Raw genomic sequence first — 71,926 nt, 5'->3', positions numbered from 1 at the left:
TTTTCAGTTCTTATTGACGAATCGTACTCTGATTCGAATTTCTGTAACTCTATAATGGTCCTTCACGTTTAGTCTCAGATCCATCAGAGTAGATGTGTCAGTCTCAGTTCGTTTCTGCTATTGATGGTTTTCTTCTCTGGATCTTCTGTCAATTGTAGCCTTATTTAGGGTTTTTAGGGTTCTATGCTTCTGTGGCTTGTAATTAAGTTTCCTGATTTGGAAACAAGGGAGTGATCATGTGGACTGTATTTGGAAAAGATCTGATTAGGGCTTCATTTGATTTGGGTAATTTGATTTTGATTCTGATTTTTTAGTTAATTATGGTAGGTCTATTAGTTTAGTGTGATAATTGGGAGCTGATCTTGTTACTACTGTAGATGATTTTGTTTCTAAGTTTTTTTTTATATCAATTAGACCTGTAATCTTTGTAATTCCATTATATTTTAATTATATTGTGTGATTTTGACTCAAATTTCTTGCTGGTAGATACCTAGAATTGATAAGTCGGTTTCAGTTATTTGGAGAATTCCACATATTAAATTGATATCAGGCACTGAATCTGTAGGCTAAGATAGATCTATCTATGCTCATATTTAGTTAAATTTCCGAGGTTATCGAATTTCTGATCCTTTTAGGTCAATGGTGGTTTCCAATACACAATCAAAATGTCGAATTATGTGATCCTTTTAAGTCTTTGAGATTCTCCTTTTGTTTCAAACGATAACTTGATACGCGTTGCAAACGTTTTTTTTTTTTTTGTGGAAAATATTTTGATTAATTGAAACCGAAATTGTGCAAATGTTGTTCTCTGTCTTTGAGAATCGCCCCACTTTACAATACGCCAATTGTCGTTTTTTTTTTCCATGGTCTTTGAATCATGATTGATGTCACAGGTGGACTTAGACAAGGATGTGATTGGTGTTACGGCTTCCGTTGGTATCTGTTACTTTGATTGCTGAGGAACATTTTCAGTCTGCGTGGTCCTACAAGTGTGCCCTCTTATTCAAGTTACAGGCACAATCTAACATCTTCCAGATGAACCTCCCACTCCGTTCCAAGATTGTGAGCAAATATGAAAATCACAAGAATATCAATATGTCTTTAGATTAGTCTTTAGGTGTATAATTTCTGTCTCGCCCATCAGGATTGGAGTAATTTTTTTTTCAAGCTAGTATGAAATCGTGCAAATAAATATGGTTTAATGAGAAGCTTTCCGGTTTGTATTTGGAAAGTACATTACAAGAGCTTGCAACTTTTGCTTCATTGAAATCCTTGTGAGACGTATGTGTTCCCACTTATTCTACTCTCTGGAGGTAAGGGGCGTGAATCTGACCATACCGTGGCTTCATGCAAAGATGGTTAACCATGGAAATCACAAATGTCCCGTTCGGTGACTTGTAAAGGGGTGCTATACCGCATCCCTACTGTTGAGTTATTTGAAGCATTCGGTAGGTGGGACCCTGTATTTTGTGTAGTTTGATACTTCTTAGAGGGTTCATCAGTTGCCTAGAAGTGTGTATTCTGCTATCCACTTGAAGACTCTTCCCAAAAAGATGGAATCTGAGACTTCTAGTGTTAAACAGATGTCGGGTATTGTACCTCGGCTATTTCCAGCTGTTGGACCCATGCTTCTGATTTCAATGGGATATATTGATGCTGGAAAATGGTCTGCTGTTGTTGAGGGGGGTTCCCGTTTTGGATTTGATCTTGTGTTACTGACACTTGTTTTCAATTGCGCTGCTATTCTATGTCAATATCTGGCAGCTCATATTGGTGTGGCAACCGGAAAGAACCTTGCTCAGGTATACTTTGTTTTCCCCCCTTTATCTACATTTCGGTGCTTATAAAATTTGTTCCGAGGTTCTTGTTGGACATTTTCAGGAAAATTAGGAAAAAAAGAAGGAAATGTAAGATAAATTAGAACCTTCAGTATTTTCTTCATTATCATAAACTGATATCGTTCCAAAATTTTATGAGAAATTATTTTATTTTCAGGTTCTCAATATTGTTTATAAATTAACGTGTCTTTATTAATTATAACATTTTTAATGAGCTCAGAAACCGTCATGAGATTTAAAAAAATATGTTCTGCCTTATGTTTCTTCTATTTTGCATGGATACGGGTATATAGCCAGTCCAATATAGCACCCCACCCCCCCCCCCCCCAAAAAAAAAAAAAAAAAAGAAGGAAGAAGAAGACAGTACGGCACAGGCATGGAGTGATGGATTCAGCAAATCCTGACAAATAGGATTCGTCCACTCGGTCATGTATAGTTAATTTATATCAGTAAGGAAAATAGTGGATTATATGATGTGCATGTACCTGTAGACAAGAGAATATACATAGTCAATGTTATGTTGATTGGGTGGGGTTTTATGTTGTTTTGAGGCTGTGTCAGGATTGACTATGAACCTAAGCAAGAGCAAGGTTTATGCGGGTGGGGAGGTGCTGAGCGCGCAGTGGTTGGCGGCATGTCTGGGTTGTTAGTTGGGGTATTTTCCTTTTAACGGACATGGGTTTGCTACTGGGAGCTCAGTATAGCATGATCGAAGAAGGAAATTTCACTTAGTTAGTTGGAAGAAGGTGTGCTGACCAAAGATTTATGGGGTCTTTAGAATTAATAAGTTGAGATTGATGAATCAAGCTTTGTTAGGGAAATGGTTTTGGAGGTTTGGGTTAGAGGTGTATAGTTTGTGGAGGAAGGTGGTGGAAACAAAGTTTGAGGAAGATTATTTTGGGTGGGCAAGTAGGGGTACACAGCTTACTTTTGGTTGTGGGGTTTGGAGAGGGATTCTCATAGTTTTACCGGAATTCCGTACAATAATCAGCTTGGTGATTGGTTTCGGGGGGAAGGGTCCGCTATTGGGAAGATACTTGGTGTGAGGAGAATTCTTTTATAGAGAGGTTTCTACAATTTTTCTTGTCATCCACAAAGAAGGGGAGGCTAGTGTCCGAGTTCTTTAACTAATAAGTGGGAGGAATAAGTTGGGATCTCAGTTTTAGAAGGAACATAACTGACTGGGAGTTAGAGGGAGTTGCTCCTTTGCTTCATTGTTTGGAAGGGGAGAGGATTTCCTACGAGGGAGGTGATGTGAGACGTTGGGTTGGTGAGCGCTCAGTTTTTTTTTTTTTTTTCGTTAGTTCGTTCTATAAAATCTTTGGCAGGCGATAGTTATTTATTTCCAAAAAAAGGGAGGTGGCGTCAGAAAATTCCTTCGAAAGTGGCTGTTTTTGTTTGATGTGCCACCTTGAGGAAGATGCTAACCATGGACCAATTGATGAGACGCAGAGTGTTAGGACTGAATGTTTGTTTGTTGTGCTTGGAGAATGAGGAAACAATTTGACCTTCTTCTTTTGCATTGCTCCTTTTCAAGAAATATTTGGTATTCCTTCTTGACTAGATTTGGGCTACAGGGAAGCCTTCCCGCGAGTGTTTTGTCTTTATTCCATGCTTGGCAAGAATGGGGTAGTGCTTGTTGGATAGTAAGAAAATGGTTTGGAGCTTGTTGCCATTCACTATTTGTTGTAGCATTTTGAAGGGGAATGGAATAGGTTTGAAAACAAAGGAAGCTCTGGATTAGATGTGGTTGTAGCGACTCTTGCTTGTATTTTCTTTTGGTGCAAGGTGTTTGATGAGTTTAGGGGTGTCTTTTTCGATGATTTTGTTGCTAGATGGGATTGGGTTTGTTCAATCCCTTTTTCTTGATTTTGTAGTTGTATCTTTTAGTTGGTCTTCTCAACCACTTTATCAATAAATTTTGTTATCGATAAAAAAAATGTTATTTTTTCTACAAAGAAAATGCCAGTTGGAATTTTTAGAATTGAAAATGCTAATCAATATCTAACACTGGGGAGAAAAAAAAGGAAAAAAGAAGAAAAGATTGGAAGTGTTGCCTAGAGCCCCTGGAGTGTTGAAATACAATGTGTTTGTTTCTGACACGGGTAGTTTACCTTTTTAGAAGTGTCCATGCAACATGGAATTTATCCATGGTATTTTTGTACTTGAGCAGAGTTTTTTCATTAGTTTGTTGTTGATTTCCTGAAATGCTTCTACGCTATTATTATTTGAAATTTCAACTACAATCCGATAGGTGCCTACTCAAAGCACAAACTTGTGCTCCCCCCCCCCCCCCCCCAACCCCAACCCCAACCCCAACCCACCCACCCACCACACACACACAAAAAAAAAAAAAAAAATCTTGTGTGGGCTTTACATATTTATTTGCATCCAATTACCATTCTTGTTTCTTACTGGGCTATTTCCGCTGGACATCTTTCTTTGTTATGCAAAAGATTTGCAGTGAGGAGTATAATAAATCCACATGCATATTTTTGGGAGTTCAAGCAGAGCTTTCGGTGATCCTCTTGGACCTGACTATGGTAATTATCTTGATTCATTTGATATATTTGTCATCTTTCTGGTTCTATCTCCAAAATGGTGTAGCTTGAAAAGCAAGCCAAGTCTATTAGATAAGTGGGTTTTAGTTATTGGTGAACTGAAACTTCTTTATGTCTCTTAATATATGTTTGTGCTGATCATACTAGATTCTGGGCATTGCACATGGACTCAATCTTCTCTTTGGGGTGAACCTGCTCACTTGTCTGCTTTTTACTGGAATCGATGCTGTTTTATTTCCACTTCTTAGCACCCTGTTGGTAAGATATATTAGCTCTTTATATTGTTACTGCCAGTTATTCACTAAACACACTATAATATTCATTTCTGGTACTCAATGTTGTAGGAAAAGTGTAAGGCTGAAATTTTCTTTGTAAGCACAGCAGGCTTTATATTGCTCTGTTATGTGCTTGGTGTACTTATCAGTCTACCTGATATCCCACTTAACATTAATGGGCTGTCGACAAGGTTAAGTGGGGAGAGTGCATTCATTCTCATGAGTCTTCTTGGTGCAAATATTATGCCACATAACTTTTATGTCCACTCTGCTATTGTACAGGTATCCTTGAGTCTTTCTTTTTTGATTTTGTCTTTCACTTTGCTATTTCTCTGATGTTATACCTATCTTCAATACTTAGGTTGCTTTTTTATTTTACTAAAACTTTGGCCTGTATTCCATCTTCTTGCAGCAATGGCAGCAACAAGGGCTACCAACTATATCCAAGAGTGCCTTAAGTCATGATCATTTTTTTGCCATCCTAAGCATTTTTAGTGGCATTTACTTGGTGAATTATGTAGTGATGAACTCTGCAGCTACAGTTTTCCACAGTGCGGGTCTTGTTGTGCTTACTTTTCAGGATATATTATTGCTAATGGACCAGGTTTTGTTATTACTGCGGGAATCAAATTCTTCAATTCTTTAGACATAAATTGTTATGTTTTTTATCATTATGATATATACTTTATACTGATTCAATTTGTTTTTTCTTGCACAGGTATTTAGGAGTCCCGTGGCACTTTTTGTCCTTTTTCTGGTCCTCTTCATTTCCAGTCACATCACAGGATTAACTTGGAATCTTGGTGGTCAAGTAGTCTTGCGTAATTTATTCCAGATCGACCCACCTGTTTGGATTCATCGTGCAACAATCAGAATTATTGCCATTGTTTTTGCACTTTACTACACGTGGAACTCAGGAGCAGAAGGGGTATATCAACTGCTTGTTTTCACTCAAGTTATACTTGCTATGTTGCTTCCATCTTCTGTGGTCCCGCTTTTTCGGGTTGCCGCGTCGGGACCGATAATGGGTGTCTTCAAAATATCTCAGTTTCTGGAGTTTTTAGCTTTGATTACCTTCATTGGGATGCTTGGCCTAAATATTATTTTTGTCGTGGAGATGTTGTTTGGCAATAGTGATTGGGTGGGTAATTTGACTTGGGACATGGGAAGTGGTATGGAACTTCCGTACGTTGTTCTTCTCATCACAGCATGTGCATCGCTTGTTCTGATGCTTTGGCTGGCTAGCACACCATTAAAGTCTGCAACTGTCAGACCAGACCTGCAGATATGGGACTGGGACTTACAAAGAGCTCCTGATCCATATGTGGAAGGAGAAGAACATGGAATAGGTGAGATCATATCTCATGGGGTCGAAGAGGAAAATGATGCAATGCAGTATAGTTATCGAAGAGAGGAACCTGTAGCAGATGAGCCAGAATTGGAGAATTCTGTGGAGAGTTGCTCAGATAAGTCAGTTATGGAAATCGAGTACGACTTGCCTGAAACAATTTTGGGTTCTGATCAGGGGCCTCGCATACCTGCCGTTGAGGAGAACATTACTACATGTAAGAGCTCCCCAACTCGGCAACTCGAAGACTCGGCATCCACAAATGAGTTGGCCTCTGTAGAAAGTGTGGTAGATAAGGAAGTTGAATCTGTAGATTCAAATCAGAAGAATATGGGAGTAGAGGGAGGTCCACAGACTGAGAAGGATGATGATGAGGGGGATAGTTGGGAGATTGAGGAACCGTTGTCTAGAGGGGCTTCTGGGAATGGGCCCACTTTGATCTCCCAAGGTCCAGGATCTTTTAAGAGTCTTTATGGGAAAAGTGATGAAGGCAGTAATGGCAATGGAAGCCTTTCGAGACTATGTGGACTGGGTCGTGCTGCCAGACGTCAATTATTTGTTATTCTCGACGAGTTCTGGGGACAGTTGTATGATTTCCACGGGCGGCCAATTCAAGAAGGAAAAGCAAAGAAGTTCAATGTATTGTTCGGATTAGATCCGAAGCTGACTGATTCTTCGTTAAAAGTGGATCCTACAGTAACGGGATATTCTGGATACTTCCCTTTAGTAGCAGAAAGAGGATCACGTATTTATGGTTCTCCAAAGCAACAGATGACGTCAATCAATGTAGAATCAACTTATGGATTTCAAACTAGACCCACATTGCAGTCCTCCCCTCACATGCAGTATTTGGATGGATATGTAAAAGATTCTTCCCACAATTTACTTGATTCTGGTGAGAGGCGCTATTATAGTTTACGCCTTCCACCATCTTCTGAAGATCGAGGTTACCAGCCGGCTACTATACACGGCTATCAACTTGCGCCCTACATCAGTAGGGTTGCTACAGACATGAATTCAGATTCCTTGAACACTCTATTGGACTCATCAACTGCTAAATCCCCATCTTTTGTTCCTGTAAACTATGGAGATCCCCGCACTTATTCCGTTGGACAAAAATCACAAAACCGGATTAGCACCGTACATGCATCTGGTGTGCATAACCCTGTGCTATCTAGATTTAACAGGTTGCAAGCTGAGAGATCTTCTTATGATCCTTGTTCGCCTGGACCTGGTGAGAATGTTGGTTCTACGGGCTACACGAAAAAGTACCATAGCTTACCTGACATTTCTGGGTTTGCAGTTCCTCATCGGGATTCGTATTTGGTGGCTGATAGGATTTCTCAATGGACTGGCCCCCCTGGATTTGGGCCACCTGTTGGTAGATCAAACTATGGACAACCCCTCCATTCAAATGCTGGATCTAGGTCAGGAGTTCCTTTGGCATTTGATGAACTCTCTCCGCCCAAGAACTATGGAGATCCTCTCTCGATGCCGTCATGTATGAATTCAGACACCCAATCAATCTGGTCTAGACAACCTTTCGAGCAGTTATTTGATGTGGCAGGTAAGACTCACGTTGTGGTGAACGAAGGTGGTGGAAAAAAGCCGAACTTAGTTGTACCAGAATCCACTTCTTACGTGGATACGGAGACTGAGCTGCTTCAGTCTTTCAGACATTGTATCACGAAGCTCTTGAAATTGGACGGGTGTGATTGGTTGTTTACATTGAATGGTGGGACCGACGAAGATTTGATTGATCGACTGGCTGCAAGTGAGAGATTCCATAATGAAACTGAAGCTAGAGAGGTCAATCAAGTGGTCCACATTGGTGATTCTCAATACCCATCCTCTGATAAAAAGTTTGGTTCAGCACTTAAGAACCAGGCGGCAGGCCTTTCTAAGTTCCCAGTTTCTTCTGTTCCTTGTTGTGGAGAGGGTTGTATTTGGCGAGTGGATCTGATAGTGAGTTTCGGGGTTTGGTGCATTCATCGGATTCTGGATCTATCAATTATGGAAAGCCGGCCAGAGTTATGGGGAAAATATACTTATGTTCTCAATCGTCTTCAGGTAAAGTTCAGTGACAATGAACAATTATCTTGATATACTGTTGGATTACCCATGGAATGACTTGTGATTCTAGACACAAGAAGGGTATTTCTTATTTGAGGAAATCCAAGCTTCCATTATGAGGAACAAAATGACCATCCAACGACATTTTGGTGGATGTTAAACTCTATATTTTCTAACATTCCAATAGAGTGAGACAAACATAATTGTTATGACCTATATTATCCAATTCGTTGGTACTAGTCCAAACCACGAACCTGTACGAAGCGAACTAGTTTGCGGTACGGTTCAGTCTGGGTTTGCAAAATCAAGTGAACCACGAACTCAACGAATTTTGATTGGGTTCGGTGAACCAAAGCATGCGGTTTGCAGCAATTTTTTAATTGGTTCGGGGAACCAAATATTTTTAAATTTGTTAGGTGAACCAAACCAATTTATTATATATATATATATATATTTTTTTTCATGGTTTATATTTAAAATTTGGAATATTACATTAACTTATTTCTATTTAACTTAGAATTTTTCAACAATATAATTGTACTTGTAACTGTATATATATATATTCTGTAGACAATGTTTTGTCCTATATTGTAAAACAATTTCGGAATGGGTTGATTTTTTGTGAGGATGATCTCTATGATGAGTGGATCATCCTCACAACAAATCAGCTGATTCTAAAATATCTAACCCTATGAAAAGTGGTTACAAACTAACGGTTAAAATGAACAGGCCACGATTCTTTAACTTGTTAACTGGGGCTAGCAATTTCAGAATGGGTTGATTTTTTGCAAGGATGATCCCCCTCACCATAGATATCATCCTCACAAAAAATCAGCCCATTCCGAATTTTTTTGCCCATATAAGACAAAACATGTTGTCTAGAATGTTGTCTACGGATCCTGATATATATATTCAAGTACAAACGAACCAAGCTAACGAACTGATCTAAGGAATCAAAGCGAACCAAAAAATGGATTATCTCTACTTACCCCTAGGACCTGGGTTTGTCCTAGAGTAGCAAACCACAAACCCAAATTCAAACAGAGCAAACCGACGAATCAGGTAACATAGGTGAGAATCATGATCACCCGTAGTAGGTTGTTGGGTCCTACTGTATGACCCAATGTGTACCATTGATTTTATTATTATTATTATTAGGAATGTGTAGCTTGGATTCCTTGCTTTAATCGACATTACATTTCCTTACAAAATCTTGTTTGCTACAGGGAATTCTTGATCCAGCGTTTTCCAAGCCACGATCTCCATTACCTCCCTGCTTATGTCTTCAAACTCCAGTACATCATGCAAAGATGTCTAGCCCAACTAACGGACAGTTACCCCCAGCTGCAAAATCAGGCAAGGGGAAATGCACGACTGCAAGCACACTCCTTGACATAATCAAGGATGTTGAGATGGCTGTTTCCTACCGTAAAGGCCGAACAGGCACAGCAGCGGGAGATGTTGCTTTTCCGAAAGGGAAGGAGAACTTGGCATCAGTCCTGAAACGTTACAAGCGTCGCTTCTCTAACAAACCCATCGGGAATCATGATAATGGGTCTAGGTTACAACACAAGGTTCCCATACCAGCCTCTTACATCTCGTAATAGCTTTCGTATTGGTTATACTGTAATCTGGATTGAAGCATTTTGATGTTGGATCGTATTACACCAGGTATGCACAAGTCTTTGCTACAAGTTTGTTTCAATTTATTTTATCCTACATATACTTGATTGTAAAACTTACTGGAATTGTAATTGCAGCAGAAAAACAAAAGAGAAGAGGCAAAAGAGAAAGTGGGAAGGTGTTGGTTTATAACGATATTAGTCCGTCCTTGTATCCCAAACGAGTATATGCCAATTGAGGTAAAAAAAGATAAGGGCGTGGCAACAAATAGTAGTTATTTTGGTTCATCAATTGTTTTACTATGTATTCCTGATAGATGTATATATATGTTCAAATGTTTCCCTACATGTACCTCTTGTACGTACATCTGTTTGCAGGTTTTGCATTGGTATCATGTTTGACGATCCAATAGATCAATGAGTTTTCACTCTTCGATGATCATCTCTTAACAATCTAATTGAATAATCTCGATTTTCCAATTTTGTGTAGGTGGTATAAACAAATTCCTTTATTTTTTTTTAGACAATTTTCTCTCTTCTTTTTTCCTTCTGATTTTGACATGCTTAATTTTCTTATAGAAGAAGCTTTGATTTACATTGAACACTCCTTTTGAGTGGTTTTGGTGGGGTATTAAATCTATGTGCCCGATGATGTCTCATTTCTAACCACTTTTTCTCAAGTTTCTCATATGTTGGTGTTGTTTCTAGTTTTGTTTTTAATATTTAACATAATATACTCAATTTTTTTGTTTCGTCTTTCAACATCTTCGAGTCATATATTGTTTATTGACCCTTGATTCATATTTTGATCACTCAATTAGTTGTGTTCAAGAAAATCCCTTAAGGAAGAATCTCATATGAAACTATCTCTGAGCATAAATTATTGTTTATGTTCGTTCACACGCTTCTGATTGGTCGTTCTTCACTTTTTATTACGAGGGTAGATTGTGTACTTCGTTTGCTTTTATTATAAGAAGATTAAAATTAGCTTTCATTTATATATATATATAGGGTCCCGTTCGCCACCCTTAGTTTTACCACACACTTTAACAAACGCGTTTTGTCTTACATGGGTTAGAAGTTTCGGAATGAGCTGATTTTTGGTGAGGATGATCTCTATGGTGAGGAGATCATCCTCACCAAAAATCAGCTCATTCCAAAACTTCTATCCCATCAAAATTGATTTATAAAAAATGGACGGTCCACGATTTTTCAACGTGTAAACATGGGGCTAAACATTTCGGAATGGGCTGATTTTTGGGGAGGATGATCTTCTAATCATAGAGATCATCCTCACCAAAAATCAGCTCATTCCAATACTTCTAACCCATGTAGGACAAAAAACGTTTGTTAAAGTGTGTGGTAAAACTTAGGGTGCTGAACATTTCCCATATATATATATATAGAGGGTCACGTTATTACCACACACTTTAACAAACGTTTTTTGTCCTACATGGGTTAGAAGTTTTGGAATGGGCTGATTTTTGGTGAGGATGATCTCTATGATTAGAAGATCATCCCCCCCAAAAATCAGCCCATTCCGAAATGTTTAGCCCCATGTTTACAAGTTGAAAAATCGTGGACCGTCCATTTTTTATAAATCATTTTTGATGGGGTTAGAAGTTTTGGAATGAGCTGATTTTTGGTGAGGATGATCTCCTCACCATAGAGATCATCCTCACCAAAAATCAGCCCATTCCGAAACTTCTAACCCATGTAGGACAAAACGCGTTTGTTAAAGTGTGTGGTAAAACTTAGGGTGCCGAACGGGACCCTATATATATATATATATATATATGGGTCAGGTTCAAGGGCCATATGAGAAAACTTTCAACGGTAAATAAAATTTTAAAATATGGGTTAGAAATTTTGGATTGAGTTGATTTTTTGTGAGGATGATCTCTATGATGGAAAGATCATCCAAAAAAAAAATCAGCCCAATCTAAAACTTCTAACCCCATTAAAAGTGATTTAGAATGTGGACCGTCGATTTTTTATCAATTTTTATCACAAATTTGTAAATCACTTTTGATGGATTTAGAAGTTTCTGATTGAGTTGATTTTTTGTGAGGATGATCTTCTCATCATAGTGACCATCCTTACAAAAAATCAGCTCAATCCAAAACCTCTAACCCTTACTTTGAAAAACGAAAGTTTTCTCAAATGTTTTCTCATATGGTCCTTGAACCTGACCCTATATATATATATATATGGGGGGCGTTCAAGGGCCAACTTTTTAGCAAACTTTTTGGCAAAACATTTTTCAAAACATAGGTTAGAGGTTTTGGAATGGGCTGATTTTTGGTGAGGATGATCTCTACGGTGAGGAGATCATCATCACCAAAAATCAGCCCATTCCAAAACTTCTAACCCCATCAAAAACAGTTTACAAAAAATGGACGGTCCACGATTTTTCAGCTTGTAAACATGGGTTAGAAGTTTTGGAATGAGCTGATTTTTGGTGAGGATGATCTTCTCACCATAGAGATCATCCTCACCAAAAATCAGCCCATTCCAAAACCTCTAACCTATGTTTTGAAAAATGTTTTGCCAAAAAGTTTGCTAAAAAGTTGGCCCTTGAACGCCACCCTATATATATATATATATATATATATAGAGGGTCACGTTATTACGACCCCCTTTTATACCCCCTTTGCGACACACCTTTTTGTCTTATATGGGCAAAAATGTTTGGAATGGGCAGATTTTTTGTGAGGATGATCTCTATGGTGAGGGGATCATCCTGGCAAAAAATCATCCCATTCCAAAACTTCTAACCCCATCAAAATTGATTTACAAAAATTGGACGGTCTATAATTTTTCAACAAAAATCGGACGGTCTAGAAGTTTTGGAATGGGATGATTTTTTGCCAGGATGATCCCCTCACCATAGAGATCAGCCTCACAAAAAATCAGCCCATTCCAAACATTTTTGCCCATATAAGACAAAAAGGTGTGTCGCAAAGGAGGTCCAAAAGGGGGTCGTAATAACGTGACCCATATATATATATATATATATATATATATTATATATATATATTCTCTCAATAGTAAACGTATATTCTCTCAATAGTAAACGTTGTGAGATAATTGTGTAGGAATTGAAGACAAAAGGGTAAGAGCCCCCCCCCCAAGAAGTTCGAAAGTCGTAGATCTAGTTGAAAAGAAAATTGTTTTTTTGAATTTTTTATTTTGTTTTGATTTTGAGTTTTTTTATTTATGAAACTTAAGAGGGCAGTGGTGTTCGATTTCTGATGTCGTAAATCCATTTGAGAAAAAAAAAAAAAATTGACAGCTTGGTATTCTCTTATGTAGACTAATAATGTATAATGACCAAAACGCCCTCAACATATATCATCATCATTTTATCCAGGAATTTGAAGATGGACTGGTTTGGTAGAAGATGATGACTGGATTTAGGAACAAAAATCTAGGTTTTGTTGGATCATTTTTTTTTTTTTTTTGTTGGGGGAATGTCATGGGTATCTCAAATATTCATGAGTGAAGGGGCCAATTCTTGGATGTTACGGGTGTGTTCCAGGTCTTCCTAACCTATTATATACTAAAAAGAAACCTATTGGATTCCGTGGCACATCTATTCATGTAAGTATCAACTGCAATATATTATTTGAAATATATAATTTTTTTATATTTATTACAGAAAATAGAAAAATGACAAATATTATGTTGACTTCCAAGTCAAAGAACCAGAAATATAAAACTATCAAGCTTTGTAATTAGGGGACATTACATTGACATCGTTTCACACATTATGTGCTTATCTCCGTATCAGCAATGTGTGAAACAATGCCCCGTTTAATGTCACTTCAAGTTTTGGGAATTAATTTTTAGTGTTGTTGTTCTAGAAGCTTCAATTTACATATTCTGATTGAGGTTTTTATCAGCCTTCAATTTACATTGGACCAAAAGGTCTCTCCCAACTGTAAAGTATGTACTATTCAGGACCCTCTTTTTGAAACGTTACCCTTTGAAGTACTTTTCCCTATTTCCGTCATAATTAATAACACAAAATACCCCAAATACCCTTAACATATTAAATTATCAATTTATTCCTAAATATCTATTAAAATTACACAAGATGCCCTTGAAACTGTTTTTCCGTCTTCCTCTCTCCTAGGTATTGATCTATGGAAAAACACTTCTCTTACTAACTTTGGAAGATTTGAAATCTTACCGAGGGTTGTTGAATTCAAATGGATTGTCTCATTAGCAATCAAAGAATTTAACCCTCAAGATTTCATGGAAAAACTCATAAAAAAATTCAATAGATAAATTTTTTTGGTCTTGATCCAAGATTTTGAAATTGAACGACTACTGAATGCCCACTAAATTTTAAAATTTAAGATTAAAATTAAACAGTAAAACATAATCCTTTTTAAGTATTTTTTTTTTTTAAAAAGTTTAGAATTTTATCCTCTACATTCATGTGGCATCGGATAATATTTTTGGATTCCAAAATGTGAGTTCAATGACCCTTAGTAAGATCAGTGTCAAATGAAATTTCTAAATTTTGCCTATTATTTTAATGGAGAAGACTTCTCTTAGGGTATGTTTGATTGCATGGAAAGTGACTTTCCATGGAATTTGAAATTCATAGAAAATTAGTTGTGGAAAATAGGTAGGGTTGAAAAATCAAATTCCATTGTTTGATTTCATTTGGATAAAATCATGGAAAAAATATGAGAAAAAAGAAAAAGAGGAGAATGAGGAAGAAGATGAGAGGAGAGGGAGAGGAAGAAGAAGATGATGAGGAAGAGGGAGGGGGGATGACGACGACGAAGGTAAGTGAGGAAGATGGGAGGAGAACGTGGTGGTGGTGGTGGTGGCGGAAGGGGTGAGGGATGGAGAAGAAGAAAAAGAAGAAGAGAGAGAGAAGGTGGTTGGAAATGAAGTCGACGGCGACGGCGATGGTGACGACGACGGTAAGGTTAGTGTAATGGTGGTGGTGGTAGTGGTAGGGAAGAATTGATGATGGAAAATATGGGTGGATTTCATTTTCCCACCCATATAGGTGGGAAAGTGAAATCCATGATTTAGTGGACTTTTTGAATGGGGTGGAAAATGAATTCCATTTCCATGTACAATCAAACACTTGAAAAATGTCGTTTTCCATGAAAATTGATTTTCCACCCTATTTTCCATGTGCAATCAAACATACCCTTAGTGTGTTGAAGATGCATTTAGGATTTTTTTAAAGGTTATTGAATGTAAATTACTAATTTTAGATCAGTTAATTAAGAGAAACATTTTCTTAACTAACTTAATAATGATTTGAGCCTTACTATGAGACGTTTTGCTCAAAAGGATTACCACCACAGCAATTCAACACCACAGCTCTCTAAGTTTTATATAATAAAAAATTTAAAAATAATTTTTTTGAACTTGATTCAAGGTTTTGAAAAAGATTACAATTGAACTTTCACATAATTCTCAAACTTAAAATTAAAATTTAACAGTGAAAAATAATTATTTTATGATATTTTTTTTTTCAAAATTTATATAATTTTATCCTCTACAATCGTGAAACATTGGATCCTTAGTGAGGGTAAGATGAAATCCTTACTAAGATTAGTCGAACTCATTAATTAATAGGGATATTTTGGATATTCTATGCTAAACGTAACGACAAAAATATGGAAAAGTCTTCCAAAAACTAATCAAAGAAAGGTCTTTAATGATATATACTTTATGACGGCAGTATAACAGTCCGTACAATCATGTCATTTTCTTTGTACTAGTAATTATTTTTGGATCATTTCAAAGAAAAGTGTCTTTAGGTATATTTTGACGAATCTTTATTTATTTACTGTGGGGGAAACTCAATACTTGGTTGGGAGAAATCTATCTTCCTTTATATTTTGTCCGGTTCGAGAGCCAATAATATAATTAACATGTTATGTATTATAGGTTAAATTTTTTGGAATCAATTGATTTTTGTGAGGATGATCTTTACGACAACGTGATAATTTTTACAAAAAATCAGTTCGAAACTTCTAATCCCAATTTATAAAGTAAAGAATTGTAGACCATCAATTTTTATCATCACAAATATATGATCTTATTCGACAATCAACGTCAGGAAACCAACGTTTTTATCCTATATAAATTAGAAGTTTTGGAATGAACTTATCTTTTGTGAGGACGATTGCTATGGTGAGCATAGTGACAATGTCGACTTAGAGAATAATTTGACAAGAGAAAATTTTGAAAAAAAGTTGAGAATCAAAAAATAAATGATAAATTAAAAAGGAAATAATAATTGTTCTAAGTAAAATAAAAATAGTTAAAAATACTAAAATAAAAAATTATCAATGATTTTTGAAAAAATTAACAAAAAATAAATTTGAAACTTCTAATCCTATTAAAAATGATTTACAAATTAATGATAAAAAATCGATGATTTATGAATCAAAATCATTTTTGATGGAATAAGAAGTTTTAAATTAAATTATTTTTTTTGTGAAAAGATCATCTTTATTAAAAGTCAACAAATTCCAAAACTTCTAATCTATATATATATGTGATCTTAACCCACATTATTGAATAGGCTCTCAGCTGACATGACTCTTAAAATTTTAAAAATAAATTTGAAATTAATTACAAAGATGAATTTAAGGGCTCTTGGGATGCAATTTAGGGGGGGTTTGCTCTCCAGGTTGTGAGTTCGAAACTGACTAATTACAAACTCTCCATGATTAAAATGGAATACGTGATTGTAGGTTCTGTGTGGGACCCACCCATGTGACGGTTTCTCCTTAGTCAAAGAATAAAATAAAATAAAATCCAAATGAGGATACTATATATATAATATTGGGTGGCTAAGCTGTGCATACTTCACCGATGGTGATGGTAACAGCTAGTCATCTTCAGCATTTCATGTCTTCATTATGCCACGTGGCAAGATGTAGACCATAGAATCTACCTTCCTAATTTCTATTAATAATGCCAAACAATTTTCTGTATAAGTAAGGGCCCAATGTAAGGAAAATAAGTTTAAAAAAAAAAAAAACAAGACCTTTCGAAGACTGACATTATTCAAGTTAAGCAGATCAATAATAAATATAAATATATATATATGGACTTAAAACGTCTTACCAACCCCAATCAATTATCATCTTTACAAGGCTGACGTGGTAAAAATATAATCGTAGATCTTTCTCTTTGTGTATCTTGAAAAAAAAGATCTATGATTTTTATCTTTACCACGTCGCCCGGTAACATATGATGAATAAAGAATGATATACTCTTAATTTTAAATAAGTAAAATATTTATATTTTATCAAAATTTTGATGTCGCCTGTCACTTCAAAGTTCGTTTGTTTTTTCTTCTTCTTCTAGAAGAGGCGTATGTCTAAATCACCACCCAAAAAAAAAGTGCGGAATTTGTTTATCATGTTCGACAAAATTTTGAAGGAATCCTTCTCATTACTAGACACGTAAGATTTTGAATTTATTTCACATCCTTACATTTCTATCAAATTTTGGAATATCTCCTTTTTAAATGCCATGTGTAATCCAATGGAGAGTGTTTCTTCAAAACTTTTTTCTCCTTTATTTATAGGGTCTTGGTAACTTGTATCATAAGGACCAAAGTTTAGTTAGGGGCAATAATACACTTTGAAATGAATTTTCTATCAAAAATGCCCTTAAAAGATTCAATCCACCTTAATCGTTCCCTTTTGTCATATATTAACAAAACCCTTATTTGTGAAAGAGTCATGTTGGAGTAACATTGAAATGTACGTCATGGTGACATTAAAATTGACACACATCCACTTCAGAAATGTCCTTCACGATGTACATTTTAATGTTAGTCCAACATTATCCTTTGTGAAAGAGTCACAAATAAGTAAATATGTCCTCATCCCTTTACATTAAAGTTGGTGGGAATTTCATGTTTAATTTTTTGGTTTTTATTGGTTGGCTAACACAAGCAAATAATAAAGAAGTAAATCTCAACTCTCAACTCTCAACTCTCAACTCTCAACTCTCAAGCAGATTATAGCGTTGTCACAAGATTTTTTTAATTTATTTTAGACCCTAATAATAACTAATTTATAACCTGGCATCTTGGCTCGAGATCTCAAGAAAATCAACTCGTTATTTGGATTCTAATAACGTTCAGGGTCACTAGATCAAACCACGAATCAAATTGATTTAGGTAGGGTTTAGTGGGGTTCGTTAGGGTTGTTAATTGGTCCCACCATACTTGAAATCTAGTTCTAATCCGATGATCACAAGTCCCGATCAAGAATTTGGGTTTCCCTAACAACCCAAACTAATAAGAATCCAATTTTACTATTTACTATATTTATCGGATTGGTTTGGATCAGGCATCATAATGTGTTCACAATATACAAAAATGACTTTTATTTTTTTATATTTGTAGTGTATTTAGATATGTGAAGTTTATTATATTTTTATATACTTTTATTAAATTAAATTGGGTTGGGTTAGGATTGATTCGAAATTATTGAATTTTTTTGGGATCGAACTAATTCTAGAACAATACATATGTATTCAAGTCCTAACTAACTTAAAAATGACAAATCCATTATCCATTATTCACTTAAAAATGACAAATCCATGGTTCTATGCACATGCCATGTCAAGAGAGTAGAGGGGAAGTCAATTTATCATTATTCATATTTTTTTAGGTAAATTTATCAAAACATGCACGCCATATCGATTATTTATCAAAATGGAGCACTATACATCTTATTTATTAAAATGGTAATGTACCATTTTGATAAATATTTTTATTTTATCAAAACATAAAAATATTAACTTCCATATTTTTACTACCAAAAATATCCTTTTTGTCGGAAGGATATTTCTGATATGAGATCAGAATGTATAATGTGGTACGTTAATAGTATTTTATATAATTTTATAAGGAATTTTCTAACATGAAATCATAATGTATTTTATGTAATGTCAGAAGGTATTTTTGATAGCAAAAAAATATAAAAATTATCATTTTTACCATTTTGGCAAAATAAAATATTTATCAAAATGATAATTACCATTTTGATAAATAAGATGTATAGTATTCCATTTTGATAAATAAATTTGAAAAATTATTCGTTTTGGTAAGTTTCTTTGTTTTTTATCTGACATATATTGTTTGAGGTGTATGAAATTGTCACTCCTAAGATTACATGTAATTAGATCAAAACGTTAACGTTTTCAAATATATATATATATGAACTTTAAATAAACCCAATTAACAAATCAAGAAACAAATTATCTCATCCTACCCTAATTTACAAATTGGGGGTTAGTACAAGTTTGACAATGAAATCGTCCTATTTTTAATAGTCAAATAATGTCAGAGTGTCAAATTGGATCCAATCTACTAAGTCTAACATCTTTTAACTTCATAATTTTACTAATCTCACCTAATATATGAGTCCATCTAAGGTATCTGTTATTCTCTCACTGTTTCTCACCTACCATAAAGGCTGAAATGATAAAGTTGGACCACTGTTCGAAGTGTGAACCACGTTTTCTAATAATGTTAAGTTAAAAGTACCTAAATATCCCTGTTTTAGGGGAAAATTACAAATTTGCCAATAGCCTAACCGAGGTCTTTAACTTTTGGGAGCGGCTAATTGTGCACCACTAAGTATCAATTGCACTCCATCACTTAAAAATCTCTCTTTGCATTTTATTTGGATGATTGCACTTAAAAATTAAAATAAGAATATTACATTTTTTTTATTTATTTTTTATTTTTTATTATCCATTCTTCATCTTCAATAATACTCACATAAATTATTTTTAGTTAAATATATATTTTTTTAATAAATATTTGATCATATAACAAGTATTTTTACAATTTACATGAGCAAAGAATTCAAAATTTTGAGAAACTGAATAACTTTAAATCTTAGCATAAACGATAATGAAGTGCAATTAGTACATTAAAATGGAGATTACAAAACTCACTAATGATTTTCTGACTTGAAAAGATTTACTCGATTTATACGTGATTGATGTGATAAGGGTACAAAACTATTGATCTTTTTTCCTTTTGTATCTCGAAGAAAAAGATCTATGATTATGTGCCTTACCATGTCAGTCTTACAAAGATCAAGTAAGTCTTTTCGAGTTAAAATATCATGAGTCAATAAATAAAAAGTTTTTTTACTAGGTTGGTGTGCAACCAGCTAATAGCGGATGAGATAATAACAAGAGAAATGCATGTTTCATAGGGGAAAGCTTTCAGATCTCAGCCGTTCGTTTAGCAAATTTTACTTTATAACATCGATGACGCGTTGCTTTCGCCCACTCGATCTACCCCTCCAGTAAAAAACTCACTATTTTTTAATTAACTTCACACGATTGTCATGAAGGCACGTGTTAGTATTATAAACCTTACGATTAAAAAAAGATCTTGCGGCCATGAATAGTTTTCAACTAACTAGGCGGCTTCTCCACCTAACGCCATCTTTCTCCCCCGAGTTTCTATTTAAAGATGCAAAAACTGGTGTACAAGATCAGGGAAATTCAACCCAAAATCGATTTTCCCACCTCAAAATCGATCCAACAACCTTCTCTGCTTCTAAGCTCTCTCTCCTCACAGAAACCCATTTCTGCTCTGTTTTTTTCTCTCTCAATTTGCTTCTTTAGAAACCAAAGATCTTAAAAATTTGATCTTTTTTAGACCCCATCTTCGTAAAAATCATTTCTTTCAAGTTTTTCTCGTCTGAGTCGATCAAATCGAAATTTTAAAGTCCCCCCCTTATCTCTCTCCCCTCTACAGAAACCCATTTCTTGCTCTGTTCTACTTCAAGAACTCTTCTTTAAATCTTCTATTTATTTTTTTTTCAAGATTTTCGAATCGAAAAATATGTCTAGTGAAATCAAAGTAAATGGTCACACAAATGGTTCGATTTCGATCGAAAGTTTCTGCAATAAAGACCCATTAAATTGGGGAATGGCGGCAGAGTCTCTAAAGGGAAGTCATCTTGATGAGGTTAAGAGAATGGTGGAGGAATTTAGAAAGCCAGTTGTGAGACTTGGTGGAGAGACGTTGACCATATCTCAGGTGGCTGCGATTGCCGTACGTGAAGCCGGAATCAGAGTTGAGTTGTCAGAGTCGGCGAGGGAAGGAGTGAAAGCTAGCAGTGATTGGGTCATGGAGAGCATGAGCAAAGGGACTGATAGCTATGGAGTCACAACTGGGTTTGGTGCAACTTCACATAGAAGAACCAAACAAGGAGGAGCTCTTCAGAAAGAACTTATTAGGTAAAAATTTGAACTTTTTATGTCTAACTTTAAGGCCCTGTTTGGATTTTTCATAGGTTTCTGCTTCAAAGAATTGATATTTTTTTTAGGGGTTAGGTGAGGGGAAGTAGGTTCTTTGTGGCAATGTTTTAAAAGTCAGACCAATTATCAAACTTAAATTTTGCACAACTGGTCTGACCGAGGTTCAATTTGGTCGGACCGATTTCTATTAATTAATTAATTAAGTTATTTAATGTTCATGGATTTTCAGTTTTTCAATTTATGAAAAATCCTAAAAAAAAGATTTGTGACTTAATATTTGATAACTAAAAAGTCATTGTAGATTTTTTATTTAGATTTAAGAAAGTTTTTTTTTATTTAGTTAAAGATCCCTAAAAAATAAAAATAATTTAGTAAAGTTACTGATTTTATTTATTGATATAGTTATTAGAGTTTAGTAGTTTCTATATTTAAGATTTTATCTTTTTTTCAATATAAATCTAAAATGATTGATTTTCAGATTTTATCTTATTTTTTTGCAAGAGAATCTAAGAATGAATCCTTAAAATTTGAAATAATTTATAATTTTCAAAAAAAAAAAAAAAGGAAAAACTTTGGAAAAAAAAAAAAAACAGAGTAATAAGGGAATAAATGAGAAAAAATCGGAAAAATAATATTATATATATATATATATATTAAAATTCATGAAAAAAATATATTCATAATGTAATGTATAATAAATTTAACATTTATTCTAAGTTTATAATATATTTTTGAGCGAAAAATATTATTAAATATTTATGTATGAAACATGTTCCCACACATAATTATATATTTTATGATGAGAAAAAAAAATCTAACAATCAATGTGTCATTTTTTAAATTAGTTTTAGATTGTGTTTAGCTTCAGAATAATTAAGAATTAAAATTGGTCGGACCCGGGTCGGATCTAGATCGGACTCGGATCAAACAATGACCATATCCGAATCCATCGAGTCGGTCAGTCGGATTGGGTCAGGTTTAATAGACATCTACGGATTCAGAGAAATTACCTCTAGAATAGACTCAGTCAGGTTGGAAAATGTTAGGTCAAGGGTCATTAAATCATATTCTATCCGCTTTTTATTTGGATCCACTCGAAGGATTCAAATTTGTTTCTCGGATTACGGGTCTAATCCGACCCATTTTCTGTCCTAAGAATAATATTGATTTTTTTTTTCGAGTAAAAGAAATATTTTTCCATGCGGATTGAACAGGAGAATATTTTCTTCAAAGATAAGAAAATCATTCTTTCAAGAAAAATAGATTTCAAGCAAAAAAACTCATAATGAAATACATATAATAATTTCATTTTCCTAGAAATACTATTTTCCTTGCAATTACATACCTTTGTAAAACTAAATTTCTTGGTAGATTAGTGTTGCTAATTTCATTTTTTTTTTTTTTTTTGAATTTTGTTGCTCTAGATTCTTGAATGCTGGAATATTTGGCAATGGGACTGAATCTTGCCACACATTGCCTCACTCTACAACAAGAGCAGCTATGCTAGTGAGGATCAACACACTCCTCCAAGGATACTCAGGAATCCGTTTTGAGATCTTAGAAGCCATCACTTCCTTCCTTAATCACAACATCACCCCATGTTTGCCTCTTAGAGGCACCATCTCCTCATCAGGCGATCTTGTCCCTTTATCGTACATCGCTGGGCTCTTAACGGGTCGACACAATTCTAAATCCGTGGGACCCAATGGGCAATCTCTTGATGCTACACAAGCCTTCCACCTAGCTGGGATCAATGGTGGATTCTTTGAATTACAGCCAAAGGAAGGCCTAGCTTTGGTTAACGGCACCGCGGTGGGGTCAGGATTGGCGTCAATGGTTTTATTCGACACGAATATCCTAGTTGTCCTATCGGAAGTCTTATCGGCAATGTTCGCAGAAGTCATGCAAGGTAAACCAGAATTTACGGACCATCTGACTCACAAATTGAAGCATCACCCAGGCCAAATTGAGGCTGCAGCCATCATGGAACATATTTTAGATGGGAGCTCTTATGTGAAAGCAGCTCAAAAGCTACATGAAATTGATCCTCTTCAAAAGCCAAAGCAAGATCGATACGCTCTCCGTACTTCACCTCAATGGTTGGGCCCACTAATCGAAGTGATTCGATCATCCACGAAATCGATCGAACGGGAAATCAACTCTGTTAATGATAACCCATTGATTGATGTATCGAGGAACAAGGCCTTACATGGTGGGAATTTCCAAGGCACTCCTATAGGTGTCTCCATGGACAATACCCGATTGGCGATTGCTGCAATTGGGAAACTAATGTTTGCTCAATTTTCCGAACTTGTTAATGATTTTTACAACAATGGGTTGCCTTCAAATCTATCGGGTGGAAGGGATCCAAGCTTGGATTATGGGTTCAAAGGTGCAGAGATTGCAATGGCGTCCTATTGTTCCGAACTCCAATTCCTCGCTAATCCCGTCACTAATCATGTTCAAAGTGCAGAGCAACATAACCAAGATGTGAACTCCTTGGGCTTGGTATCTTCAAGAAAAACAGCTGAAGCAGTCGATATATTAAAGCTCATGTCATCGACTTTCTTAGTTGGGATTTGCCAAGCAATCGATTTAAGGCATTTGGAGGAAATTTTTAAGAGCGTAGTCAAGAACACAGTGAGTCAAGTAGCCAAGAGAGTTCTAACAATGGGTGTTAATGGAGAGCTTCACCCTTCAAGATTTTGTGAGAAAGACTTACTCAAAGTTGTTGATCATGAATATGTCTTCAACTACATCGATGACCCATGCAGTGCCACGTACCCATTAATGCAGAAACTAAGGCAAGTTCTTGTCGAACATGCGATGAACAATGGCGATAACGAGGCGAATTCAAGTACTTCTATCTTCCAAAAGATTGGAATCTTTGAGGAGGAATTGAAGACCCTTTTGCCAAGAGAAATCGAGAGTGCGAGGAGCGCATATGAGAATGGGAACCCAGTAATCCTGAACCGGATTAAGGAATGTAGGTCGTACCCATTGTACAAGTTTGTGAGGGAAGAATTGGGAACAGGACTTCTAACCGGAGAGAAGGTTCGATCACCTGGAGAGGAATTCGAGAAATTGTTTACTGCCATGAACGAGGGGAAGATGATCGATCCACTGCTCGATTGTCTAAGGGATTGGAATGGTGCACCTATTCCAATTTGTTAGAACATTTTATTGTTTTAGTGGAAATTATTTCTATTCTCTTTTATCTTATGCACCTTATGTATTATTAATCATAATCAGTATTTTGACCATCATTGTCTCTCTCTATTTATTTTTCTATAAGGACCATCTTTGTGTACGTCTTGTATCTTTCTTTTCTCTCCATTGTGTAACATCATTAGTAACTTTTTTTGGTGCACAAAAATGAGGGTCTTTCATGAAAGTGGTGGAATATTTTGCAAAAATTACTGAATTAGATATACTTTTTTAATATTTATAAAAATGACCATAAACCCAAACTCACACTTATTCTTTTGTACTAAAAGGACAACAATCACATTTGATATTTACTTATTTACCCCTCCTTTGAACTTACTTTTTATTCAAGGGCATAAAGGTAAATTTATCAACTCGTCTATATATCAAATAATTATAATGAAATTGGTACTATGATTATTTTCATATACATTCAAAAGAAACTATGCTTAGTCAATTTTTTTGCAAAATAAATAAATGATGAGGGCCACAAAAAAAAGGATTCTTAATGTTTGGGGTGTATGAAATTGTCACTCCTGACTCTTAAGACTACATGTAATTAGATCAAAATGTTAATGTTTTCGAATATATATACTTTAAATAAACTCAACTAACAAATCAAGAAACAAATTATCTCATCCTACCTTAATTAGCAAATAGGATTGGTACCAGTTTTACAATGGAGACGTCCCATTTTTAATAGTCAATCAGTCTTAAATTGTATTGTAGATGAAATGATTTTCATCACCCCATTAACTAAGGTGCTGTTTGTTAAACTGAAAAAAATAAGTGTTGAATAACATTAAGTGTTAAAACTTATAAGTTCTGAATTTAAGTGTTGAAAAAATTATTTGTTTAGATGTCAAATAGTGTTGAATTCATTAAAGTTAAACGCTAAATTCGCAGAATCATGTTCGTTACACATTACTGAAATTGGTAAATTATCTTTTTTGCCCTTACAATCATATTATACATTGTTTGCATGTTTCATATGTTTATTTCTTATCAAACACAGTAAAATATATTATTTCTTATATAATTAAAATATAATTCCTTTTTAAATAATAAGTAATACTCAAATTTTCAATTTCTAAGTAATAATTTTTATTTCTAAAACCACACAAATTTCAAATTAAAAACAATAATATCATACAAGTCATCAAAATTTGAAATCAACATTAAAAGAATTTAATTTTGGATGAATAATTTTTGATAGAAATGAAGGATGTGTAATTATAAAAGCATCTCATGAATTTATAAGGGCAACCCACACCATAGATAATTTTTTTTGTCTTATATGAATTAAAGTTTTTAGAAAGAGCCAATTTTTTGTGAGGATGATTTATATAGTCTAGAGATCATTCTCACAAAAAATCAACTCATTCCGAAACTTCTAACCACGTCAAAAATGATTTAAAAAAATAAAAAATGGATGATTTACGTTCTTGAATCTGTTTTGATGGGGTTATAATTTCGGGATGATTTTCTCATGAGGAGATCATCCTCATTAAAAATCAACTTATTCCAAAACTTTTAACCTATATAAGACAAAACAATTTGGCCATGGTATAGGTTTATTAATTTGTGGGGTGCTTATGTACTTATCCATGAGATATAAGAGGTAATATCCTTTCAAGTATAAGGGCATCTTTGCTTGTGCCAAAAAAAATGAAGGGCATACTTATCTATGTCGGAAAAAAAGTCAACGACTTACCACTTCAACACAAAAATTAAGCATTAAAATAGTGCTGAATTATTATTATTATTATTTATACTTATTTTCAACAATAAACGTTGAAAATATGGGGAAAACAAACACGTTATTTTGACAAAATGTGCTGAATTTTTTTTTCCAACAACAAGCGCTGAGAAATAACACAAAGAAACAACACCTAAGTCTAACATCTACCTAACAGAGAACCTTTTAAGTTTCTAATTTTAGTATTCTCACCTAATATATGAGTCATCTAAACAATCTACCAAGTCTAGCATCTACCTAACATTGACCTTTTAAGTTTATAATTTTAGTAATCTCACCTTATCTGAATTATCTAAACAAACTATTGTTGAGTAGATATCCATCATTATCTCACCATTTCTCACCTACCATAAAGGCTAAAGCGGGTTGGTGGGGATGTCTGACCAAGTAGTATTACGACCATCACTCAAAAACATGTTTGCCAAATATGGTTTTTCCTAGAATATTCTTAGTTTTCAGGCATAAGATTACTTATTTTACTTAGAAAATGAAGCCCCACCAAAGCGATTTTACTTTGGCAAGTGGATTTGCAATCAAATGGTGAAATCCATTTTTTTCAAAAAAAATTTCGTGACATTGGATTTTTAGAGAAATCATATTTCTTTGAAAATGAATTTTCTCAATCACAAGGATCCTAAATTACTTTTTAAGGCTATCATCCGAAAAGACTAGCTAAGATCAGTCCTCGGAGACGTCTACCTCAACAATGATAAAGTTGAATCACTCTTTCAAGTTTGAACAAGGTTTGTTTATAATGTTGGGTTGAAAGTACCTAAATATCCTTATTTTAGGGGAAAATTACAAATTTGTCAACGCATTTGTTCTCTTAACAAAGGTATCTAACTTTTGGAACCAACTAGTTGCACACCACCCACTATCAATTCCACTCCATCACTTAAAAATTTCTCTTTGTACTCTATTTGGATGATTGCTCTCAAAATAAAAATAAAAAAATATTATACTTTTTTTTTTCATTCTTCTTCAATCATATTCACATAAATTATTGTAGGTTCAATAATTAATATAAAAAAAAACATGTGACCATAGAACAAACATTTTTACAATTTACACAAGTAAATAGTAAGAAGTTTGTAAATAATCCTAAATCTTTAACATTACTGATAATGAAGTTCAAATTAGTACGTTAAAATAGAGATTGTCAAAAAAAAAACTAATGATTTTTTTACTCGAAAAGTCTCGCTCAGTTTGTATTCTGCTGACGTGGCACAAAGAAAAGGGCTATTTTTCTTGTTTCGTGTGCTACAGCTACTGATGGATGGAGATGACAAGAGAAAGAATCGTGCAGGGGTGACACAATGACTTGGTGTCGAGTACTAACGGTTGATGCTTTTCCGCGAGATACGAGAAAAAAGTATCTACGGCTATGCACTTGCCACCACGTCATTTTTGTCTTCGTTTGTGCATTATTAGTTCAAGAGAAATGCATGATGTTTCCTAGACCACCAAACACCTTTTCTTTCTCCCGAGTTTCTATTTAAAGATGCAAAAGCTGGTGTACAAGATCAGGGAAATTCAACCCTAAATCGATCCAACAACCTGCTCTGCTTCTAAGCTCTCTCTCTCCCCACAGAAACCCATTTCTGCTCTGCTTTTTCTCTCAATTTGCTTCTTTAGAAACCAAAGATCTTAAAATTTTGATCTTTTTTAGACCCCCCTCTTCGTAAAAATCATCTCTTTCAAGTTTTTCTCGTCTGGGTCGATCAAATCGAAATTTTAAAGTACCCTCCCCCTCATTATCTCTCTCGCTTTCTATCCTCCACAGAAACCCATTTCTTGCTCTGTTCTACTTCATTTGATCCAAGAACTCTTCTTTCTTCTTTTTTTTTTTTTCACGATTTTCGAATCGAAAAACATGTCTAGTGAAATCCAAGTAAATGGTCAGACAAATAGTTCGATTTCGATTGAAAGTTTCTGCATTAAAGACCCATTAAATTGGGGAATGGCGGCGGAGTCTCTAAAGGGAAGTCATCTTGATGAGGTTAAGAGAATGGTGGAGGAATTTAGAAAGCCAGTTGTGAGACTTGGTGGAGAGACGTTGACCATATCTCAGGTGGCTGCGATTGCCCGACGTGAAGCCGGAATCAGAGTAGAGTTGTCGGAGTCGGCGAGGGAAGGAGTGAAAGCTAGCAGTGATTGGGTAATGGAGAGCATGAGTGATAGCGTTGGGTTTGGTGCCAATTCACATAGGAGAACCAAACAAGGAGGAGCTCTTCAGAAGGAGCTTATTAGGTAAAAATTTGAGTCTAAAAGTTTCAAGTTTTAATGGAGAATGGAGTTCACCCGAACCCCGTGCCTACGTCACAGGCATCCTCTCAAAGGTTAAAAAGGGGTCAAAGTGAGGAAAAACTAAGAATGGAGAGGGTATTATTAAAAAAAAAAATTGATATTAAAAGAGTAAAAGATGAAAAAACTGAATTAAAAGGGTAAAAGATGAATTAATGTAAAATTATGGGAGATGAAGAATAAAGTGAAATCCAAGAAACTCTAGAGATATTATTAAAAACATTGAGATTAAAAATGGTAAAAGATGAAAAATAATAAAATAGATTAAAGAGATAAAAGAGAAAAAATAGTAAAATTAGAAGAATGGTTAAGTAGGGTATGAGTGGAAAATGATAAAATGGTAAAAGAGAAAATCTAGTAAAGTTAGAAGATAGGGCATCCTCTTTTAGGTTAAGGGGGTAAAACTGAAAAAAAAAAATTTGAAAATGTATTATTAAAAAATTGAGATTAAATAGGTAAAAGATAAAAAATAATAAAATTGATTAAATAGGTAAAAAAGAAAATATAGTAAAGTATAAGAAATGAATAATAAAGAAAATAAAGTGTCCCATGACACTAAAACTTGATGTCTTGATGGGAGGTTTGTCTAATTGTGTTTTATTATATAGATGGTGAATTCTTAGGACTTTTGTTTGGATTTGTCATAGGTTTCTGCTTCTAAGAATTGCTTTTTCTTCTACTTTTTTTATTTTTTATTTTAGGGAGGAGGAAGTTTGGTTTTTTCATGGCAATGTTTTAAAATTCAGACTAATAATTGAACTTAAATTATTTTTCAATAGGTCTGACCGAGGTTCAATTTGGTCGAAGTAATTTTTATTAATTAATTAATTAATTAAATTAGTCTATATTCATCGATTTTCAATTTTTCACTTTATGTAAAAATCCTAAAAAAATTGTAACTTAATATTTGGTAACTAAAAAAAATAAAAATCTTCGTTGATTTTAATTATTTAATTAAGATTTGAGAAGGTTTTTGTATTTATTTAAAGATTCTTAAAAAATAAAAATAATTTAGTAAATTTACAGATTTTATTTTTTGAGTTTTAGTAGGTTTGTATATTTTTTTAATCATAAAATTCAATACAAATCTAAAATGATTGATTTTAAGATTTTATCTTATTTTTTACAAAAGAATCTAAGAATGAATTCTTGAAAACTTAAAATAATTTAAAATTTTCAAAATTGATCCTTTGCAGAGTGCTCGATTTTCGCGGTTGAACCATCGGTTTAAAAGAAATTGACAGGTCTTTATTGAGCAACGATTCCCATTGAACCAATCCGATTTTTATTGAAATATTGATGGGACAGTCATCTAGTTCGATTTTTAAAACATTGCTTTGTGGCAATTATATTAGATGTTTTGATTTTTTTTTTTTGATTTTTTTTGTCATTAACTTTAATTTCTATGCAATAGGATTGTCGAATAATTGGGTCTGAGAAATTATCTCTAGATTAGTCTCATTCAGGTTGGATAATGTCAGGTCAAGGGACATTAAGGGATTGTGTGTGACAGCTTTTTTTGGCTTGAAGCGGAAAAAGTCAGAGAAACATGTTTGTTAGTAATGGCTTCTGCCTCACTAGTTTTTGGGAGAAGCTGAAAATTGTGTTTTTGAAAAGTCTTGCTAGGGTTACTTTCGTGTGGGAGCCACTATGAGAAGCCAATTCAGAAGAACATATGAATGAAATGACAATTTCAACCCTCATTCTTCTTCACTTACCAATTAAACAACATAATCAATTCAATCACTCTCTAATACTTCTTCTACTACTTTTTCGCCAGCTTTTATAATAAACAAGATTTTCCTAAACGCAGCTTCCCAGACCTTGAACTTCTGCTTCTTTTAGACACAACATCCTAAAGCAGAAACTGGAATCTGTAACAAAATGATCCTAAATCATATTCTATCCGCTTTTTATTTGGATCTACTCAAGGATCCAAACTCATCACTCAGATTTCGGGTCTAGTCCAACCCATTTTATGTCCAAAGAATTATATTGGGCTTTTTTTGTCTTCAAGTAAAAAAAAAAATCAGTTTTTATGAGAAATTGAGCAGGAGTATATTTTCAACCAAGACAGAAAAATCACTCTTTCAAGAAAAAATGGATTTCATGCAAAAACTCATAATCAAATACATATAATATCATTTCCCTGAAAATACAATTTTCTATGCAACTACAAACCTAAGTAAAACTAAATTGCTTGGTAGATTAGTGTTGCTAATTTCATTTTTTATTTTTTTTTTAATTTTGTTGCTCTAGATTCTTGAATGCTGGAATATTTGGCAATGGGACTGAATCTTGCCACACATTGCCTCACTCTACAACAAGAGCAGCTATGCTAGTGAGGATCAACACACTCCTCCAAGGATACTCAGGAATCCGTTTTGAGATCTTAGAAGCCATCACTTCCTTCCTTAATCACAACATCACCCCATGTTTGCCTCTTAGAGGCACCATCTCCTCTTCAGGCGATCTCATCCCTTTATCATACATCGCTGGGCTCTTAACGGGTCGACCCAATTCTAAATCTGTGGGACCCGACGGGCAATCTCTTGATGCTACACAAGCCTTCCACCTAGCTGGGATCAATGGTGGATTCTTTGAATTACAGCCCAAGGAAGGCCTAGCTTTGGTTAACGGCACCACGGTAGGGTCAGGATTGGCATCAATGGTTTTATTCGACACGAATATCCTAGTTGTCCTATCGGAAGTCTTATCGGCAATGTTCGCCGAAGTCATGCATGGTAAACCAGAATTTACTGACCATCTGACTCACAAATTGAAGCATCACCCAGGCCAAATTGAGGCTGCAGCCATCATGGAACATATTTTAGATGGTAGCTCTTATGTGAAAGAAGCTCGAAAGCTACATGAAATTGATCCTCTTCAAAAGCCAAAGAAAGAGCGATACGCTCTCTGTACTTCACCTCAATGGTTGGGTCCACAAATCGAAGTGATTCGATCATCAACGAAATCGATCGAACGGGAAATTAACTCTGTTAACGATAACCCATTGATCGACGTATCGAGGAACAAGGCCTTACATGGTGGGAATTTCCAAGGGACTCCTATAGGTGTCTCCATGGACAATACCCGATTGGCGATTGCTGCAATTGGGAAACTAATGTTTGCTCAATTTTCCGAACTTGTTAATGATTTTTACAACCATGGGTTGCCTTCGAATCTATCGGGTGGAAGGAATCCAAGCTTGGATTATGGGTTCAAAGGTGCAGAGGTTGCAATGGCGTCCTATTGTTCCGAACTCCAATTCCTTGCTAATCCCGTCACTAATCATGTTCAAAGTGCAGAGCAACATAACCAAGATGTGAACTCCTTGGGCTTGATATCTTCAAGAAAAACAGCTGAAGCCGTCGATATATTGAAGCTCATGTCATCGACTTTCTTAGTTGGGATTTGCCAAGCAATCGATTTAAGGCACTTGGAGGAAATTTTTAAGAGCATAGTCAAGAACACTGTGAGCCAAGTAGCCAAGAGAGTTCTAACAATGGGTGTTAATGGGGAGCTTCACCCTTCAAGATTTTGTGAGAAAGACTTACTCAAAGTTGTTGATCATGAATACGTCTTCACCTACATCGATGACCCATGCAGTGCCACGTACCCATTAATGCAGAAACTAAGGCTAGTTCTTGTCGAACATGCGATGAACAATGGTGATAATGAGGCAAGTACTTCAATCTTCCAAAAGTTTGGAATCTTTGAGGAGGAATTGAAGACCCTTTTGCCAAGAGAAATCGAGAGTGCGAGGAGCGCATATGAGAATGGGAACCCAGTAATCCTGAACCGGATTAAGGAATGTAGGTCGTACCCATTGTACAAGTTTGTGAGGGAAGAATTGGGAACAGGACTTCTGACCGGAGAGAAGGTTCGATCACCTGGAGAGGAATTCGACAAATTGTTTACTGCGATGAACGAGGGGAAGATGATCGATCCACTGCTCGATTGTCTAAGCGATTGGAATGGTGCACCTATTCCAATTTGTTAGAACATTTTACTGTTCTAGTGGAAATTATTTCTGTTCTCTTTTAACTTCTTGTTTTGATGTATTTCTAAAGATTTCTAGACCATTTAAGATGCTTGACTTAGTATTTTCTTGTGAAATAATACATGTTATTAATCATAATTAGTATTTTACTTCTTTGTACAACATTGTCTTGAACACTCCATCTACTGAGAGCCATCAATTTTCATTTTCTTCTTCTTTCCGAAACACTCGATTTCCAAACTTATCTTTAAACTCTTGACAAAACCCTTGACTTTACTTCTAACAAATTTATCATCTTCAACTTCTAATAACACTTAGGGAAAATATCTATGGTTAGTCTATAACACTTGTAGCTCGAGGGAAAATATCTATGGTTCTGTGCGCATCACCACGTCAATGCAGTGTTATAGGAAGTCAGTTTAGCATTATAAAATAATTTCTAGACCCTAGTTTTATTGGTGGACTTTTGGACGGATCTTAAAATAAACAGAAAATTGATCTTGTTATTTGATAATTTTCAAAGTTGATAGATTTTTTTTTTTTTTGGAGTGATGCTGGGGTGACATAGGATTTATTGTGATTCACACAATTCTGACGTACATATGCATACACAACCATAGATGGTTTTTACTCGTAGCACGAGAAAATACATCTATGGTTATGTGCACATCTCATGTCAGACTTGTGAGAATCACAGTAATTTCTTTTTGTCATTTCAGCATTTTCCTTATTTTTTTTTTTTAGGAGTTTATTAACGCAAACACGTTGAAGTGCAAAAAAAACACACTTTGAAAATTAGATTTGCTGCGATTCTCACAATTCTGACATTGAGGTGCATACATTATCGTAGATGATTTTTTTTACTCGTATCGCAAAGAAACAAATCTATGGTTATGTGGATAACCCACGTCAGAATTGTGAGAATCGCAGTAAATGTCTTGTGTCAGCATTTTTCATTATTAAATATTCGTCCCAATGATATGCAACTAAATTGGTCTTTAGTAAACGTGTCGCATTTTCATTGGTTGAATCTCATACCAAATTTTGAGTGCTCAAACAATATTTATAGTCAAAGTCTAACAAGTGTAATGTGCCACGTGGCAAGCAGACAGATGTCCAAGCTAAAGTCCAATAAAATTGTCGCGTCTTCAGTTTCATTCATTTATTCTCTCTCTCTCTCTCTCTCTCTCTCTCTCTCTCTGAGTGATCGATCATGGCTTCTCAGATTCTGAGACGCGCTTTCCGAAACCGTACGAACATGTTGGGCTCAATGACATCGATTACAAACCCTAATTCAGCTAGGGTTTTCGGCTCTTTTGATCGAAATCTTTCTTCTGAGACAACTCGTACAGAACCGATCCAAGTTACTCTCTTCCCTGGTGATGGAATCGGTCCTGAGATAGCTAAGTCCGTGAAGCAGGTTTGGTCTCTCCATACAAATTGTATCCTCTCATATTGTTCAATTTGGGGTTTAATAAATGCTGTTAGTTCTTGTTAGATTAGGGTTTTCGGAATGGGCTCAATTTGATCACCTGGAAGCTCAATTTGGGCTCAAAACCTGAGATTTAATGTTAGAAACCATGTTATGTGGATCATAATTGTGGAATGAATTTAATTTGACTGACCCAATTTGGGTTTGTGAAGGATTTGTAATTAATTGATCCTCTGTAGATTTCAGGAAAAAAAAATATTTCTCAAGGATAGGGGTTTAATTAGGGTTGGCTTTCGAGCAGTATTTAATGTTTATGGAGGCTAATTATAGGGTTATAGCAATTACTCTGATTAAGATCGAATTTACAGTTCTGGGTGGACAGAAAGATCAGACTTTTAACAGATTTTGAGTTTTATCTGTAAGATCGGACGATTCTTTCAGGGTATAACATGGACCCATTGAAAGATGCACAAATTGTTTGTTTTGATGGTAGTATTCATAGGCTTGAATGAATTTCGAGTTTCAAATTTTTTGTGCCATGAAAGAAACCCTACTCAACCTTTTCTGATGCAGGTATTCAGAGCAGCTGAAGTGCCAATAGAATGGGAAGAACACTATGTGGGGACCGAAGTTGACGCGAGAACACAGAGTTTTCTAACATGGGAAAGTCTGGAATCAGTTCGAAGAAATGGTGTGGGCTTAAAAGGACCCATGGCCACTCCCATTGGAAAGGGTCATCGGTCTTTGAATCTTACTTTACGTAAAGAACTTAATTTGTATGCAAATGTTAGACCTTGTAACAGTTTGCCTGGCTACAAAACTCGGTACGATGATGTTAATCTCATCACAATTCGTGAAAACACAGAAGGGGAGTATAGTGGCCTTGAACACCAAGTAAGTCTCCTTGCATGACATACATGATGCTTATCAATGAAAGATTCTTCAATAAGCTCCATTGATATATGATGTTTTGATAGGTGGTTAGAGGTGTAGTTGAAAGTCTCAAGATCATTACGCGCCAAGCAAGTTTAAGAGTGGCAGAATATGCTTTTCATTATGCCAAGACCCATGGCCGTGAAAGGGTGTCTGCCATCCACAAAGCCAACATTATGAGAAAGACTGATGGTCTTTTTCTTAAGGTCTTCTTCTGCTGTAAATCACAAATTTTAACAATTTTTTTTACTGTTTAGATTGTTTGAATATTATACTTGTAAGTGTTCATTTGCAGTGCTGTCGCGAGGTTGCAGAGAAGTACCCCGAGATAACATACGAGGAAGTTGTAATTGATAATTGCTGTATGATGGTATGGTTGAACTTATATTTAATCACGGAGAGTAATTTTTTAGACCCAAAAGAATGTGGATTGAGATAGTAAAAGCGGATATGAACACACTAATGATGTATATATTGTAATGTGGGACTCAAATCATGCCAACACTTTTTTTTTTTTTTTATCTATAAAAATGCTTTTATTAACAGGGGCGGTCGAGGAGACCTAAAACCCCAAAGTTAAACAAAGAGAACCAAAGGCAAATACATTAAAAAACAGAAACCACAAAACCAAAACCTCCACAAGAATATAGGGCTACCTATATGTTTACAAACCCAATCCCACCTCCCCAGGAAGTCTTCAAAATGAACCCCTCTCACTTCAAACCATTGGGCCAAACAACGCAATCCAGTGGTATGAATTTGCATTCCACATTGTTGTCTTGTGAGTGTTTTGGGTTTGAGGGTAGAGCCTGCAATCCTATCAAAATTAAGAACAACATTTAAGACGCTAGATATGGGTTCGAGACCCCATTTCCTATCTACCAAAACTAAAAATAAAGTTTAGAGAGTAAGCTTGTCTATCTTTGAAAATGAAATAGAAGATTCACTTTGTGGTTTGCTATGAACAGCTTGTGAAGAATCCAGCACTTTTTGATGTACTCGTGATGCCCAACCTCTATGGTGACATTATCAGCGACCTTTGTGCGGGGTTGATTGGGGGTTTGGGTTTAACACCAAGGTATCTATGGTTTCATCCTTACATTCTATAAATTTATTTCCATTTACATATCACATCACTTGCTCTGACCTTGTATTCCAGCTGTAATATTGGTGAGGGAGGTGTTGCTTTGGCTGAAGCTGTCCATGGTTCAGCTCCTGACATTGCAGGAAAGGTGAGCTGTTTGTTCTAAATCATAATCTGGACCACCACTTTTAATGCTTTTTTTCTTTCACTATCTGCATGATCCTTAGACTATGTAGGTCTGATCGGATAGTTATGATTGTTCCAGAGTGCTGCTATAGGCACCCCAGCTTTTACTTATTACACCCCAATTAAAAATAAAGAAAATAAGTGAATGGTTGAGAATAAGTAAAAGTTGGGGTTCCAATATAAGCTCTTTCGTTTCTAGATTTCTATTATTTGGGTTTAGGATTTTGTACAAGCCTAATCATAATTGTAAACAACTACTGAAATTGTTTGAACGTGTGTTATGGATAATTTGACTCAAACCTTTGTAATGTTTGAAGAGTGTGTTTTAATCTTTAATTGGGGTGAGAAATAATTTAAGAAATTGGGATGCTAATAACAGCTCTCTTGTTCCATTGTTATGCTCTTTGGGTACACTCTGGTGGATCATGTGCATGAATTAGTGCAAACTTGTTACATGTATTGATGGATGTTTGTTCTTTTTATTCTTTTCTTGTCTTGTCGATTATATGGTTCAATTAGTTTTCTATCCATGGTTAAATCAATTTATAATCTTGTTCAAGGATGCTTCTATAAACGTGTACATGAATCACTGCAAACTTGTTACTTGTGTTGACAGATCTTTGTTCTGTTTCTTCTATTTTTTTTATTTGTGTGGATTTTATGTTTCTTATTAATTCTCTCTATCCGTGGTTGAACAATATAGAATCTTGCAAACCCAACTGCTCTGCTGTTGAGTGCGGTTGCAATGCTCCGACATTTGGAGTTTCATGATAAAGCAGACAGGATCCAGAATGCTATCCTCAACACAATTGCAGAAGGGAAGTACCGAACAGGTGACCTAGGTGGCACTGCATCCACAACTGACTTCACAAAGGCCGTTTGCAATCATCTTTGAGATTTTTTTATTTTTTATTTTGCCCTTCTCGTCTAATTGATATTGTGCAACAAATGTTTCCTTGAGATGTCCATCATCAGCCTTGTGGGAAGAGATAATATAATCCTCCTCTGCAAGTGAATGTTTTTTATCTTTGAATTGATTGAGGCATCTAATCAAATTTAAGATATTTGCCACACTTTTGATTCTCAGTCTCTGTTAAGTATGTGACTGTGAACCCAATAAAATCAATTATGGACTTGGGTCAGGACCTTCTTGTGATATGTGAAAAAGCAAAACATGTATTTACAGGAACTATTGGGGAAGAGTAATGATTAAATGACTCCCCCACGTGGCATACTCAATCGACACCCCTGACGTGACATGTGCTAGAACCGTAGATCTGTACTCCTCAAGATACATGTGCAGTTGTGTATCCCGAGGAGTACAGATCTAGGGTTCTAGCACGTCACGTCAGGGGAGTTGATTGAGTATGCCACGTAGGTGGTGCATTTTATCACGACTCATTGGGGAAACTCTATTCTATAATTTGTAGAAAGTAACTGAGATTTCCCTATATAAATGATGATGTTTTCTCAGTGCTGTGTACTATAAAATGTTTGTCAGCATTTTAGATTATTGGCCTTGGATTTATTTCTTTCATTTATGGTCATCGTAAGAAAGCATTGTAATATGTGTGACAATAGTTAGCGTCGAGATATATAGGGACTCATCCTGCTGAATGAAGTTTTTTACTTTTAAGTGAAACCATAATTACCGAGCTATTTTATGTTGAAAATTATTGTGATATGGACTCTCTCTCTCCTGTTTTCTCTTCTCCTCCACCGACTTTTCTCTCTTTCTTCTCTAAGAGCATATCCAACAGTGTCTAAAATTGGGATGGCTGTTCTAAATTTTGAAAAAACCTCTCAAATTGCGCTCCAATGCTTGTCCTAAATTGTCATTCAAAGCATACCAATGGCATTTTTTTTAGATGAAAAAATGGAGAGGTACATGCCAAATATGAGTTTTTTTGCATTTTATTCTCTTACAAAAAAAAAAAAAAATTGCTAAAGGAAAAAATCAGAGTTAGCATTGGAGATGATCTAACGCATGCCCTGGACCTCAATCTCCACTCAAAGATAAGGGATTGAAGTCCCCTTAATATTTTGAGAAATATTTGAAAAACCCATGTATTTTCTCTAAAATATCATTTTTTGATGTCTCTTGAATTTTACGGTATCTCTTTGATTTTTTGATAAACTGAAAACATTGATACGAAACTAGATTTTAAACCATGATTCTACTATATTTCCATTCTTCACGTCAAAAGGTGGACAAACTCAATGTCTCTTTATGACATTTATTTGGGTAATCGTCAAAATATTCATTTAACGACTTGGAAAATGCATAAATCTTGGATATTTTATGGTCTAGCAGATCATCCATGTAAACCCCCATTAAATTTGTTGCTAGGATAGAAAATCTTTTTAAAATGACTCAATATCGTTACTAACTTTACAACTTTCCTGCACTTGCTGTACCAATGGCATTTCTTATACCTACTAATTACATTTTCCATCTGATTATCTTTCTCGCATGGTATGAAAGTTTGGCTCCCCATATTAATTCCATTTTCCTTTGTATTTCTAGTGCCATTTGCAACTCAATTTCGCTTTGCATAAAACCATTTTGTTTCATCGTTCTGATTTCAGGATGAAATTTCCCCTACCTGTTGGTGGGATCTAAACACCAAAAATCAATATGGCCAGCAAATTCAAGCCATTTAGTGCCAACCTTCATCATGAGCTTGGATCCCATTCATCATTCAGTGCAATTCAAGACATTTGGCAGGTTGCCTGTGTATTGAACCTGTGTGGTATATGTTTGTATCAAAGCCGAACTCAAACAAACTTGTACAAAAACTATTCCACTTTTTTTTTCCCTCATAATGGGCAACCAAGGTAATATAAACATTCTAACACTATAAGGGACAAAAAAAAAACTAATTGGGATGAAACTATACAGAGCAGACTGAGACTTCAAAAGGGGCACCAGGTTGAGTAAACAGCATCAAGTCCCTACCAAAATAGTCAGTCAGCCATTCTTCTGCAATGGCGGCTGGTGGGCAGTTGGTCATAAACTCCATCTCGATGTGCCATCTAGTTTCAGATCCTCCTCTTCATAATGAACTTTACTTTCATAAGCCGCAAAGGGGTAGGTAGTAGTTGATTACCTATACACAATATGTTAGAATATTTACAGAAATGGCTACTCCTATTTCTGAAGTAAATTTGTTAATCACCCAGCACAGCCATCATCAATCAACCTAATCAGTCATCATCAGATAAGCAAACAATGTTGTCAGCTGCAGTAACCATAGGTGCTCCAGGGCCCCGTAAGTTGCCTGTTGTTGCCAGTTCAGACATGCCCCATGTGTCAAAGAATGTTTCAAGTCCAAGATCAGTAAGAGGTGGCAATACGCTTGGAGGGTTCGCACCAGGGCGATTGTCAACGTCCCTGAGCAACTCAAGAGCAGAGGAAGAATTTTGTGCAACCGGGAGCCATCCAGAACTTTCTTGCTGTTGCATCCGGTTAAAAGGCCCAGGTGGGTAGGTAGGTGCACGGGGTGTGGCAGCAGGAACACTATGTGACTGCTGACTGGGCTCCACACTAGTGACGGGTGGAAGACCTGGTGCTGAAATGGATGTAGAAGGTCTTAGATGTTGCAGATGTGGGGCTGGGGACCGTATTTCACTGCTAGCTTGATTGCTTCCCCAGGGAGGGATATTGGGGCTTATGTTTGGTCTGACCAGATTACTAGGGATATTGGGACTTAGGTTTAGTCTGACCGGATTGCTAGGGATATTGGGGCTTGGTCTGACAGGATTGCTAGGGATATTTGGGCTTATGTTTGGTCTGACTGAATGGCTTGAGAAAAGTGCGGCAGAATGGTGGACCACCTGCACTGGTGGGGTCACAGGTGAAACTGCTGATAGGGTAGAAGCAGGGATAGGTCTATGTGCATTTTGCTGGGACGACAATTGAGATAATTGGTGCACAAATCCAGTCTGTGTGCCTGGAAAGCAAACAAGAGTTAGATGGTCCTTGGCATTGAAAAAAAAAGAACAAAATTTTCAAAGGAAAATCTGATGCATCCAATGTACAATATTTTCAACCAACCAGTAACTTTTAGGAACTTACCTAAGCTCTCTGTACAACAACATTTAAGAGACATTTACTCGAATTAGCACAATTTATTCAGGTAAATGAAACCCAATTTTGTAATTTTATAGTGGGCAATGGTGGGTTTTGAAACTGTGTAACACAAACTTTACCAACTTAGCAAGCCAGGAACATATAATGTTAATTTTATCATCAATCCTACAAACATCAACTTTACCAATATCGGAAAAAATGTATTTCTGTTTTGGTCACTGGACTAGGTTAAAATGAGTTAACTTGCCTATCTCCAAGCTGAGCACAGAACTTAAAAATAGAGAATTAAAATGTCAAGACCCAGAAAGAGCCCTGAGGAAAACTCCATACCTTGCCGCACCCCGGGTGCACCAACCCGGACATCGCTCAATTTGAACTTGAAAGCCTCAGCCAATAACCGATTCAAAAAAACTTTATTGTAAATTGTCTCAAGTGCCTTCCTTTTCTGCACTAACATTGTCGCAGCATCCTGCTGCAAAGAATTGTACTTCCTCCGGATCTCTTCTATCTCCATCTCACATTCTGAATTGAGTCGTGTTGTCTACAAGTACAATAAATTAACAAATAATAAATATGATAAAATAGGACATCCAATATCATCAGGAATAGTGTCACACAAAAGAAACACTATTTAAAGACAAACCACATCTTTGTGCATCTTAATGGCTTGATCCTCTTCTCTGAGTATTCTAGCCAATTCGTTTTGCAGAGGGTCAGAATGGAAGAACTGAGGCACCCGGGAAGTCACATGAGCAGTTTGTGGAGAGCGATTACTAGATTCTGGAACAATCCCCGTATTTCTAGGATCAGAACGTATTCTTCCACCCAAATGTGTGTCCACAAATAGATGTGGTTGCGACTGCATGTTCGGCAGTGAAACAGAGTGATTACGTAACTGAGAGTTGTCCACTGCTTGTGTTAGAACTTGAGCCTGTTGCACCTCTGTGTCATGTGGTTGACCAGAGTGATTAAATTGCTCAACTTGGCCCTCAACTGGTGGTTGAGACTGTTGAATCTGTTCTTGTTCCATCCCTGTTGGTTCAGGTACATCATGTTGACGGTCTTCTGTAGGGAGCGGATCTGTTGATGCAGGCGGCTGTGATTGCAAAACAGCTGACAGAACAGTGGTCTCATGGTTAGGTTGATGCAATGGTGTGGTAACAGCCGGCTGCACTGAAGGAACTTCGACTTGATGTAAAGGATTCTGCTCCTCACAACCAGATATGTTTTCCCCTTGAACCTCAGCAGCGATGGATTGTTGAGGATGCTCACTCGAAGGTGCCTGGTCACAATACAGAATAGTAAGAAAAAAGCTGCAATTTAACTAGTACTAAGACTGACACATGAGCAAAAAGACTATAATACAGCTAAGACATGCAAGACCATGCCCGCGCATGCACCACCACCTTTCACAAAGTGGAGAAGAGAACACTGAAGTAGCATATTAGTCTACACCTGGTGCACATGCAGGAGATGTAGTCCACCATTAGAAGACTAAAGATCAACCCTTAACTGGATGCTTACAACAATTTTTTTATGAGTGCTATTGACACCCCAACTTTTACTTATTGCGCCCCAATTAAACATAAAGAAAAGAAGTGAATGGTTGAGAATAAGTAAAAGTTGGGTGCCAATAGAAACTCTTTTTTTTTTTTTTTGTTGTACGATTTCTATTTTTGAGGTTTAGGATATTATATGAACCAAATCACAATTGTAAAGTAACCACTGAAATTGTTTGAACGAATGGTATTCTGTTTTGTAATGTTGAGATTATAATTTGAGCCAAACCTTTGTAATGTTTGAAGAGTGTGATTTAATCTTTACTTTGGGTGTGATAACTAATTAAAGAGGTGTGTAATAAGTAAAACTTGGGGTGCCGATAGCAGCTCTCTTTTTTATTGTGAATCTTTTAGGACAGCAATTACTGTCCAGAAAAGAGGTCCAAATAAAATCAACAAAAAGAATTGCTAATTTACCTGAACTGAAGGAACTTGATCATCTTGGGTATAGGCAGTGAGCTGCTGAGCCAATGGTGAATCGGCTCGAGTTGGCTCCAAGGATAGGGTGCAACCATTGTCTGAACCATCTTCTTGATCATCTTGGGTAGAGGCAGTGATCTGCTCAGCCAATGGTGAATTGGTTCGAGTTGGCTCCAAGGATGGGGTGCACCCATTGTCTGAACCATCATCTCTATCATCTTGGGTAAAGGCAGTGAGCTGCTGAGTATTGGCTCGAGTTGGCTCCAAGGATGGGGTGCACCCATGGTCTGAACCATCATCCCGATCATCTTGGGTAGAGGCAGGGAGCTGCTGAGCATCGGCTCGAGTTGGCTCCAAGGATGGGGTGCACCCATTGTCTGAACCCTCTTCTCTGCTTTGCTGCTCTTCTCCTGCAACCGTTTCTCTTTCTAAGGCCATAGTATCCATTCCACCATTCTGTCCACCAGATACCAATTCCTCTGGCATGACTGGACATAAATCATCCGAACCATGTTCTGACAAGGGTGCAGTCATGGAGGTGCCCTTCTCATGATCATCACTAACCCCACCTTGCTCATCATCCTCCATGTCTTCCACCCTGAAACCAGATTCAGGCAAAGGCAGGCAGGCAAACAAATCCACTGGTCTTCCAGACTTTGCTTCTTCCAACCAATGAGCCTTCAATAGATTCTCTTTTTCACTTGCAGCGAGCTGCACGGCCTCAAGTTTTCTCTGTTGTCTCTCCATTTGACGATTGAATTCTTCCATTTTCCTAGCAAAATCCTCATCAACCATCTTCAGCTTACCTAGTCCAATAGATGTCTTACCATGTATAGCACGAATGAGAGCCGACTCCAATTTCCGTTTTTTCTCTAACTTTGCCTTTTCTTCCTCCAGAAGTTGTTCCCTATTTTTGTTGAACTCCTCAAATTCCTCAATTTGTTTTTCAAGAAGCTTTCTCATCCTCCTGGAATGAATTTTGAGAACTTTTCTAATACTCTTATATGATACATTTTTCGATGAGTCATCATCAACCTTTCCAGAGTCAACTGCCTGATCCTGCTTGGAAGAAACCGATTGAGCAGAGCAGCTAAGGCTTTTAGAGCTCTCTCTGATCTCACCTTCTTCCAGTTCTTCCTCATCAGAAGCCATCGATTGTGAATTTGCCACTTCTTTAGTTCTTGGTGTAGAATCTTCTGCAGAATTTGAGCCCAAGACAAGTTCTGCCCGATCAGAGAACATTTGCTTCAACCATCGCAATTTTGAATAGACAGATCGCACTTCTTCTTCCTTGCACTCAAAATTCAAGTGTTGCTTTGCAACTGCAAGAGATTCCTTGCGACTGATCTTGTGTTTCAACAACGAAACTGCTGACCAACACTGCAGAATTGCACAGTAGTACATCAATGTGAGTTCATTACATATATTAAAAGATAAAGTGGTAGCAAGTCTGAATTTTTCAAAATGAGATGTTCAGTTTATCGATTTCTGGGAATTTATAATAATGTATATTTCCAATCATATTTCCTTTTTTGTCTCTTTTCTTAAAATAGCTATCAAATGCTTTTATTCAGACTGCAAAAGGTGTTTCCAAGAACTGTGAGATTATGAAACAAGGGAATTGAAGTAGAAAAGGATGATTCTGACCATAGATATCTGAAAAGCCTCCAATATCGTCGCTGGTTCCCTGTTGACATGATGATTTTTCATTACATATCCAAGAAACCTTCCAGCCATAGACTTGACATCCTCCTGCATTCAGGATCCAAATCAGACACACATGAAATCATCTCACCATCTGAAGCATCATCAGGCAACGGCTGCCTAAGGCCCTATATGGAAAGAAGGCCCAAAAAAATTTCTTTTAAGATTCTCACCGAAATTTCACCCCCAGTTTTTACCCTTTTTTTCTAATAAGACCATTGTCCCACATAGAGAGAAGTCCCCAAAAATATATGACTTCTATGTTCTCAAGGTGGGAATGCGCCCCACCACTCATTTTATTTTAAATAGAGTTAGAAGTTTCCGAAACTTATAACCCTTGTTTTGAAAAATGTTTGGCACAATGTTTGGCTTTCTTTAGGGCCTCCGGAGTCCAGACGCTCCCCTATATATATAGTTGTTAGTTAAGATCTTTAAATCCCTACTGGTTTAGAAATTCGTAGTTTCCAAAAAAAAATCAAAATCTCATTCGATCTCCATCCCCAGCCATGTTGAAAATTTAAATTTTGGAAGTAAAAGAAAAGGCTGTTTCATCAAAACATGCATGAAAATTGAAAATTCCCAAAACATTAAGCTATTCATTTTAATTCTGAAAATGGTAAATTATCGTTTTCGGAATTAAAACATTTTGATTAAAGTAGGGAAAAAACTTATTATTTTATAAAGTGGAATTTTTAAAACTATCTTACTTAAATTAAACGGGGAAAGTATTTACTATTCTATAGAATAGAATAGGAAAATGTTTACCCACTTTAACCAAAATATTTTAATTGGGAAAATTGTAATTATAGTTTTTGAAGTTAAAATGAATAGTCTAATGTTTTGGGATTGTTCCTATTTTTCCCTACCTTTTTGGAAACTCCCCCTAAAATAGTTTTTAAAAGGTCCCTTCCCCTTGTGTGTTAATTAAAAGTTACAAAAATAGAAGACTACACAAATCTTTCTCTTCTCTCTTCCTCTTTATAAATAACTAAAACTCTAAAAGAGTTAGTTACAGATTAGATTTGATTTAGGGCATCAAGGAATAAAGCGAGCATTCTTATAATGATAAATTTAATATATTGAATAATTAAAAACAATTTCAATTGAACCATCTTCATCATCTTTTTTTTAAACTATTTATCTTCATTAAAACCTCACATAATCAATTTATTTAATTTATTAATTATTCTATTTAGTTGTTAGCTTGTTTTTCAACTATCAAAGAAATTTTCCTTGTGCTTCTTAGATGTTTTTTGGTTTGAAAGAAACCTTTTTCATTTGTATTGTTTTTCAATTTTTGTTTTTGAATATTTGTCTTATAGTAATTAGTTGTTTCTTTGTAAATTTCAAGAAGTGTTTGGATTTACATAATTAAAATATGTCCATTTAATGAAATTTTGGATATTAGGGTAACCAGATTATTTATTGGAGATATTTAATGAAATCAACTAACTGGATTTGCGGGTTTGGTAACCAGGCAACTACCCGTTATAAATACTAGTGTTCTTAACATACAAAGAAAAATAAAAGAATAATTTTAGCAAAAGAAAATTAGAAAATCATCATTGTTTTTTATTACATAGAAAATTAATTAATATTATTTATATTAATATATTAAATATCAAAAAGGCATCCTTTAGAGATTTTGCATAAGGCCTCAATTTGTATCGAGCCGGCCTTGGTTAATATATATTGAAAACTACGGATAACTGTGAATGTAGTTGAAAATTTTATGAAAGTCTTATTTTGAGTCTTTATTGTCATCATTCTCTCTTTGCGGTTCAAAAGTTCTGTTAAAAGGTATCTTTTTTCATCTGGACAGCATCTTTAAATAAAATCCTTATCATAGATCAGGTCATGGCTAGGGGAACCCCACTTCAGTAAATTTGTGTTCTTTTTATAAAGAGAGTGCGGAGTCAATATGTCATATTTTATTCATTGTAAGCTGGCAATACAAATTTGACCCCATTTATCTTTCCTTTTCCGCATATCGTGGTGTTTTTGTCTTTTTTGACAAGTCCAAAATTCCATCATCTCTTCTACATATTTGAAAAATCAAATCTTCAAGGCATAAAAGAACGGATTTTTTGGTCTACTACCATTGTCATTGTTTGTTGGGGAATTTGGAAAGGAAATATCAGAAATTTTGAAGGAAAGGAGCAAATGATGCAAGATATTATAATTAGTATCGTGGGTCTCATAAATAATTGGGCTAAGGTGTGTCCAGAAATTAAGGGAGCTCTTTGAAGACTTTCTTTTGCAGTGGGATTCAGTATGTAATTCTTAGTTTAGTCTCCTTATGGATATGCTTTTTGTATGAAGGTAGGTCTCTCGACTTACTCAGTTATCTTTTTTATGTTCATATCATTAATGAAGACTTATATATATATATATATGCTAAATTGATGAACCGGGATACTATTAACAAAGTATTTTGACAATGTGTATATATACCTGACACCGACTTCACTTGTCCCTGATTGAGTTTCATACAAATGAACATTACCACCAAAAGGGGCGAAAGCACTACGTACAGCTTAAGGAAAATAAAATAGACATTCAAGTAAATTGGGTTTTAAGAGAAACGTACTGGAAGTTGTAGGATTTCACAGAGTTTTAATATCTTTGGCTTCAAGAAGTGGTGAAGGTTCTTCTGTGAATCATGGAAATTTCTTTTTTCCTCAGATTCTTCAGGTTGTTCTGGAATTTCTTTGGCCATATGATCACCTGCAGCATTCATATTAGTTGTCGACCTTGGCAAACTTGGGGCCCCTTTACCATCTGGATGGCAAGAATCTCCTGCAAAAAAAAAAAAAAAACTTAGGTTTCAGAACAAGAAGCAAATTTAGAGTACTAAAATGTAGGAACTACAGTGAGGAAAAAACAAAGTATAAAAAAAAAAAAAAAAAAAATCCATCTTATGAGTAACCCCTTTTTTTTTGGCTTAGTATGAGTATCCCCTCTTCATTGCACCAAATAATCCATTAAGACAGCATGGTAAGTATTAAAGCATTTGCCCACCTTGCTTGTCCATGCTGAATACTCTTCTTTCATCTTCTACTGATTTGGGAGAGATTACATCAATGTGGGGGTTGACTACTTTTTTGTGCTTCTTTATAACTTCGTCCCTTTCAACTTCTGATTTTTTTGGCGACTCTTCAAAATATTTAACTCTTTTCCGGACCCTCGGAGATGGCCCAGATGAATATCTCCACTGGGGATGCCTGTCCTTGAGTAAATCAGTCCAAAAAACATGAGGTAATTCTTCATCACTTGACTGTATTTCCACCTCACCAAGTAAAGAAACATCCACGGGATACATTCCTCCGCTCTGTTGAACTTTTACAATGATTGAGCAGTCACTTTTATTATCATTTTCAGCATCATGGGGTAGTTGAGTCAACAGTTCTTGCGATACTTCATTTAAGAATAACTGCTTGGAAGTGATTGAACTTGAGGAGTGGGTCCCACTACTATGGAATTCATCCAGTTTTTTGAACAGATAAGAGGCACCCCAAATGAGAAGTGCATGACTAGTACCACAGTTTATATTCTGTATATTACTATCAAGAATTGTATGCTGCTTAGCAAGAATTAGAACTTTTTCTTCAACAGTACATGATGAATATAGACGGAACACTTTGATCTGTTCAAACTGTGAATCAATAGTAATCTTCTGCAGTGCCCTTATATCATTCAAAGGGTTCCAATCACTATCAAATAAGATAACAACATCCACTGATGAAAGTTTGATGCTTGGAAGACAAGCGCGATTTTCTATTAAAAATGCGAATCTCCCTCTCTCTTTGTTGTTGAACATGTTCAAGGCAGCTTGTTTCTTTGACATGACCAACCCACTATCAACGCGTTCATAGGTATCTAGACCAAATCTTTGACGCAGAAAGTCATCCAAAATATCCCCAATAGAATTTCGTCCAGACCCACTAATTGACTGCCATATCAAAAACATTTATATGAGAAAAAATCATTTATCTTATCACAAAAAAAAGGGGAATTTACACAACATAAAAGATTATGTAAAAGGGTTCACACGTTGTCATATAATAATTTCACTATGCAATGAGTACCAGATTGAACAAGTATTTAGCTGCTCTAGACATTAATATAATTGAAATAGGAAAATTCATATATAGAAGTGGTATTTGATGTGGTGGCTCATTTTCTTTGGCAAGGGCATTAGGGGCAATGTTTACAAAACGTCTAAAGAGGCATTGAGAAAACTTACATCTTAGGGAGCACACACATTTTTGGCACCTTTTGACTTCAGCGTACGTTTTATGTGGATGTATTGTATTTCTCTTTTAATCATTGTTTAGTAGTACCATTATATTATAGTCCTTATGATTATGAAGTTGTCCTTATTTAACATTTAATTTACATAGTCGTTTTTCATAGGTTCAAGTGTGAAAGGCAGGGTTCAGATCCCAGGTCAGTAATGTTACACACCCAAACTTTGCGTGCTGCCAGCTTTGAAACAGGGAAACCAATAACCTCAGAAAAGCCAATGAAACAAGATGCAAATAAAATGATACTAAATTACACAAGCAGAGTTTTTTTTTTTTTTTGAAAGGTATAAGATGAGTCCAACTCTGCAAAAATCGTTTTGAAATAGGTTTTTGTCCACCGGCTTACAAAGCAAACCGCATCTACAAAGTAACCCTACAAAAAAGATACCCCTGAATTGCTTGAATGGCCTCACCAAAAAAAATAGTAGACTGAATACTCCCATAATGACTTCCTAGGGCAATTGCTCCTTCCAACAACCCCAACAAACAGTATCCGACTTTACTTTCTCCTTGATTTTATCTTTTGACTCCTGGTAATACGTAAAATCCTCTCGAAATGTTTTTCTTTTTGTTGTATTGTTTTGGCTCAATTTATTAATGAAATTACCACTCTTCCGGGAAAAAAATTGAGAGATATTATACATAACTGACTTGAAGTTAATCAATGAAATAGATGATACATTAACAAGTACAAAAAGCCTTCAAATGATTAAAGGAGAACTTTTTTGCTTCACATGACATCACATAATAATTAGATAGATCAAAACTCTGCAATGAGATGAAGATATTTTACTGCAAATAGATTTTTTTTAAAAGCTCCTAACTTCTTTTCCTATTTAGTTCTTTATTTCTGCAGTTGATTCACTTGGCTTAAATTTTAATGAATTTCTCAAAGACTTTTTTTTGTGATAAGTATAATATATTGATAAAGAGAGAGAAAAATTTACAAAGAGGCGAAAAAGCCTCACAAGAGGCAGCAAGAAAAAGGAAAGCTACAGCATTAGTGATTACATAAAGAGTTCCATCTAAAAACAAAATCATCAAAAGTAATCCCCGCGAACTCTATGTTCTATTTTGACCAAATGTATAAAAAGCCCAAGATCTCCAAAAAACCTGCATGAGAGATTATAATCTTACTATTGAACACCCTGTTATTTCTCTCGTTCCAAACCCCCCAAACAATAGCCGAGGGAAGCATAGCCCACAGGAACCGTTTTTTGGTGTGGAAAGCATTACTGGTCCACTCTTCTAACAAAGAGGAGAACTTACGAAGAAAGACCCAATTAATACGGAAAAAACCAAGAAAGTATGATCAAATATTATAAGAAAATGAGCAATGAATTAAAATATGATCTACAGATTCCCCTTCCCTCAAACAAAAGGGACAACAATTGGACGTGATCCAACCCCGAGCAATCAAATTATCCATCGTTAGAATTCTATCAAGAGAAGCTAACAAAATAAAAAAGGAGATTTTAGAGGGAACTGACTAAGACCAAATGATTGGTCCTGAAAGGGATCGCTCTGCAAAATGAGTCAGCCACTTATGGAAGGATCTGACCGAGAATCTCAGATCCTTAGCCCTTGTCCATTCCCACTTATCATATTCGTTTTCATTGAGATGAAACATATACAGGAAATCAAGGAAAGATGTCACCTCGGTTAGCTCCCAATCATTAAAGTTTCTCCTGAACCCCAAATCTCAAGTAGGGCTAGACTCATTGCGAATCAAACACTACTGGATAGAATGATTCTTCTTAATAGAACAGGCATACAAAGACGGAAATTGAGAGATAGGACCGCATTTTTTAGAGAATAGAAGAATGTTTCAGAACTTTAAATGAGGTATTTTTGGGTTTTCTTATTTTATGTATCTTATTCCAATTTTAAGTTAAGAAGAAAGAAAAGAAGAATGTTTCAATATTATTCTTCTTAAACATTCTTCTTTTCCAACATCCTACTTCCTAACCTCCATGGTTTGAGGCTTGGACTCAAAACCCCTCCCTCAAAGAGTCTTAAGTGACCATCAAGTCCACCCCAAACATGGTCAATTGCATAAATCTTCATTCGATTTTGCTAAATGAGGTCCAGTGGATAATTCCAGAATGGATTGCAACATATGGAGATAGAATAAGAACATCAATAACATAGTTTATAAGATGAACAGAGTCCTCTGACCACAGATTCATAGAGAAGCTAACTGCAAATATCCCAGCATCCATTACCAAAGCATAAAGTGGCTTTTCCAATCACCATCACACTTATCCCAAAAAAATTGGCCAAACTCCAAAAAAATTGGCCAAACCAAGAATAGGGTTATTACTGACAAAGTTAAACAAAAATCATTGCTTTAGCTCAACCAAGTGGACTTCTAAAACCACCACAGACTTCATAACAGGAAAAGAAGTTAAATGAATATCTTGGATCAGGTACCTGAAAAAGGATAAGTACTCTTAAGCCTCGTTTTCTTATCTCTTGAAGTACTTTGTCAAGAACCTGTAGCTTTCCACTAGCATTTACTCCAACTTCCAAATACTCAACCTCTGGAAGATCTTTCGTAAGCAAGCTTTGCAAAGACTCATTCACAAGATAAGGGTGGTCACAGCACTGCCAAGAAACAACATTTAACTATTAAAAACTGAAGAAATATACCAAGCAAGGGTAATTGTAAAATGTCCATGCGATGCCAACATTTCGATGAACAAAAGAAAAAAAATGACAAACTAAGAAAAAAAACATCAACTTCAATTCAAGACTTGACAGATCTTACCTTCCTAGAAGAGATAAGAATATCACAAAGTGCCCCAACAGGATCGTTCTTTGAACATGAACGAAGTGATGTAGAGTTCGAAAGTAGTGTAGCACAATACTGCTCCACCTGCACATGGGAAAGTCGTACAGGAACCCAGTACTCAACAAACTTAGAGGAGTCTGACTTCCGCTCGCATACAGCAAACTGTGCAAACCTCTCCTTCAATTTACCAATAATATCATTAGAATCAGTCTTCAGATTATCAAAGCCACTCCCATCACCTCCAGAGTCAATGAAGGACAGAAGATTGAGGTACTCAGGTATGCTATCCTGGAAAAACAACATGAAGTCAAGGGCATAGTCTGAAGCCAAGAACATCAAATATAAATGATGAGAGATAACTAGACACCTTTATCTGACCACAAATGAGAAGAAGCCTAAATTCAGTGGTTAGTGTCTTAATTTGGTCAAAAAAATTTGACGCTCCAAAGTGCTGGCACTCATCGACAATTATTGCTTCCCATCCCACACATTCTAACAAATCTAGATCCTGCAGAACAATATGAAATCAACTAGAAGTCCAAAACTAATGAAAAATGGAACAGTCCTGCATCATATCCAATTTTTATTTCAAAACAATCCTTCACATACGTAAGTTACAGGAAAGCCCAGATCAAAATCCATTTGTCCAACTACAGTATTTTATGGGCATTTGTGATATTAGTTGAATGCTCTCATAGTTTAACAACACATGCCAAAGAACTAAAACTCAATGATCATGAAAATTGAATCAACCACAAGCAACTATAAACCAAAGAAAGACACTTTTGTCTGTAACACAATTTTCCTTATTGAAGTGTAAACCCATTATAAACAACACAATACATTAGAGAAGGAGCTACCTCAACAATAGCATCTGGAGGTGATAAAAGTACTTCAAACATTATGCAACCACTCTCCTCATAGAACTCCAATGCTCGTATACTCTCCCGAACATCTTTGTTCCCATTGTAAACAACAACATTGAGAGATGGTGCTAAGCGCAAGAACTCAGCTTCCCATACAGAAAGAGCAGAGGAAGTTGAGATGATGAGAAAAGGCCGACATGCATGGGATTGCAAGGATAAAATAAATAAGATCACCTTGAAAACTCGTTCCTGCAAGCATTAGACCCAACAAGTCACATGGAAGTCCAAGAATTGGAGTACAAACTGTACAGGGATTGAACACCAAAGTATGATGAAGGCAAAACCAAGAGTTCACAAAATTCAGGAGTAAATCAAATAGTTGACGTAAAGTAGTTTAAATTTATCTACTTTCTAGGACTAAAGAGAATGTGCAAAGAGATTTTATAGACTATGATAATATAAACAGAATGGCAGCCACCTGTCATGGACCTAGCCCCTTGTTGCATAGTACCTGTCACGGTTTTACAATGTTTCCTCACTCCCCTTCTCTCCCAAGATCTCTTATCCCTCTTTCACTCTTGCTCTTGTCCCCATAACTTTCCCTCTCTCTTAGAGTTCTCTTTTTCTAGGGCCTAGGAGAAGAGATATTCGGTATCCTGTCAATCCTATTTGGTATGTCATGTGTAATTTCATTGGTTGATGTGTTAAAAGTAAAAGTTGGTATGGCCATAAAAGCTCTCTTTATTTAAGAAAGCTCAACATATTAGAGAAGTGCATAATATGAAATGCAAGGAAAGACCCGTGTAAGATTTACAATAAGATGGGATATAGGACAACGAATTATCCTTACAACAGATTAAACTAGTGAATGGGAAAAAATCAATTGATGGATCCGCATTATATTTTTCTTTGATAACCAAAAGAGGACAAGGGCAATATCTTTCTTAGAGAAGCATATATCTACTCTACATAACAAAAAGAGATCCTTCCTAGGGAACACGTGCCAATGAACATATCGAAGCAACTGCAATTGACAAAAAAAAAAAAAAAAAACTGATATGAAGAGTGATGCGAACAAATTGTTGAATGTTGTAGATGGGGATCCCATATATGATGTCTATAACAATGAAGTGATCAGTTCATCAAGTCATTGATCATCACACCATTGGACAACAGAACATCTACATCACATGAACCATCTTCATACCATCCATTGTCACACTATCAACCATCCATCACAAGGAACCACTATCATCATCTATAGAAATTGCCCAATGAAAACTCCAACTAGAAAGTTCACAGTTGAGCTACTTTTTAAGAAGGATCGAACTTTCTTCTGAAGGCACAATGAACAAATGGCCAAAATAGATGCCCATGTTCTCAAATCTCATCAGGTCTAGATGTTACTAATTTCCAATGGACATAAATTTGTTTACTCTGAAATCTGATCAAAAGCGAACAGATGCCTTAGAAAGCTCATTAAAAGATCTCCAAAAACTATGCACGAGTTTTTGGCAGATTCTAATGTTTTTGGCGTCAAAAATATGTTGGAAGTTTTGATACATTAGAAGACAAATATTAGAGGTCTAATAGATATTATTATGAAAATATTAATGTTATTTTAGATTAACGGTTGAAATTTGTTTATTTCTAACATTGGGTTTTAAGGTTTCCTTTTCCTATAAATAATTGGTTATGGAACATGTAAGAAGACTTTGATTAATTAATAATATTTTGATAACTTTTGAAGCATTAATAACATTGGTTACCTTGGTGTTTCTAAGGTTTCACTTGTAGAGAGATTTTGGTGGGTTCTCTCGTGATTCAACCACCTTGGAAAAGCTATTTTCATTCAGTCTTCTTGCAGGTCTTTCTACTTTTGTATCAAAATCAATCTATTTTTCTTAGTGAGAATCATTTTCTCTTGCATCATCTGATATCAGAGCAACTTCCTAAGGAAGGCATGCCAATCAACAAAACGAAGCAACTCAATCAAACAAATAGATGGAATCAAAGAGTAATGCAAGCAACGTGTGGAATGTTTACTTTCACAATTGCAGGTGTAGTATTGCTTGCACCTGATTATTTTGTCTTTATCTCATCCATTGAGAACATATCAATCCTGCCCATTTGTTTTTCTAGTATCCAATCAGATCCTAATATCAAAATAACAAGTAGAAATTGTCTAAAATATATTACTTCAACAAAAGTAAAACTTTTGGAATCATAATGGGTATTTGAAGATGTATTTTGTAACTTTGCTAAAAAGAGATCTTTGTTTACCAGCCACACATTATCTAACCAAACCTACATCCATCAGAATCTTCATTAAATCCATAGGGTGTGTTTATCCTGGTTGTGTTTTCTGTGGTTTGCTGTATTATTTTCTTTTGTATTAGGTGATCTCCTCGACCACCTTGCTTTTTTGCTTTTAGGATTAATAAACTTCACATCTATTTAGTACATAAAAGTCATAAAGAAAATAAAAAGTGCATAGCCCAACAAGTTTCTACCTGGTCCTCAATGATAACATTTTGTCCCTTGTGCCAGTACTCACGAAGTTTGTTCACAAAACTTAGATGATCATTATCTACTCCAGGTAGACCTATGCCTGGCAACTTCGACAGTTTTAAGAATGAACCTTTCCTTCCCTGCAAAAATTGCAGATTGTTGATTATAAACAAATTACCAAATAGGTATGCAAGGCTGTTCACAACAAGAAATTCAAATAATAACGATAATAATAAAAAAATATTTAATAATAAGAACAAAGAAGTAAGATCATTTTAACTTGGTAAAAGATTTTATCCATCATTGTAAGTAGTCTAAAACAGCGGAAAAATGAATGAAATATGTTGGTTTCAATAAGCATCCCCAATAATGGAAGAGATTGAGATCAAGAATAACAAAAAAGCATTGAAAAGCACTGACAAATGGGCAAAATAGATATGATAAAAAATTTAGTAAAGGTTTACACCTAGAAAGATTAGAGGCCTAGAGACAGGCAACCAACAACAATCCATCACATGTCTTTTAGATTTATATAAAATTCATTAATCAAAAGCAAATGAAACAAAAGGAGTTGATGAGACCTAACAGCAGAAAAGAAAATAAAACCAAAAAATAAATAAAGCAGAGAACCCATCAGAAAACCTTACATGCTTTCCTTACAACTTCCTACCTGAAACTTAAGAGGCCGTTGAAATCATTAAAAGGTTTACACCAAAAGAAACTAAGGTCTAAAATGCAAATGATAACCTCGTGGTGCAAATACCCCTTCCCACTGAAAACATGAAACTCACATTTGTGATTAAACTAGCCCAACCAGATCCCTCGCTACTGGGTAGATCAATCTGGTTCTCATATATAAATCTATGATTCAAATTTGGAATAAATATCAAGAACTTACAATTTTACAAAGTACATTTCTATAAAGTGAGATTATGTGTAGAAGAGATTTACCATTACACATTCCATGGTCTTGAGAGAAATCATTTAAAGATTGGAGAAATGCTTAAAAAGGTCAATGATCGTAAAGATCAAGAAAAATACTATTTTCAGTTTGCATCATGTGATGAGGAGCACCTTATTTGCGTCTCTAGGGTCAGATGCTCTTTTTGCCTTCTCGCGACGACACTCATAGTCCCTTATAAGTGTCAAAGCCTCCGGCGACCTCAAAAATGATGCATTCTCTAACTCCCATGTAGCATGCTCGTAACCAAGACCAGTCCATTTCACAAGCCGCTCGTAATGGCAATTCGAGGTATCACTACAATGCTCACTGAGGTACTCATCATGCTGCTTTGGAGACATTAACAATCTTTTACGTAGCAGACGATGTGGCTTACTCCACTCTGATTTCCACTTTAGGACCTGAGGATGGGGGAGGGGCAAAGTTGGACACAGATCATAAAGATAATTATTACTTTTGTGGAGAAGGAATCAACACCAAAATTGCCTCAACATATCAATATACATCCAATGATCAACTTAATGAAATGCCACATTTATCTGCCAAAGAAGGATACCATAGTACTTAATGCAAAGTTTATCACGAGATGGCAACCTGGTTTTTCTTGAATTCTGCAACAAGCATGGGAGCTTCAAGAAGCAGTTGATCTTCTGAGACCCAGCGGTTATGAGCATGAGCAAGACCTTTGTACTTGACCAAATAATGATTCTGCTTCTGCATTCCTAGCATAACAATATGAAGTCATTATTCGCACAGACCACTCCTGTTACCCATATGTAACTCGCTACGAGGACATGAATAAAATACTGAGCAAACATTTCACAGATGTTCTACAAAGTTGGGATCTTCCCCTATTCTCTGGAAGGGAAAAAAATTCTGTGGAGGTTGATAAACTTGGGGGGTCCAACTAAAAACCAATTGGCAATGAGTGGAGTGGCCTAGGAGCATATAAGGAAAGAGACAAGGCAATGAGTGTCTGATGTGGGACTAAACTCAACACGCCCCCGCACATGTGGCCAGACTGAGCCAAAGCAGGTGGAAATATGAACTAGGTGACGTGGAGGAGAGAAAGGCCCGCTTTGATACCATGATAAAAAAGACTATGATTAAGGGTTCATTTAAAAGAAAGAAGGAAGGATTGAACCATCTTGTTATGTTGAGTAGGTAGAGAGTCCAGTCCACTATTTATTTTCTCTTCCAAAACCTTTCTTTTTTCGGTATGCCGCTCCGCGATCCAACTCAAAACCAATTGGCAATGAGTGGAGTGGACCAGGAGCTTATAAAGAGAGAGACAAGGCAATGAGTGTCCGATGTGGGACTAAACTCAACAGTGGTTACTTCCATTTGCTCTTTGCTAGGGATTGTGGTTGAAAGGAATAAGAGATGCTTTCAAGGAATGGAAGCCTCAGGTTAGGACGTCAAATTGTCGATCCTCGGATTTTTGTTCTATTGGTGTAAACTTTTTGTTGAGTTCAGAGGTGTTTTCTTTGAAGATTTTGTTTTTAGGTGGGAGTCCTTGTGCTCCAGATAGTCTAGTGTTTTTTTAGGTTGGTTCACCTCGACTACCTTGTACTTTATTTGCAATTTATACTTATCAAATATATATATACACACACATATATCTACTCATATATCTACAACATGTTTTGTCCTATGTGGGCTTAAAGTTTCGGATTGAGATGATTTTTGGCGAGGATGATCTCTATGATGAGGAGATCATCCTTACCAAAAATCAGCTACTTCTAACCCCATATTTATGAGTTGAAGAATCATGGACCGTCCATTTTTGTAAACCACTTTTGACGAGGTTAAAAGTTTCGGATTGGGCTGATTTTTGGTGAGGATGATCTCTACATCATAGAGATCATCCTCGCCAAAAATCAGCTCAATCCAAAACTTTTAGCCCACATCGGACAAAACACGTTGTAGATATATGTGTACACGGATCCTGATCCATATATATTTCACAGAAGATATTCATGAAATTATTTAACAATTGTATCAATACCTCTGCAATTTGAAACCTCCCCTTCTCTAGCATCCCAAATGGACTCCATTCCTCCAGACACTGAATGCACGCCTGACTCTATCTTCTTCTTGACACACCACAGACAATGCCATACACCAGATGGGACATCATTCAAAGGAGGATCAAGACAATAGTGATGACAGCTTATGCTGCACCCATTTCCATCACAACACCTAAAATTGGAAAGCAGGAAAAGATTTCAAATACTGCAGGGTGCAACATATATAATTCAGCTACAAACATATCAACAGAATCACCAAAATTAAAATAACCTTTCTGCCACAAAATAAAATAAAAAATTGAAAAGAGGTTAGCATGTTTAACAGAGAATTTTTTTAAGACACCTAAAAAGTACAAAAATGTCTAGATGGATAACCAAGTAATTTCTATCCTCTCCAGTAATCTTCTGTCAAATACAATGCACATTTGACAGAAAACATATTTTCAGGCTTTCTATATAAGCCTCTCAATGGAGAAACCTAGCCAAAAGTATAAAGCAGAGTATTGTACAAGTCTGTATATCAGGGCATGTATAAACATAATTTTTGTTAAAGAAGAAAGAGGACCAAAAGAGGTCAATGAGACCTTCCTAATACAGTGCAATGGAAACAAAACAGCAGCTGCCCACCACCTTATAATCCATCTTTACAGACCGTTTCGCACGTAGACAAAGGGTCCTCTAAAAATGATGCCCTTGAATCCTTAATGGTTTGCACCAAAAGAAAAGAAAGCCACAAATGCTAATGATAACCATAGTCACAAAGTTGGCATATGGGTTTAAATCAGCAAGGGAAAACTTTGGAACAAAAGTTAAAACGAGAAAAAAAAACGATGAAAATAAAAGATAAATTTTTTTATTAAAAGTAATGAAAAATTATATATCTAATGAAAATTCATAAAATCAAGTTATTATCATCAAATCCCATATTTTTACATTTATGAATTACCAAATTCTATTATGCATCCAATCCCACATTTAAAAAAAGAGAGAAAATGTTTAAAATTTTGTCTCTGTGAAAAAACGGGAAAAAGTAAGCGATTTTTGTGACACATGAAAAGTCACATTTTTTTTACCGTTTTAATCGTTAGGTATGCAAGTCGCATTTTAAACGCGACTTTTTCAAAAAATTGCCAATTGTATACATACATACATATATATATATATATATAAACCACTAAAATCCCCATGATAACCTCACATATGCAATTTTAGATATAAAATCAAGGACTGCCAACTTGACAAGATTTTTTATTTTTTTTTGATAAGTAGAACTTCATTAAAAAGGGGCAAGGTCGGGCAAGATCACCAACCAAGCAAAAACAGTTACAAACAGCTACTCTCTTACAATACAACAAACCCCCTCCCAATTGCTCACAAGGTCTTGAAACAAGACCCCCCTTAGCTCTTTAAAGACTTTAGAACATAGAAAAATCAAACCCAAAATGGAAAAGATAAGAGAATGGGATCCAAGACTTTTGTTCTCAAAAATCCTATTGTTACGCTCCCTCCAAATACCCCAATAAATCGTAAAATGGGTAATGCTCCAAAGTAACCTCTTTATCCCGGAGAAGGAGTTCCCAAGGCACTGCCCAAGATTCAAACAACGACTTTGCAACGGAGCAAAACATGATCAGCTCATTCCATGTCTCTAAAGCACAGCAGGCAGCAGTTAGCCCCACAAAAACTTCTATGCATCAAGAAATCCATCATTTGGATCCTACCCAACACTGCAGTCCAACTAAAGAACACCACCTTAGACAGCACTTTTGGTCCCCACAAGATATTGAAATAGGGAAACACCAAAACAGCCACCTTCTGAAATTCCATTCTCAAGTTGGTTCGACTCAGTTTCTCCTTTAATGTCAAAGAACCAGCCTCCTCCTTTTTGTCAAGGCTCTTAATTTCTTGAACGATGGATGTTTTCTTTGAGTTGACTTCACCGAAGAATTCCTTGTTCCAGACTTTCAGTTTTTCTTTCAGAGCCTTGAGTTTACTCCATTCTGACTATGGACTCACATTTGTCAATCCCATCCAAAGAGGAAAGCCGGCTAATAAGGCTAGTAATAGAACTCAACATCCCAAGCATTGAAGACAATGTCAAAACAGAAATCCCAAGACAGAGCTTCCCAGCATGAACCATGAAATTCATAATCGACAATATTTTCTTGGATTAAATAGGGTAGAGATTTGAAATTTGCACTTTAAGATGTAAGTGTTAGACCAATGACCCCGCCCGAGTCAAACCGTACTCCCTTTACCTAGTCTAAATGCTATCCTTATGCAAAACTCAAGCAGAACTTTGATATGTTTCCAAAATCCACTCTCATATGAGGATCATGTTAACCAACCAACCACTCCAAAAGACTGATCTATTGGAGAAGGGGGGGAACTGTGAATATAAGACGGGCACAGGGCTTAAATGAGGTATGACACACCCGAGAGTGGAGGAAAATACACCCTCAACACTCCCCCTCACCCATAAGGGTGGAGAGAATTGAACCTGTGACCTATACGAACCTAGTGCTCTAATACCATGTTAACCAACCAACTACTCCAAAAGACCGATCGATTGGAGAAGGAGAGAACTATGAATATAAGAGTCACGGGGCTTAAATGCGGTATGACACACCCCAAGAGTGGAGGAATACACTCAACAGATCACACTTTGTTGATTTCCCACCAAAAAATCCTATACCTATATTTTGCATGGATAACTCTCTTGCACATACTATCTTGATCAACAACAACCCTCCCCAACCATTTGCCTAACATAGCCAAATTCATGACCCTAATTTTCTGAAATCCTGACCCCTACATTTTTTGGGCAAAAAAAAAATAAGCTTCCACTGCACTAGGTGAAATTTGCAAGCCCCGTCCTTATACTTGCGACCAAAAAAAAAACATGAATCAATTTACCACATTGCAATTCCATGCTTCTTGGCATTGTACTCAAGGAAATAAATAAATTGGAATGCCTGTGAGGGACCTTTTATTATGGTCATTTTCTCACCTATGGAGAGGTACCTCAACTTGAAGTTTAGTCTTTAATTTGCCAACTTAAAACAAAGTAAAAGGAAAGGGAATTAGATAAGGGTTACCCACAAGAGATTTCCATCAAGCTTGCAGATGAAACATGCATTATGGTCAGTTTTGGTTTGAAAGTCCGAAGGAGACTCATTTAACTGCTTATCGTTGCAGCATTCTTCAGTATGTCCTGTGCTAACCCTGGTTTCAAATTCCTCTCCATCCTAACGCAAAGCATTAAGAATAGATGGTAATATCAATTTTAAAATATACAACTCGTCAAAGGATAAATATCCAATAAAGTCAAAATAAAATTTATAAAATGAAATTTACAAGTGAACTATGCAGATAAAAAATATATATACCTCTTCTGAGATAACTGGGACCTCTGCCATAGCATGTTCGTCGCTGTTATCGTGCACAACATTCCTGGAAGGCAAATTGATAAAATATCCCTGTTAAATGGCATGATAAAGAAATTATTGAACAAACCAACAATTGAAAAACTCACGAGACGTTCATTAGAACAAAGATCCTAATCAAACTTCCACACATTCATGGGAATTATGTGATAGCATGAAATATAGTGCACCTGTGAGCTTCGGGCAACAGCTCACTGCCATCAAGATCAGCATCATCTATTTTTTTAGCCATAAGATTTACATCTTCTATAGACCCATCCTTTTGGATGCAACTCACAGGTATCCCATTATTTTTAAGACTTCTGAGTATGTTTGCTTGCTCACAAACTTCCTAAGAAATATAGAAGGAATGATACCAATTAGAAACACATTATCCCAATGAAAAGAAAGTCATAGGAATTAATGGCTCACTGCCATGAAAATAAAGAAGAAGACTTGAACCAAGACTACAACAGAATAGAATAGAATAGAATGTAACAGGATTCATAATATAGACCAGGAGATCAGAATAACAAGCAAAACCACCAAAGAGATGAACCTCATGCAACAGCAAAATGTTTAAAGACCAAAAAAGTTAGAATCTAGCCTTGCTTAAACCGTATATGACATGCCAAATAAACCAAGATGTGAAAGACTAAAGGGAGAGAATTACAGTAACATACTAGTAATATAAGTTGTCTATAAATCTATATTGTACACATGGTTGGATGGCCCATCACCTTATCAATTTAAGTCAACTATAGGCATCTTGCATTTGTCAGCCCAAAAAATCAGAAGGAACCAGTGAACATAAAAGTAGGATTTTGAACAAGCAAGACTGGACTCAAGCATGCCAAAGAGTAAGACACTTCTAGTCCACCAACGTCTGACTTGGGACTAATACCTTCTAGCTCATCTCAGGGATTGCAACATGTTAGACCCAGCCTTTCCTTGAGGTATGAGAAAAATGATGTGCAGCCGTGCAGGATGGCTCGAGGTTGGGTCATTTGTAGAACAAATTTCAAAGTTACAGAGATGACCACCTCAATCGATAATCAGAAAAGTTAATCATATCTTCCTAACTATTCTTAATTTTTTTATAAACAACCATAGGCCTTGACCCTCTCAACCACGAACGCTGAAAAACCAACCTTGTGTTCAAAAATGGGCCTGCATCTTTCTTCCCACACAACCTTGACACAATTTAAATTGCAAATCCTACAAAGTGAAACTGTGTCTCCTCACTTTAAAAAGCTCAAGTTGATTGGTCAAGAAAGATTCTGCCTTATGGTTCCAATTTGTCCTGAAGAGATGCCTTACAACAGAATATAAGCATTTTGGTAACTTCAGCCACACACACACACATACCAAAAAAAAAAAAAACAACAACTAGCAAATTTAGCGATCAATGACATGCATTCCACAAGAAGAAGAAAAAAGTGATAAGGAATCGGAAGCCAAACAAAACAAAAAAGAAAGGAACATACCTTCGGAAAAGTGTCGCATAAATCATGGTTTTTTTTAGAGTTGCAGGGGTGGACATCGCAATTTTGTGAATCAAGGTTCACCCTACCCAAACAAATAGCAAATATGAATTAGCCAACAAGTTAATTGTGATACCCTACAATGTTCCTAAATTATCAAATTACATGTAAGTAGAAATTTCCACATCCAAATAAAAATTTCCATCCACCATGTTTTACACAAAAAGAGGGAACTTGTTCTGAATTTATAATTTCGTTTAGTTACCAGTTCAGGATACTTTAGTGATTACAATATTGACTGAGAGTAAATGTACAATTCCCCTACTTTGTATTGTAACAAATCATCGTGTTAGGAGTACTTAAACTAGCATCGGTTCTTAAGATATGGTTTTTGACCACAGGATTAGAAGCTTAGAACTCATATCAGAGTTGTCAAGTCCGGATTTAAATAGTTGCAAACTTGGGGAGTTGAGCACAAGCAGTGTACTGTGAAATAGCCCCACTTACCCAAATTTCACAGCAATTTGAGAAATTAGTAAGACCCCCAACACCATTGACTCTGGATGGTTGATATCAGTTGATTTGACACATTGCAAAGCAACTTTGAGGTTGTGGGTTCAAGTCCAGGTTACCCATTTAAGAAAAAACACCATTGATTCTCAATGGAAGTGGGGGTATACTATTTTGCAAAGTACAAGGGGTCACACGAATTGGCCCTACTTCTGAGGGGAAATGGTACTAAAATCAGCTTTTCTTTGTTACTAAGTGAAGGATTCATATATCTAACATTGCAATGGACTTAAACAATCATAACCAAAAGCTGCATACCAAAAAGGGATTATAGGGAAGAAAATACCTTCGCCTTTTAGAATAGCCAACACATATCCCAAGAGAATCACTCCTCTTACTTCCAGAGAGCGAGGAAGAAACATCATCAGTGTTAGAAGTGCCGATCTTATCACCTGCCACTGCACCACATGTGCCAAATACACTGTCAGTATCACCAACAGTTTCGTTGGCTATTACTTCATCGGAAGAATTACTAGACACTGGAGTTTCATCTCCATGCTTGGATTCATGGGATTCCTCTGGATGCCTTTTATGTTTCCCTCTATAAAGTCTTTCCCTGTAACAACGGGCATCCATTAATCTCTTCTTTTGCAAAATATTACGAGGTTTTGGATGACTCGTCTCCTCTCTTCTTTGATCTTCGTTGTCTAGCATTCGTTGTTTCCCATTTTTCTCTCTCTTCTCGTTTTTGTTGTCTGTCTCCAAAGAACTCGAACCCTTCTCAAATCTATGAGATCTTCTTGAACGTGTCTCAATTCCTTCAGACTTTCTTGTATTTGAAGGACTTGATGCCCTATGTTTCTTCGAAGGTGTTCCTCTAGCAGACCTTCTCAAACCAGATGTATCTGTACTCATCGATCCCGAAGTTGTTGAACTTTTGCCTCCGATTTGCTTCCTCTTCAAGCTGTTGCTGTCATCATCCTTCCGCTTGCAACTCGATCGAGTACTATTTGCCATCTTTTTTCCACAATTCATGCACCAAAAAAGTGGAAAATTTCAATCAATTTTAAACTGAAATTAAGTAGAGTTTTCTCAGGCAACATTAATCAAAAAACAATTCCCAATATATATAATCCATTTAAATATGCTTGGAAACAAATGACTCATCCGAATCATCTCAGTCTGGGTAATCTATGGACACAGATTGCTCTGCATTGCAGAACAAATACAAGAGATACATTCATCTTTAACAGAAACAGAACCCTAGCAACTATCTATCTCAACAGAAGCAATGCTAGAGCTATGTACTACAAAACCCACTCACAAATCACTCTCTGAACCCTAATTTCCTAATAGAAACAGAAAAAAAAAAAAAAAAAAAATTCAAAATCATACCAAGTGAGAAAAAACACGAAATCATAAACAGTTCCATGCATGTCTGTTAATGAAATTTCTAAATAAAATAAATCGAATGGAGGCAAATATTTAGCAGAAATTAAACCCTAATTCATCAATCGAGAAAGAAAAAGAAAAAGAAAAAAAACTAAACAGCGAGAGATTAATCCATCGAGAAATCAGAATTCTACCGAAGACAAGAGGATTCTAGATGGAAAAAATAAAAAGTCGAATCAGAGATTATAAACAGATTTGTAGATAAAACAATCTGAGATTTCAGAAGCTCTTACAGTGGTTCTTAGACTTCCGATTCGGCTCAATTAACAAAGACACACAGACATTGTAGTGTAGTTAAAAGGGAGCGAAGAAAAAAGTAAAGGAAGAAAATATGTATATAAAAAAATAAAAAATAAAAAGCGAAATTAGTTAAGAGGGGTTTCTCTTCCTTCTGCTATTTTTTTAATTAAAACGGAGAGATGCTATTGGCACCTCAAATTTTACTTATTACACCTCAGTTAAAAATAAAGAAAAGTAAGTAAAAGTAAATTACTCTTTCGTGTGCTAGATACAACAAAATTCCGAGTCTAATGCACTATTCATTTTAATTCCCAAAACATGTTTTTGATAGAGTTCATTGGTAGGTATTTTAATTTAAGGAGATGATCTCGTTGTTAAAGAGTGACAAACTCGCCAATAATTACTAATGATCTTACTGTTAAAAAATAAGACCATTCCTCTTCAAGTTTAGAGATATTTATAAAAATATGCATAATTTTTGTTCTAATTATAATTTTAGTACATTGTTCTATTTTACAAAAACAGCACGCGATGGACTGTTCACTTTTATGCCTCTACGAACTTGTAAATTTTAAAGTGACGAATTTAAAAGGACATGTAAAAAGTGAATAGTGTATCACGTGCAAGTTTTGAGAATTAAAATAAACAGTGTATTGAAATCGGAATTTCAACATATTCAATACTCGATTTGAAGATTTGTCTTTAAGTATATCAATGAGATCGTCACTTTAAATTAAAAAACCTACCATTGAACTTGCACGAAAACATGTTTTGGGAATTAAAATAATCAGTGTCCTAGAATCAAAATTCTTGTAAAAATTGCACATGTTTGAGAAAAATCTCACAAAAGAATGAATGAATGAGAATAAGTAAAAAAGTTGGGGTTCCAATAGAAATTCTTCGTTTTTTTTTTCTATATTCCTATTTTTTAGTGTTTATTATTTTATACAAATCCAATCATAATTGCAAATGACTCTAAAAATTGTTTGAATGAGTGTTATAATGTTTTGTAATGGTGAGATTATAATTTGAATGGAACCTTTGTCAAGTTTGGTTGTTTGAAAAGTGTGTTTGAATCTTTAATTGGAGTGTGATACATAAATTAAGAAATTGGGATGTAATGAGTAAAAGTTAGGGTGTGAATAACAGTTATCTTAAATATCTTGTGTTGTTTTCGAGTTAACTACCTTAACCTTGAATGTAAATTACAAAATTACCCTTAAGCATTTGCTATTTTGACCTTGGTCTTCGTAGTCAGAACTACAGTGTACAGGCTGGTCCACTGTTCCACTAATCAAAGGACCTATAGAAGGAAATGTCAGTCTTCCCCTAACTAATATAGAAATAACTTTTATCAAAATTACAAAATTAAAGGAAAATGTAACAGACCGACTTTCACAGAAATGATAGAGATCATTATTTTCTGAGAGATACTAATGTCACACCAACTTTTACTAATGCCACACCAATTTTTTTATAAATCAGTTAACAATTTACACATTTGATGTGACGTTAGTAAAAATTGGTGTGATAATGGCAACTCTCTTTTTTCCTCATGTTTGACAATAATACACATATTATTTATTGTTTATTATTTTTTCTCCATTTACCTTAATTTATAAATTATCAAATTAGTTTACTTTCCAATAGATGTTATCTTTGATTTGTGCTTAACAAAACCCATATTATTTGCACTGGTAGGTGACTGTGCAAGGCACAATAGTGTTGAGGGTCCTTTTGTATTTTAAAATAGGAAAAAATATTTGAAGGACTCTCGCGGAAGGATTTCTTTCTAAATAGTCTCTAAATTTTGGACGGTAACTTTCTATTTCTTAATAGTCCCTCGTTATTGTTGAACTTGATGCTTTTTTATTTAGTATTGAGTTCACAGTTTTTAATGTTGAGTTCATCACTTTTTATTTAATGTTGAACTCAATATTTTTTCGACTAAAATATATGGAAAGATTGACTAAAAATTTAAGATAATAACTTATTTAGATGATTTCAACTTAAAAGAATCATTCTAGATCAATTTCCATAAAAAAAAATTAAAAATAAGTAAATAAAAACTAAGAAAAAAAAAAATGAAAAACCCCTAATTTTTTATATACATCTTTAAAATATTTGAAAATCCCTTAAAAATGGTTTCTTCTTCCTTCTTAAATCATTACTTATAGAATTGAGTCTCCAAAACTTGATTGAGATGTCAAAAGTCCAATTTTTTTTATGAAAACAGTGAGTTTAAACGGTTAGGACATTCAATTATGACAAATATGGTAAATGAGGTTCAGGAACCGTTTAAAAAGATAAAAATTTACTAAATGGACTATTAAGAAACTAGGGGTGGCAATCTCAACACTATCCCGTGAATACGACTCGAAAACAACACGAAGTTAGTGGGTTTAGGTCAAACCTAAATGGATTTTGGTCATAATAGTGTCAATCCATCTAAACATGATTATTAAATGGGTTAGGGTTGGGTTATAGACATCAACCCTCTAACCCATTTAGTTATCGTGTCAATAATGTGTAATTTTAAATATATCAACAAATATTTTAGAATTTTTTAAATTACTCATTTTTTTTCTAGAATTTTCTCAAAATTTTTCATTATATATATATCAAATTCTATAAAAATATAAAAGGAGTTTTAAGATATTTTAAATTAATAAATGGTTAAGCTCTAGTTTGGGAAAGAAACAATATTTTTCTTATTAAGTTATTTATTTATATTTATATATATATTTTTTATTAAATTTTAAAGATATGTAGTATTTGATTCCTAAAATTAACAAAATGACCCTTAGTAAAATTTAAGATCTTACCAAATAAGGTTATTATGTCTCATGTGATAATGACATACACTTTTATTAGTCAATAATGATAATAATATTGAAAAATACTTTCCTTACTAAGTTAGAAAAAAAAGTTTTCTAACCAATGACCACATCATCTTGTGGCATCCAAAAACATGATCAATAAAAAGTTATTTTTCACAATTGAACTTAATTTATGGTTATGCGACTTTATTTTTATTAATAATATTTTTTTTTCAATAAATATTAGAATTTTATTTAAGAGTTGGCATCCGTTGACTTGGCATCCGTTGACTCCTAAGAATGACTCGTGAAAAAAAAAACACATGATCCCAACCCTTTAAACACAAAATTCAATGATTGAGATTTATGAGTATCTTGATAACATAAATCTTGAAGATAGTTATCCCAAGGATGAATCTCAATCATTGGATTTTGCATTTAAAGGGTTTGGATCATGTACTTTTTTCATGAGTCATTCTTAAGAGTCAAGGGATACAAACGCTTTATTTAATAGGTTATATGTGGGTTGGGTCAGGTATACCTATATATAAATGGGTTTGGTTTTGGTCAATTTTTATAACACCTTTTCCTCGACACGACACGAACACGGCTTGACCAGACCCATTGCCACCCTATAAGAAACCATCCAAAACTTATGGATTATTAAGAAAGAATGCCCTCCGACAGGGTCCTTTAAGTAATTTTTCCTTTAAAATATTAATTAAAGGGATTTTGAATATAACATTAAAAGGGATATTTTTGTTATTTTAAAAAACTATCTCACTTGATTATATGGGTGTGGGATGGTATTTTTTATGAAAAAAAAAAAACCATACTTAATCAAGTTTGAGGGAAAAAAAACGTGGGGGCGTCTTAGGTCTTGTAAATTTTGGTGTCCAACCACACTTACTCAACCTTCTCTAATAATAAAAATAAAGATTTACAAGTATATTTGATAGTATTATGTGAGCCTATTATAGATATTTTGAAATAATACTAAAACAAGTAAATTATATTTGAAATAAATTAGATGTGTGTCATGAAAAAAACAATAGTACTTGTGAGCATTAGCATTCAACATAAGTAGCGTTTTAATCAAAAATTAAAGGATGGTTGAAATGATTTAATAAACAATAACAAGAAAATAGTTCAAGTTAGATGCATTGAGTGATCTCCCATGTGCTAACCTAAATAAAGTTGAATGGTAAATATCACTTGAATGAATGATGAAAACATATCAAAGAAGAAAATGCAATGCGTAGGGGTGGATTTAGAGTGGGGGCACTTGCCCCCGCAAGAGTTTTCAAATTCTATGGATTAATATGCTATTGCGACAAATTTTAGTGGCAGATAAAGAAATTTACCACTATTGCCCCCAGAATTTCCACTCTTAGTTGCCCCCACAACTATTTTTTTCACTCTTAATCGTCCCCACAAATTTTTTTTCTACTCTTGGTTGGCCCCACATGAGCAAAATCCTGGCTCCGCCTCTGGCAATGCATATGATAAAAGAAGGAGAATCGTGTGGATTTCAAATAGTAGTAGTAATAATAACAATAATAATTGTTGATGTGACAAGAGTGTTATTATTGATAGGGATTCACATTATTTTTTTTTAATTACAAAAATATCTTTCCACCTTAGTTCTATGCTGCATCTTAAAATAGAGTTATTTTAATAAATAAATAAAAAGTAAATAACTTGACGTGACTAACCTCTTAACTTTACAAAAAATACTCCTACATGTCTTCTTTCTAATGCTATCAACACTTTCTTTAAAGTGTCATTTTCCACCTGTTTACATTCCCATATTGGTGTGTGATAATTATATTCTTTCTAATGCTATCAACACTTTCTTTAAAGTGCCCTTAAATATTTTTGTTATTCTTTTTAAAAAGCACGTCGTAAGTGAGAACATTTTGATATTTTTCATTTATCACAAAAGTTAAATTGTCTACTATTTTTTCAAATTTTGCAAAATATATATTACTTCACATGTGTGGTCAGATTGATTGGTTGAAAAATTATTGTTGAGATATTTGCAATGACATTTTGATTAAGTAGCTAGAAGGTGGCATGTGCAAATGCACATGTATCGAAAGGACTTGTTTTTAATTTAAAATAGAATAAATTACAATTTCACCCCCTTTGATTTGGCATAATTCTATGTCGACCCCCTAACATTTTGACAATTGCACTTACCACCCCTATAGTTTGTCTAATGAGCTCACTTACCTCCTTTTTATCTACTTGTCGCTAACCAAATAGTTACATAACAATCTTTTATTTTTGTAAAGATAATTTTACCATTCTTAAAATGTTATTTTATTATAAATAAAAATATTCCTATGAATAAATGGGTTCTTGCATGGGAGTGCAGACACTTAGATACAATTATTTTTACTTGGGCACCTAACTCGAAAGTTATTATTGTTATTAGGGGTAAGTGCTATAGCGCTTAGACATGTTGTTTGGGCATTGTTATTAAGGGTAAGTGCTATAGCACTTAGACACGCATGCATAGCATTTATCCCTAATAACAATGGTATTATTATTATTTTTTATGAAAGTGAAGAGTAAGAAAATAAAATCCATGCATTAATTAAGATGGAACGTAAATGAAAATATAGTTATAGGGGCAAGTAAGAATTCATAATAAAGAGGAGGTGGTATAAATCAGCAATATTCGGTTGATTGAAAGTTGACACATATGTTCAAATTGAATAAATTATGTGATTAGTGATGTCTTTGTTGGCCTAAATGAAAATATAGAAGAAATTGCTTTGAAGATCTTCAAAATACCAAATGTGACTAGATCTCAAAATAGGGTTATTTTATCACTTAAGTGCATATCTAATCGTTGTTACACTAAGATGAAAATGCGAAATGTCATTTATGATATTTTTGTTTTATTTTCTTGTACTTCTCGTTTAAGATACCTATAGCCTTGTTGTCCAGCTAAAAAAAACTAGTTGTTAGCATCTAGTAGGTATATATATATATGCACTACTTCGATAGTTTTAATTACCCTAATTATTGAAATATATAAGCATCCCACTCTTCATATACATCTAACTATATATTTAAAGTAGCCAAAAAAAAAACTTGATTTTCTTTATTTTTTGTATTGTTCGCATCCATCACTCGTGAAATAATCTCCATTTAAAAAACTATAGATTAAAAGCCAAGATAAAAGGTTATTATACTAGTTTCTCGTGCCATGAACAAGCTATGCACTTGGCAGTTTAGTTATCACGTGTAAGACATGTGTTACTAACTTATGTCAAGGACAACCTGACATTTCATGTCACTGCATTTGAGCTTATGAACTGCCAATTAAGAGACAAATTAATCACTTTGAAGTATATAAAATACTCTGGAACCAAAACTTAATTGCATTTCCCCTTATTAGCTATAAAACTATTTCCTTGTCAATATTTTAGGGTAATTAAAACTATCGAAGTAGTGCATTTCCCCTAATTAAGAGACAAGCAATGTTGTTTTATTTGTTAGGAATTGCATTTGTTGAAAATTTTCAGTAAAGATTTTACCTATTATAAAGGAATCTATTAATGGAGTAAATAAGAGCCAATAAGTAACACAGTGCATTATAAAAATAAATAAATAAATAAAACCTCTCTTTAATGCATAGCAACATCGCATTTACAAGGAAAATGGTGTGTTGTCCCAATATCACTTGTTATAGGAAAATAGTGTGTGTGTGTGGCACTTGCTAATTAGGTTTTGTGTGCTATGAATCTCATGCATCATTTAATCACAAAAACATTTTATTTGCAATCATATGGATGTTTGAGCTCTACTAGGACTGTAACTTGGGTGGACTAGCTCGGGCTTAACCCAATTGATGGACGTGCACGAGGCTGGCTCAAGTTATGTAAAACATGAACTGAGTTTGGATTAGATTAACTCAACAAGTGCAAGTAACCCAAACATGATGTCATATAATAATATATAATTTGTTTGTATTAATTATACATTTTTATTTAAATTTTAAATATTTGTAATTATTTCTTGTTACATATATACACTAGAGTTCGTATGTGCTAATGACACGAGCATCCTTTTTGGGGTTAAGGGGTAATAAAAGGAAATGATAAAGTTTGAGATGTATTATTAAGAAAGAGAGAGCTAAGGAAAGACAATAAAATGGGTTAAATGGGTAAAAAATGAAAAATAATAAACTTAGGCATGTATTATTGAAAAAAGGGTAAAACAGGAAAGATAGTAAAATTGGAGGGATATTATTTAAAAAAATGAAGAGGAACAAGAGGAAAGATAATAAAGTTGAAAGGGGTGAGAAAGAAAAACAATTAAGTGAGTATGGTGGACCCTGCAAAATTGTAAGATACTAGGATGAGACTTTTACCCTCCACAACATTGTAGCTGACAAGAGGTTTATCACCCCCCCCCCCCTCTCACAAAACTGTAATAAAATGGGCCTTATAATTATATTTTAATCTATAAACAAGAGTTCGCCCATGCATATGGTGCGGGCATTCTCTTTAAGGTTAAAGAGGTAAAAATGAAAAATGATAAAATTGGAGGGTTATTATTAAAATTTTGATATTAATGGAGGGGGGTAAAAATGTAAAAATAATAAAATTGAGGAGGTAGGGGAGATGTGGAAAGACAATAAAGTGAATTTAAAGGGGTAAAAGATGAAAGTTAGTAAAATTGGAGGGATTTTATTGAAAAAATGAGGGGAGAGGGGAGAAGAAAGACAATATAGTTAAAAGGGTAAAAAGAAAGAAAAATAATAAAGTGAGTAGGGTGTACCATATAAAATTGTAGTTAAATGAGACGTTTACCC

The 71,926-nt window shown here is 35.2% G+C and overlaps 5 protein-coding genes across 7 annotated transcripts in view; 4 read left to right on the top strand and 1 right to left on the bottom strand.

Moving 5' to 3' along the window:
• Nucleotides 1–9,766, top strand: part of LOC147399788 (ethylene-insensitive protein 2.1-like) — a 10,012-nt gene extending 246 nt beyond the window's left edge. The window contains exons 2-8 of the mRNA XM_086445270.1: nt 894–1,802; nt 4,295–4,381; nt 4,547–4,657; nt 4,744–4,956; nt 5,087–5,278; nt 5,393–8,092; nt 9,322–9,766. Of these exons, the coding sequence (XP_086301396.1) occupies nt 1,554–1,802; nt 4,295–4,381; nt 4,547–4,657; nt 4,744–4,956; nt 5,087–5,278; nt 5,393–8,092; nt 9,322–9,699 (3,930 nt within the window). The 5' untranslated portion in view covers nt 894–1,553 and the 3' untranslated portion in view covers nt 9,700–9,766. The remainder of the gene's footprint in view (nt 1–893; nt 1,803–4,294; nt 4,382–4,546; nt 4,658–4,743; nt 4,957–5,086; nt 5,279–5,392; nt 8,093–9,321) is intronic.
• A 10,465-nt stretch (nt 9,767–20,231) lies between these two features.
• On the top strand, nt 20,232–24,322 carry LOC147399787 (phenylalanine ammonia-lyase-like). The gene is made up of 2 exons (XM_086445269.1): nt 20,232–20,991; nt 22,437–24,322. Exons 1-2 carry the CDS (start codon nt 20,594–20,596, stop codon nt 24,184–24,186), a joined length of 2,148 nt encoding a protein of 715 aa, XP_086301395.1. The 5' UTR covers nt 20,232–20,593; the 3' UTR covers nt 24,187–24,322.
• Nucleotides 24,323–27,492: 3,170 nt separating this feature from the next.
• Nucleotides 27,493–32,433, top strand: LOC147399786 (phenylalanine ammonia-lyase-like). The gene is made up of 2 exons (XM_086445268.1): nt 27,493–28,228; nt 30,542–32,433. Exons 1-2 carry the CDS (start codon nt 27,852–27,854, stop codon nt 32,283–32,285), a joined length of 2,121 nt encoding a protein of 706 aa, XP_086301394.1. The 5' UTR covers nt 27,493–27,851; the 3' UTR covers nt 32,286–32,433.
• Nucleotides 32,434–33,459: 1,026 nt separating this feature from the next.
• LOC147399785 (isocitrate dehydrogenase [NAD] catalytic subunit 5, mitochondrial-like) lies at nt 33,460–37,006 on the top strand. The gene is made up of 7 exons (XM_086445267.1): nt 33,460–33,705; nt 34,291–34,611; nt 34,695–34,856; nt 34,946–35,020; nt 35,619–35,728; nt 35,810–35,882; nt 36,624–37,006. The coding sequence occupies exons 1-7, from the start codon at nt 33,499–33,501 to the stop codon at nt 36,813–36,815; spliced, it is 1,140 nt and encodes a 379-aa protein (XP_086301393.1). The 5' UTR covers nt 33,460–33,498; the 3' UTR covers nt 36,816–37,006.
• Nucleotides 37,007–38,579: 1,573 nt separating this feature from the next.
• Nucleotides 38,580–64,398, bottom strand: LOC147399784 (uncharacterized). 3 transcript variants are annotated; one of them, XM_086445264.1, is made up of 21 exons: nt 64,270–64,398; nt 62,931–63,601; nt 62,078–62,159; nt 60,782–60,942; nt 60,555–60,618; nt 60,268–60,413; nt 57,144–57,337; nt 55,730–55,857; nt 55,249–55,536; nt 54,177–54,314; nt 51,658–51,912; nt 51,165–51,305; nt 50,774–51,085; nt 50,437–50,610; nt 46,718–47,648; nt 46,287–46,495; nt 43,640–43,744; nt 41,990–43,372; nt 40,657–41,295; nt 40,344–40,554; nt 38,580–39,873 (listed from the first exon to the last, which is right to left on the bottom strand). In XM_086445264.1, exons 2-21 carry the CDS (start codon nt 63,599–63,601, stop codon nt 39,128–39,130), a joined length of 6,978 nt encoding a protein of 2,325 aa, XP_086301390.1. In that variant the 5' UTR covers nt 64,270–64,398; the 3' UTR covers nt 38,580–39,127. The 3 variants fall into 3 exon arrangements, with proteins under 3 accessions (XP_086301390.1, XP_086301391.1, XP_086301392.1); XM_086445265.1 differs by lacking the exon at nt 51,165–51,305; XM_086445266.1 differs by lacking the exons at nt 60,268–60,413; nt 60,555–60,618; nt 60,782–60,942; ... (1 more) ...; nt 62,931–63,601; nt 64,270–64,398 and having other exon boundaries at nt 55,730–55,849; nt 57,144–57,320.
• Between the last annotated feature and the right edge of the window lie 7,528 nt (nt 64,399–71,926).

Source organism: Akebia trifoliata, chromosome 6, assembly GCF_017979445.1.
Source record: "Akebia trifoliata isolate Shusen 1 chromosome 6, ASM1797944v1, whole genome shotgun sequence".
NCBI lineage: Eukaryota > Viridiplantae > Streptophyta > Magnoliopsida > Ranunculales > Lardizabalaceae > Akebia > Akebia trifoliata.
The sequence above is the reverse complement of the archived record's forward strand: the minus strand, read 5'-3'. Positions and strand labels throughout refer to the sequence as shown.

Bases quoted from the DNA above. Each gene is read 5' to 3' on its own strand.
- LOC147399787 (XM_086445269.1), top strand. From the start codon at position 20,594: ATGTCTAGTGAAATCAAAGTAAATGGTCACACAAATGGTTCGATTTCG. The intron at 20,992-22,436 runs GTAAAAATTTGA...TTGTTGCTCTAG, and splicing joins CTTCAGAAAGAACTTATTAG to ATTCTTGAATGCTGGAATAT.
- LOC147399786 (XM_086445268.1), top strand. From the start codon at position 27,852: ATGTCTAGTGAAATCCAAGTAAATGGTCAGACAAATAGTTCGATTTCG. The intron at 28,229-30,541 runs GTAAAAATTTGA...TTGTTGCTCTAG, and splicing joins CTTCAGAAGGAGCTTATTAG to ATTCTTGAATGCTGGAATAT.
- LOC147399785 (XM_086445267.1), top strand. From the start codon at position 33,499: ATGGCTTCTCAGATTCTGAGACGCGCTTTCCGAAACCGTACGAACATG. The intron at 34,612-34,694 runs GTAAGTCTCCTT...ATGTTTTGATAG, and splicing joins ATAGTGGCCTTGAACACCAA to GTGGTTAGAGGTGTAGTTGA. The intron at 35,883-36,623 runs GTGAGCTGTTTG...TGAACAATATAG, and splicing joins CTCCTGACATTGCAGGAAAG to AATCTTGCAAACCCAACTGC.
- LOC147399784 (XM_086445264.1), bottom strand. From the start codon at position 63,601: ATGGCAAATAGTACTCGATCGAGTTGCAAGCGGAAGGATGATGACAGC. The intron at 51,306-51,657 runs GTAGCTCCTTCT...ATTGTTCTGCAG, and splicing joins CTCCAGATGCTATTGTTGAG to GATCTAGATTTGTTAGAATG. The intron at 50,611-50,773 runs GTAAGATCTGTC...GTTTCTTGGCAG, and splicing joins TTCTTATCTCTTCTAGGAAG to TGCTGTGACCACCCTTATCT.